Source organism: Theropithecus gelada, chromosome 5, assembly GCF_003255815.1.
Source record: "Theropithecus gelada isolate Dixy chromosome 5, Tgel_1.0, whole genome shotgun sequence".
NCBI classification, from domain to species: domain Eukaryota; kingdom Metazoa; phylum Chordata; class Mammalia; order Primates; family Cercopithecidae; genus Theropithecus; species Theropithecus gelada.
In genome coordinates, this window is record NC_037672.1 from 109,633,336 (window position 1) to 109,705,424 (window position 72,089).

The 72,089-nt window shown below is 38.2% G+C and overlaps 1 protein-coding gene across 1 annotated transcript; it reads left to right on the forward strand.

Moving 5' to 3' along the window:
- Positions 1-8,441: 8,441 nt before the first annotated feature.
- On the forward strand, positions 8,442-48,395 carry FAM241A (family with sequence similarity 241 member A). The gene is made up of 2 exons (XM_025385918.1): positions 8,442-8,807; positions 46,004-48,395. The coding sequence occupies exons 1-2, from the start codon at positions 8,655-8,657 to the stop codon at positions 46,247-46,249; spliced, it is 399 nt and encodes a 132-aa protein (XP_025241703.1). The 5' UTR covers positions 8,442-8,654; the 3' UTR covers positions 46,250-48,395.
- Positions 48,396-72,089: the final 23,694 nt, after the last annotated feature.

Consider the following 72,089-nt stretch of genomic DNA (forward strand, 5'->3'; position numbering starts at 1 on the left):
CTTTTTTCAGTCCCTTTTAAGTCAACCACTGAGTTATTTACTATGTGAGGAAACCCAAGATCCAAGCTCATTTGCAGAGCATAGATAACAGATTTCCCATATGCAATGAAAAAGCTAAGCATACCTCATGCTATCAGCTCCATTCACATAATATTAATGCTAACCAATATATTTTTAGTATAAACTTAGATACCAATAATACCCGTTATTTTGCAAATAAAAAACCTGAGGATTAGAAAGAGCCAGGATTGGAATCTAGGGGCAAAGTCAAGTCTCAAGTCTTAGAATTGTTAACTGCTACACTGTTGCACCTTCATTTCTCCAGATCCTTCTAAATGTTCCCAGAGAAAAGTAGCATTCCTTCCAGAATTTCTTGATTCTCTTCATATATACCATTTTTACAAACTCATTGAAGGCCAGGTCTGGTGATTCACGCCTAAAATCTCAGCAGTTTGGGAGGCTGAGGCAGGCAGATAACTTGAGCTCAGGAGTTGGAGACCAGCCTGGACAACATGGTGAGACTCCATCTCCACTGAAAGCACAAAAAATTAGCTGGGCATGGTGGCACCTGCCTGTAGTCCCAAGTACTCGAGAAACTGAGGCATGAGAATTGCTTCAGCCTGGGAGGCAGAGGTGGCAGTGAGCTGAGATTGCACTGCTGCATTCCAGCCTGAATGACAGAGACCCCATTTCAATTTAAAAACAACTCAATAGGCTTAGCCAGGAAAACACATACAGGAAAGCAAATGTAGAAAAGTATTAACAACTGGACATTCCAGGTGAACACTCTGTGAATGTTCACTGTACTATTGCAACCTTTCTGAAGGTGTGAATTTTTTGAGAATAAAAATGTGGAGGCAAAAATGTAATAGACCTAATTTTCACTGAGTAAAGAGGGTTTTTCTCATTGCGGAGTGTTAAAATAATAGATACCTTGGAATTATAATAGGACAACTTATATGTGCATCAAAACATGTTAAAAATCTTTGGGGAGGTGTTGGCAAAAATAACCTTAGATAATTTAATTATGATGATTAAGACACAGCATAAGAAAAATTCCTTCTATCCTTTCGCTTTTGAGAATTAGTATCTCCAATCAGAACAACTTGACTAATTGGAATAAATGAAAAGAACAGCAGCCAAGGCACTCAGGTTGGATCTAGGAGAAAAGTCATATAGAAATCATAGAATTTTTTTTTTGAGACGGAGTCTTGCTCTGTCACCCAGACAGGAGTACAGTGGCGCGACCTCCGCTCACTGCAAAGCTCTGCCTCCCGGGTTCACGCCATTCTCCTGCCTTAGCCCCCACCCCAAGTAGCTGGGACTACAGGCGGCCGCCATCACGCCCGGCTAATTTTTCTGTGTTTTCAGTAGAGACGGGGTTTCACTGTGTTAGCCAGGATGGTCTGGATCACCTGATCTCTTGATCTGCCCGCCTCGGCCTCCCAATACAGGCATGAGCCACGGCACCCGGCCGAAATCATCGAATTTTAAAGGAGAGAGAGATTTTTCAAATTGTCTGGTTCAGCCTGTTCATTTTACTCACTATGAAATTCAATAGCAGAGATTTTAAATAAACTGCACAAATTTCTGCAGCCTGAGAGTGGCAGAACTAGTCATTTCTCCTGTATCCCAGTTTAGAGCTTATATCATTCTGATTCCTTTAGTAAGTGATGAAGAGCTAACTCAACACTGCTTATGAAAAAAAACTGGGGACAACATTATGGTGATAGATTTATGGGCTAACATAACTGAAAAAAGCATACAGGTGTAGCTCTAATATTTGGAGTAGCTAGCTAAAAATATTCATCTCTCAATCACATATTCTGCTGGGTTGACTTCATTCTTATGCCCTATATGGTGGTCCTCCTGCAGTTCCAAGCTCATACCACCACAGGCCAATCCTGTAGACAATACTTTTCTTATAATACAAACAAAAGTCCCCAAATTGAGTCTTATTGGTCCTGATTGGCCTGACTTGTGCCTATTCTTGAACCAATCACAGTGGCCATGGGAGGTGGGGAGAGTAAAATGCATTTAATTCACTTAGTAAAAGCCATATTCTCCATTCCAATCACAGCTGGGAGTGGGAGGGAGATTGGTCAATAAGAAAAGCTGGGGTATTGTTAACAAAGAAGTAGGTACACCTTACTGCTCATCTGTCAGTAACAAATGTGCTTTGCCTAAAAGAAAAAAGTAGGTACAGATAACAATACCAAACCCCAACACTTATTCATAAATAACAGTAAAAAGAATAAAGTATAAGAGAAGACAAAATCACTTTTTAAAAATGTTTGAGGCCAGGTGCGGTGGCTTACACCTGTAATCCCAGCACTTTGGAAGGCTGAGGTGGATCACGAGGTCAGGAGTTCAAGACCAGCCTGGCCAACACAGTGAAACCCCCGTCTTGACTAAAATTACAAAAATTAGTTCGGCATGGTGGCGGGCAACTGTAGTCCCAGCTACTCAGGAGGCTGAGGCAGGAGAATCGCTTGAACTCAGGAGGCGGAGGTTGCAGTGAGCAGAGATCATGCCACTGCACTCCAGCCTGGGCAACAGAACTAGACTCCGTCTCAAAACAAACAAACAAACAAACAACAACAAAAAAAAAATTGAAAGGACTGTCACCAAAAAAAAAAAAAAAAGAGATTAATTTATTCTTTTGTACTTCAGAAATGAATTAGGACCAAGAGGCAGAGGACATAAGGGTACAGATTCAATTCAGTAGATGCAATAAACTTTCTAACAATTAGTATTAGTTATTTGGTAATTGAATGGGCAGTATCATGAAGTAATGAGTTTCCCATAGTTGGAGGCCTTCAAGCAGAAGAAGGGTGACCATCTACCAGAAATGTTATAGAAGGGATCCCTACGTTGGGTGATAGCTTGCTCTAAACTGCCTCTTAGATTCCTTCCAACTCTAAGATTCTAAATTATTGAGAACAGCATGAATAAAAGATCCAAACCCATTCAAGAACTAAATAATTCAACAAAAGGTAATAGAACTTTCAGCTATGAAGTTGAATCAACCAGACTTTGGGTGCCAGCAATCCCATTTTACAAGAAAAACAGATATAGATCTTTTTAAATGATTTATTTTTAAATTACAACATTAAAATTAATTTTACAAGGAAACACATCCCCCAGAGTCACATTGTTCAAAAAGCCATTTTAAAATTTTCTCTTCCAAATTTGATCTTTTTGTTCACATAATTTCACCTCTGTGAGACTTATTTCCTAAGCTGAGAAGCTAAGTCCTGAATTACTCTTTTTACTTGCCTAGCTCCTGGGGTACAGGATAACTGAGTGGCTCTGTTCCTGTCAATCTGCGCTTTTTCACTTAGCATTACATTTAAATGTTTATCACATTGATACAAAATTTTTACCATTTTAAGGCTTTACATATTTATGTTGGTATACCACAGTTTACTTAGGCATTTTCTTACAGGAAGACATTTAGGCTACTTTCAGCTTTTCACTCTAATTATGCCTTGAACATCTTTATGCAAACAACCCTTTTCTCTTTTTGTTTTTTAATTTTCATTTTTATTTGAAATAATAATTGTATACATTTACAAGGTTCAATGTGATGTTTCGATATATATATACATTGTGGAAAGATTATATCTAGATAATTAAGTTACCCATCAGCTCACGTATCATCTTTTTTTTTCTTTTTTTGTAGTAAGAACATTCAAAGTCTACCCTTTTAGCAGTTTTGAAATATGCATTATTATTAACGATGGTCACTATGCTATGCAATAGATCTCAAAAAGTTACTCTTCCTATATAACTGAAACTTTGTACCCTTGGGACAACATCTCTCTGTCCCCCACCCCACCCCTTTTTTAATCCTTTCCTAGTACTGGAGTTAGTAGGCCAAAGGGTACAGATATCTCTGTGGTTCTGAGTATGTACTGCCAAAAGAATGCTATCAGTTTTCAGAGCTACTAGCAATGCCTGAGTTTAACCATCTCTCTAAAATATTGTTCACATCAGGTTTTATTCAACATTTTAAAAATTACTAACAGATATTAAATAGTGCTCAATAATTGTCTATATTTCCACTTCTCTAGCAATTTTAAATAGCCTTCTCAATACTTTATTTTTTTTTTAATAAAACAACTGTTAATCTACCTTCCTACTGTAAGGAGAGAACTCAGCAGTACATTTGAATGCAGCAAAATCACACTGGAGAACGTTAATAGAGCAGAGAGAATAAAAATTAATTCCAACCCAGGCATAGTGGCTCACACCTGTAATCCCAGCACTTTGGGAGACTGAGGCGGGCAAATCACGTGAGGTCAGGAGTTTGAGAACAGCCTGGCCAGCATGGTGAAACACCGTCTCTACTAAAAATACAAAAATTAGCCAGTGTGATGGTACACGCCTGTAATCCCAGCTACTTGGGAGGCTGAGGCAGGAGAATCAGTTGAACCCAAGAGGTGGAGTTTGCAGTGATCCGAGATTACACTACTGCACTCCAGCCTGGGTTACAGAGCAAGACTCTAAATGTCTCAAAAAATAAAACAAAAATTAATTCCAACAGAAAGAGCAAATTTTTCCTTCTCCCAATCAGAATGGACTGCCTGGGAAGGAAAGAGAGCATTAATAGAGCATTGTTTTAGCTAATAGAGCTTCCTTAAACTGAAAGAACACTAAAGGAAGTGAGGGTTCTCCAAGTTTCCTTTCCTCTAAATTTACATAAATTGTGCAAGAACCATACAGTTTCCTGGAATTTTGGTTCATATTCCAAACATCTCAAAAATAATTCCCTGTGCCATGCTAAATAGAAAGGAAGCAGATGAAAATCATAGGAGAAAAATTAAAGCATATAAGGAAGCTTAGAATAACATTATAGCGTGTCAAAAATCAAACCGACAAATGAAGTTTTGGGTAGTTTCCACAAATAACTGCATTTGTTTTTCTAAGATTATATTAGCAATTGAGTCCAGAACTCTCTGATTTGCTCGTTTCTCCCTCTGGAAAGATGTACAAATGAAATAAGAAGAACATTAAAAATAATAAAGGCATGAAAGTGAAGAATTAAAAGTCCTTGTTCCCATAGCAACTGCACAAACCACATTTGCACTAGACAGGCCATTCCTTAGACATGCATCTGTTTCTTGCCACTTATTAATTTCTGGGAAAGCACAAAACACACTAATAAAATCACAACTCCATATGATTTGACTTTGGGAGGCCAAGGTGGGTGGATCACCTGTGTGCAGGAGTTTGAGACCAGCCTAGCCAACATGACAAAAATCCCATCTCTACAAAGATAGAAAAATTAGCCTGGCATGGTGGCACATACCTGTAGTCCCAGCTACTTAGAGAGCTGAGGCAGGGCACGAGGATCACCTGAGCCTGGGAGGTGGAGGTTGCAGTAAGCTGTGATCGCGCTACTGTACTCCAGCCTGGGCGGAAGAGTGAGACTCTGTCAAAAAACAAACAAACAAACAAACAAACAAACAAAAAAACTACGTATGATTTGAGAGCAACATGTTATAGTTGCCTAGGTAATAACAATCTTATATTTCCCTTGGGAAACTGGCAGTGCTAGCTTTATGTGTATATTTTTCACATCGTGCAGCAGAGTGAAAATAGCTCTTGTCTCCCATAAGATTAGGATGTAATCTGGATAATGTGTTTTGTGTAAAACGCTAGATTTATTTAAAGAGGTGGTTCTCCAGATCTCCAGGAAAAACCAGACTCTATGAACAAAAGAGTAACAGTTTAAACAAGAACTCACTCACTAAACTAAAGATAAATGATATTAGAAAAAAAAAAAAAAAGGTTCTGTCTTCAGTGCTAGGTGGAGATCTAAGGATTCTGGCTACTCTTTGGTGAAAGTTCTTGACTTCTGCCAAGAAAATAACACAAGAATTGGATTAAAATGAAGCTTCACAAGAATAGGGACCTAGACCTGGGCCTAAGGCCTAGTAGTGTTCAATAAGAGAATAGGGACTTAGAGTGGAGCCAAGGCCTATTAGCGTTTAATAAATACCTGCTAAAAAACTGAATGAATACACTTCTCAAAGAATCAAGAAGTCGGAATCTACAAAAGACCAGACAGTATACTCTAAAGGACTTTTTAAGACTTGTCCCCTAAGCTGAACAAAGCTAACTTCTGTATTGTACCTGCCCAGCTATATAAATATTCTGTGCCTTCTGAATCTTTTTATATATACAGAATTTCTGCTCACTTTAGCCTGATTGAAGAGTGCATAGTTGTTTGACTTATCAAGTTACCAATCAAATGCAAAGAGAGAGAACTTCAAAATGTGCCTTAATTCATGGGGTTGGCAATAAAAAGCTGATGTTCTCTGGTTTGCTGTATATAATTCTAAAGTTTTATCCAAAAAAGTTGATTTTTATTTTTTTATTTTTTGTTTTTTAAGACAGTCTCGCTCTGTTGCCAGGCTGGAGTGTAGTGGCGTGATCTCGGTTCACTCAACCGCCGCCTCCCGGGTTCAAGTGATTCTCCTGCCTCAGCCTCCTGAGTAACTGGGGCTACAGGCGTGTGCCACAACACCCAGCTAATTTTTGTATTTGTAGTAGAGATAGGGTTTCACCATCTTGGCCAGGATGGTCTCCATCTCTTGACCTTGTGATCCGCCTGCTTTGGCCTCCCAAAGTGCTGGGATTACAGGTGTGAGCCACCGCGCCCAGCCAAAAAAAAAGTTGGTTTTTATAAGAAACACTACTAATAGCCAAACCAAAATTCCAAGAATGAAAATGTTGTCTTTAGGGGAAAAACAATGAGGTCATCAGAGAGGCTACTGAGTTCCCATGGTGACATTTGTTTCTGATTATACGTATATAATATTAAATACTCTCTTCTGGGGTTTTAAAGACTTTTAAGAAAGGGAATGAGCCAGATTCATTTTCTTTCTAATTTTTGATATCCAACAGCATATTTTCTGGCCCCTAGAGACTGTTTGTGGAAGAGACAATTAGAGAGGGCGTGTGTGAGAAACTATGTGTGAGAGATGGTGTGTGCGAGAGGTTGTATATATATGAGACAAACTATATGTATGTGAAATCATGTGTGTATGAGAGAGATTGTGGGTATGAAAGATTGTGGGTGTGTGAGAAAGACTCTGAGAGTCTCCTGACTACAAAAAACAGGAAACATGTCTTAAAAATAAGCCTATGGGATTCTGCCTATTTTAATTCCTTTTCTGGGCCTGAAAACATTTTAATAGAAGGTCCCAAATAACTCTTACTCTTCTTCATGTGTACACATGTTTACTTTCCATATTTACTTTTCTGATATTTTACCTATACAATAACCCATCGCTTTCTCAATGTACAGATAAGGCATACACAGAAAAAAGTATATTTTATTTAAACACCCCTCCATTTTCCTTGAACAAAATGGATGGGGTAGTACAAAAAAGAATTACAAATTGGATATATTCCCCTTACCACCCACTGAGAAAGATGTATTCTTACCCAGTTATAGAAAGATACACCATTTGATACACCATCAAACGACCCAAGGCTCCAACAAACTACACACACTAGGAAGCACTCAACAGAAAGGGACAAATACACAGACCTTCAGTGAGACACTAGGAAAGGAGGCTAAAGGAACAAGAGGGACAGTGAAATGTGTGTTCCTTGAAAAGGATGGGCAGCTACTCAGGCAAGAACAGGGGGACCCTGCTGGAGAGTGTAACTGGGTGTATGTGTTTCTCTCTCACATGCAAACCCACACACACTCATCTCTTACACAAATGCACTCTTAAATATATCTACTGGCTCTCTCACACTAGTTTCTCTTTCACACTTGATCTCTCTGTGTTCTGTTGTTCCCTCAATCTCTCTCTCACACAGTCTCTTGCATACACATAACACTCTCTCTCTCTCTCTCTCTCTCTCTCTCTCTCTCTCTCTTTCTCTCTCTCTTTGAGACAGGGTCTGGCTCTGTCACCCAGGCTGGAGTGCAGTGGTGTGATCTCTGCTCACTGCAGCCTCGACTTCCCGGGCTGAAGAAATGCTCCCACCTCAGCCTCCTGAGTAGCTGGAATCAAAATGCCACCACCACGCCTGGCTAATTGTATTTTTAGTAGAGACGGGGTTGCCCAGGCTGGTCTCCAACTCCTGGGCTCAAGCAATCCTCCCGCCTCGGCCTCCCAAAGTGCATACAATCTCTTATATGCAGTTTCTTTTCTATAGAATCTCTCTTACACACACAAATGACACTCAACGTCTGTCTCACACTCTCTAATGGTTTCTTACACACGCATAATGTCCCTCATACATACACACAGCCTCTCTCATCGTGTACAATCTCCCTCAGGCAGTCTATGTCCATAGTTTTTCACACAACCCCCTTCTTCTCTCAGTCTGTCGGCCTCTCAATCTCTCACACACATCCCCCCCACTACACACCCCGTTGGCCCCGCCCCCCTGTCTTGGCCCCTCCCCTGTATGGCTCCGCCCCGACGGCCGGGGGTTGGGCGAGCCAGTGACAGGAGGGGCCGGGCTGGTACTTCAGGCGCCCAGGCCGGCGGGGCGCGCTCCGGAGGCTCCTGTCAGCTGCGGGTGCGGCAGATCCCAGGGCAGCCCTCGGGCGGCGGCGCTCCCTAGTGCGTCGCGGCGTGGTCCTCCGGCGGCTGTCCCGGGCGGCAGGAGTTGGTGGCGGGATGTGCTCAGCCGGGGAGCTGCTGCGGGGCGGCGACGGCGGGGAGCGCGACGAGGACGGGGACGCGCTGGCGGAGCAGGCGGCGGCAGGGACCGAGCGGGATCCCGAGGCGAGCCCGCGGCGGCGCGGACAGCGGCCGAAAGAGAACGAGCAGGTGAGCGCGGGGAGGGGCGGTGGCGGAGCGTCAGGGTCTGGGGCCGCGAGCCCCGCCCAGCGGTGGAGGGAAGGGACCCGGCCAGTGGGCCGCGCCGCAGCTCTGCCCCGCGTGGGGCACTGGCTCCGCGGCTCTCTGGGAAGCCGCCGCCGGGAGCGGTTAGACGGCGCTCCCGGGAGGAACCGCGGGGTCGCGCGAGTGCGGACGCCAGCGCCAGCCGCGGGGTCGCGTGTCTGACGGGGTCAGCGTGGCCAGTCCCCTGGCGTCCGGCAGAGGATTCTCAGGCCGGCGCCCAGGGCTCGGAGGAAATGCCCTCCATAGTGGTGATTTATTTAAAAGCCTCACTTGTAAACACTTCTTTTTCAACTTCGAGTCCGTGCCTTGCGCCGGGACTCCCCTCCCGCCCTCCATCTTGCGTTTCCGAGCCCACACCTAGCGTGTCTGGAAGGTGTGGGTGGATTCCGTCCAAGGGCAGCGCTGAAAGCATGAGTAGGAGCGGGTGTTACAATGGATGTCTTGACAGGGACTCTCCCAGAGCAAGTTCTTCACATAAACACAGATGAGATCAAAGCTTCAGTTAAGAAGTGGAGAGGCAAGAATATGGCTTTCGGTTAGCATTATACTAAAGAGAAAGAAGTATAAGAGGCCAGCCATAATAAGGGAAGAGAGAAGTTGGGTTATTTTTTAAACTCGCTGAGTTTGATCTCATTTAAATAAAGTGTGATAATGGGCATTATAACATCAGATATCTTAAAGATTAGGCAAAAGGTTTAATTTTAAAATTGAATTGTATGTTGGATGAATTTTCTACAGCAAATACAGTGTTTAGACTTTCCAAATACCTGAGGTAAGCCAATCTTTAGAATCACGTTAAGGAGCAGGAATTCAAATGATTATTGGCCTTTATTACAGCCTGTACTGTTAGAACAATTAATACCTGTCTCTCCTCATCTTTCTTCATCTATCCTTTCTGTCACATTTCACAAATTCCAGTATCATCACTAAATGCGTTAATAGATGTATACCTTATATTGTTTCAATAGGTTACTTAGGAAACAGAGTAACACTGTGCAGCACACAAAATATGCCTTAGCGTTAGGTTTGTTCACCACGTGGAGTGTAATTTTTCATCTGTGACAATATAAGAGAAAATGACTCAAGCAAATAATTTGGTAGCTAGTTCTTCTGATTGCCTTCCTAGTGGTTTTTCCCGTTAACTGTACTCAGTTGCTCAAGGGCTTGGTTTCCTCTAGCTTAAATTGCTCAACTGGAAAAGTGAAGAAGACAGCGCAAGAATTCCTTTGGGGGTGGGGAGGGGGTGCATTTGAGCAGGGGTTTCCAAAGTAAATTTTCAAATGGTTGTAAGGGAGCATATAAAATACTTCATTTAAGCTTCTGTGCACTTCATTAGTATGATTATGTAGACATCACTAATAGCCGTGTTCTTTCCAAAATTGCTTATGTTACAAAGTAAAAGGATAAAACAAAAAATGAAATGTATATCTTAGAAAACAGATATCACTTTGCATACCTGCTCCTTCATTGAATGTCATGAAAGTTCATTTTCCTGTACTCTTTTGAAGTGTTATTTTTATCATTCTCTTTTTGCCTCAAAATTTATTAATGTATTCGAAGCCCCCATACACAATAATTAAAAATCACTTCTGAGATAGGCATTACCTACTACATTAGCAGCAAAGAAGAATTTGTCAAGAAGCCAAAAATAAGCAAAAACTTGGTGCAACCCAACCCATTGGTGTAAAAAGCAAACTTTTCTGATAAATCGTTTCTTGGTAATATTATCATAAAGCCTTGCTGTTTTTTTTCAAGTCCTGTAAATGTAAAACTGTTATGCCTTACATGTGTAAATATATTTGAGGGAGAAATGTAATTAACAACAATGGCACATATCCCAAGGACTCGTTTTATTTAGCTTTTATTTAAGGAGATGATTTTTGTTTGTCGTCTTGGTTGTTTTAAGGATACAAGGACGCCAGGTTACAAATGGAATATTTTTGAAAGATTGGTTTCTAAGTTCATGATTTAGAACTTAAGGTGAACTTTTCCATGAAAACAATGATATAAACAGAAACAGAACCAAAACTAATTAGCTGGAAATGAGACAGAGGCCATCTTCCTGCCGTCTTTTGTGCTTGGCACGCTCACTTGGTGTTCCAGAGTCATGGATAGCCTCATGGATATTGAGAGGAAATTAGAGGCAGGAGTTAGCAGAGGCACTCCTTCTAACCCGGAAAAGAGCTATGGTTGTATGCTCTTGAACTCAATAACTCCAGAGGCACCTGACTTGTGCTCCTCTAACTCTTTCAGTGATTTTGTCAACACCTAATTTTCTGTACTAAGTCCCTTTCTATTTCTATTCCCCTCACAGAGTTTGCCCTTTCCTGATAATTTGATGGAGGTTTCTTTCTTGGGCTATTTTTCAAGCTAAAGCCTCCTCCACATACATCCCTTCCTTTACTGATTTTTCTTTCCACTTCTATCTGAAAGGTTCATTCCTTTTCCTCAACCTGGAAGGCTCTTTGATCAGCTTGTTGTTATAATACCAGAACAAAATGTATCTTTATTTTGTTATTTATTTCATATAATACTGAAACGCTAGTATTAACATAGGTGTTTTATTACTAGTTAAGATATTGTCTGCATCATTTTTTACAATTTGTCCTTAGATGCTACTCCATTTGAGCAAAAAATGAAGGTTCCTCTGTCCTTTTGGCCTGAGTCTTTCCAGGTAGGGTGACTGACAAAGGAGGCCTGGTTAAAATCAAGTCACTTAAGAAAGAAGGCATTGGGAGAATGAATCAAGTCCCGTAGATGAAGAAACTGTGCCAGGTTTGAAGTAGGATCAGGTGTCTAAAGAGAGAGAAGCAAGGGAAAGAAGGAATTTCAAGGAATGACCAAGGAACTGAAGAGACAGGACATAGCTATTCCATATATATGTTGGTAATAGTGTGCATGAGAGATGATCCAAGTATGTTCATGAGGGTGAATGCCAGGTGGCTTTACCTAAGAATTTCTGTGCCTCGATGCATAGCTGGAAGGCTAAACATTTCCAGTCCATTATTATATAATCTTAAATGTCAATAGCATCTGATTAGATGTGGCACAATGTACACTTACAATCTGAAATAACCTAACATGACCCTCTTACCTAGAGAATAGGGAAGTCCCATTATCCTTAGATTGACTTTAGAATTATTAACTCGAGCTTTAACATCTTTATGATGATAAAAGTAATGTGTGCTTTGGAAAATTAGAACTATAAAAAGATCTAAAGAAGAAAAAAGCCTTTGAAATCCCACTCTGAATAATATTTTGATATCAAATATGAAACATTTGGTATCACTACAGTATATTCATTTGTCTATGTGTATATGCATATATACACACTTTTTTTTTTTTTTTTTTTTTTTTTTTGAGATAGGGTTTTGCTATGTTGCTCAGGCTAATCTCAAACTACTGGCCTCGAGCAATCCTCCCATCTCAGCCTCCCAAAGTACTGGGATTACAGGTCTGAGTCTCTGTGTCCAGCCACACACGTATTTTTAACATGTTTTAATATAAATAGAATTTTGTGTCTTCTTTTACAAAAGGTTGTGTCATTTTCCCATGTTATGGAAATTCTATGTGAAAACTCTCTTTAGGGCTGCCAAATAATTCATTCCCCTAACACCGCACATTGAAGTTGCTTCAAGCTTTCTTTTATAAATCATGCTGTATAATCTTTTATAATATTAAGCATTATATTAAAATCTATATTAAGTTTTTTATTTTTGTTGGTATTATGAAAAGGATTTTTTCCATATCATATTTTATTTCTGGTGTCTAGCTATTGGCTCTTATGTATTTCATTTTTAACTGGCCACCTTTCTAAATTTTTATACTGGTACTAATAAATACTAGTATCTCTTAGACTTGATTTTTTGCATCTTCTAGGTATATAATTATCCAGTTTATAGATAAGAATGATTTCGCTTCCTTTCAAATGATAATGTCTCATTTCTATTTCTTGCCTTTTGCAATGTGTAGAACTTTCAGAACAATGCTGGCTTATAGATAAATTTAAGTAAATAAATGAAGGAACTTCTGTAACAGCATTTGCCAAAGTGTGTTCCATGAGATGAGCTGTAAAAAAGAAACAAAATGGGGGGTCAGTGAGGGGGCCCATGCCTTTTTATCTATCAGTAGAAATATGATTAACAGTACAGATTCTAGATCAGGGATACCTGGGTTTGCCTTTTATTGACTGTAACTTTAGGCAAGTAACCTCTCTGGGCTTCAGTTTCTGCATCTGCATAATGGGAATAATTGTATCAACTTTGTAGGATTATTGGAAGTTTTATATGAATTAATAATATGTGAGATGTACTTAGAGCCGTCTCTGGCACGTAGCTAGCATATGAGTGTTAGCTGTTAGACCTAATTTTGAACCAAAGTCCTAACTGAAACAAAATCTGAGAAAGGCAATTTTAATTTTTCCAGCCTTTGCAATTAGAAAAACACCTTAGGAGAAAAGCAGAATAGAACAGTGTTAATATAGTTTGGATGTTTGTGGCCTCCAAATCTCATACTGAAGTGTGATCTACAGTGTTAGAGGTGGGGTCTCGTGGGAGGTGTGTTGGTCATGGGGGTAGATCCCTCATAAATGGCTTAGTGCTATCCCTTTGGTGATAGGTAAATTGTCACCCACTTAGTTCACACGAGATCTGGTTGTTTAAAAGAATCTGGGATCTCTTACTCTCTCCCTCTCTCTCCCTCCTTCCCTCCCTCCTCCTTGCCATGTGACACTGCCTGCTCTCCCTTCACCTTCCACCATGCTTGTAAGCTTCCTAAGGCCCTTACCAGAAGCAGATGCCAGCACTAGGTTTCATGTACAGCCTGCAGAACCATGAGCCAAATAAACCTCTCTTCTTTATAAATTATCCAGTGCTATATTATCTGTGTCTGATTTTTTTTTATAGCAATGGAAACTGACACAAGTATTCCTCAACTTTAATGTGCATAGGAATCATCTCTTATTAAATGCAGATTTTGATTCAGCTGGTTTGGAGTGAGGTCTGAGATTTTGCATCTCTACAAGCTCCTAAGTGATACTGATGCTGTGCCCGTGGACCACATTTTGGCAAGGGAATGGAGAATAAGCAAGTCAATATACTGTGTTTACCACACTTGCCCTTCAACATAGTATCAGTAATACATACATATGAAGTTGTTTAACCATTTTCTTAGAAGTGTATATTTCAACTCTTGGTAAAATATGAGAAGCCAATAGTTGTTCCCTAGGCCACATTATTTGCTGTAGGTCCTACAGCTAACTCATGCTAGAGCAGACTAGAACCCAGGTTTCTGAACACCAAAGCTAGTGTTTTTTGTTTGTTTCATAAATACAAAAAGCACATTACATGATGGAAGAACAGTCTGACAAATTTTCTGCCCTTCTTTAGATTGTGTAGTTCAAAACTAAATGTTAGTTTATACTCACTTCCTTTCACATATTTTAAAAGCAGTTTGCAAGCAATATTGTAACAAGTGCTATGAGCTTAGATGAATTCTGCCCTAACTTAATCTCATCTTGTTCCTAAGGACATCCAGTCACTAGAGTAACTCAGGGAATAATTTTGCATTTGATAGGCATCTTTTGTTCATTTTTTTAAATCATCCCGACTGGAACTTCTAAATCAGTGGTTCTCAACTGGGGGTGTTTTGTCCACAGGGGGCATTTGACAATGTCTGGACATTTTTTTATTGTTGAGACTAAGGGGATGGTACTGACATCTAATATGAAAAGGCCAGGAATGCTGCTAAACATCCTATAATGCTATAGTCCCCTACAGCGAAGTATTGTCAGGCACAAAATTTCAATAGTGCCAAAGTTGAGAAACAATACTCAAAATATGTAAGGGTTAAAGTCCTTTGAGTTGTCAAAAGTAATTACTCTGATAATAGATATTCCAATAGATAGTTTAAAATTGTTTATTTGCTTGAAACCTGTATTTTAAACAGACTTCCAAATGATCCCTTTTCTCTGTGTCTCTTCTAGCAACTCCTCAAATGCAACGTGCTGTATTTTGCTTTCTCGCACTTTCCTTTTCTGCCTTTCTTTCCTACCAACCACCTACTTTCTGTCCCTGTTGAGTCTCATTCTCCCATGTGTTTTATCCTTCTCCACCCATCTCGACCACTTTCTCTTCTTCTGCATACATCTTCCCCTACCTCTTCCACGTCTTTACAGAAGCTGAGCATTATGAAACAATGAAAAGGGGTTTGAAGTACGACAGATCTAATTTTGAATCCTGGTTTTACTACTTTATTAGCCCCCGTGATCCTGATTACTTAATCCCTCAGAGATTCAATTTCCTCATTGGTAATGGGTATAATGCTACCCACCTCTTAAAGTTTTTATGAAGATTCAGTCTCATTTTGTATGTAAAATGCCTTAACACATGGGAGGTAGGCCCTCAATAAATATTTGCTCCTTATTTTTCCCTCACCTTTTCTATTTTTCATCTTTTTCTCTGATTTTCCTCCTCTTATTTCCCTCAACTAACACATCATAGAACTGTGTTTTTAGTACATGTAATTCTCAAATTTATAGAATATTTATTGAACAAAGTGTTAAGATTGTCTTTTCTAAACATTAAATACATTGTTTCACAATCTCTAAAGAAAAAATTAAACCTGTCAACCTAAATTATGTTGTTTTTTTATGTAGATCTCTAGTTGGTTTTTTTTCCCCTTGTTGCTCACTAATCCTTGAAAGGAAAAATACCCACCTCCTCTGTACAAACTATTCTCAGTTTCCTATTCAAAAGAAGTGATAAGGCAAGATTAAAGGGAAAAACTAAAAGTACCATGACATCAGTCTTGCTGTAACCAAAATACGTAGAAATTCTGTGTCTCCATTCCTGTGTTCTTTAAGACTTAGCAAAACTATCCTCATTTTCTGTCTTTTCTGGAGTCATAATCTTATCTTGCAGTAACAGCCACCTATCTCCAAAAACCTTGTTTCTACTAGTTAGTTATGTTTTATTTCATTGTGTTTGTGTGTTTAAGAGAATTAATAAGATACTTGAAGTGTAGCTTCTTTTGAGCAGATCAGCTGAGTTTCTAACTAACCTGATGCAGAAGATACTTTGTATCTTCTGATCTTTTTCCCCATACCCAGTGTTCCCCCCTCCCCACAACCATTTAACTTCATTGACAGCTGAGTCTTATCTTGGCATAGGAAGAGGAAGTGATTGGCTTTATTTCTTGCTATTTTCTTATGCAACAACTGCAGCTTCTCAGGGTTCTAATCAAAAGGAAAGCATGGTACAAATGTTTTTAACTTTATGGAAAATAAAGGATAAAATTATTATTAATACTTAATATCTAAACATAATGTTAAGAAAGTTAAATTCCCATTGTGGTTTTTACTATATTTATTTTCATGTAACTTTTTAAATATCTGTGTTTGAGAATTTCTTTTATTTGCTCTTCCAATTAATCCAAAATAATTTAATTTTTGTTTTGATTAAACAAAAATTTAATCCTCTTGATTAAAGTTTTACTTAAATGTCTGCAGATGGTCTACAGAGGTAGGGAATTTAAGTTTGATGTTGCGTGACTGCAAATTCCATCAGTCTGACTGAATTGAGGATTTCTTATTCCATGAGTTTTAGAGGTAATAGTAACAGAAGTGAAATTTTCACTGCCAGAAATTGAGAATTGAGAAGGAAAGTCATTTTTCAGGAGAGATACTTGATTTTGACTACTTTTTTTCCCTAAGTTTGATACTTTACTTTTTTAAATTTATTTCTGTTTATTTTTGAGACAGAGTTTTCCTCTGTTGCCCAAGCAGGAGTGCAATGATAGGATCTCAGCTCACTGCAACCTCCATTTCCCAGGTTCAAGCAATTCTTTTGCCTTAGCCTACCAAGTTCCTGGGACTCCAGGTGCATACCACCATGCCTGACTTTTTGTATTTTTAGTGGAGATGGAGTTTTGCCATGTTGCCCAGGCTGGTTATGAACTTCTGGCCTCAAGCAATCTGCCTGCCTTGGCCTTTCACAGGGCTGGGATTACAGGCATGAGCCACCGTGCCCACCCTGGCTACTTTTAATGAATAAGTTCACCCATCTTGTAGTAGCATCTAGCATATTGTCCTGCATGTACAAGGTACTAAGTAATGTCACCAGAGATTTCATATTTTTTTATTAAAAAAAGGAGGTTTTTGAAAAAGTATAAAATGTAGAAATTTCTTAACCTGCAGTTTGAAATCAAAAAGAGGCTTGGGCAGGGCACAGTGGCTCATGCCTGTAATCCCAGCACTTTGGGAGGCTGAGGCGGGTGGGTCACCTGAGGCCAGGAGTTCGAGACCAGCCTGGCCAACATGGCGAACGAAACCCCACCTCTACAAAAAAATACAAAAATTAGCTGGGTGTGGTGGTGAACATCTGTAATCCCAGCTACTCAGGAGGCTGAGGTAGAAGAATCGCTTGAACCCAGGAGGCAGAGGTAGCAGTGAGCTGAGATCATGCCACTGTACTCCAGCCTGGGCGACAGAGCAAAACTCTGCGCCCACCGCCCCATCCCCAGCCCCCGCCCCAAAAAAAGAGGCTTCAGTTAGGCATATTCTTGAATTCGTGGCCCACTATTATATATCATTAGTTTATGAAAAGCCCTTCTCTTATTTAATTATTTTTCCATTGTATAACCATTTCTTTCACTACAATAGGCAGTTTTTCCAATACGTCTGTTAGATATTATGGAAATTGAGTGTATCTTTTTGACTACCTGGTGGTTTCATTTGTGTATTTGCAATTATGACTTATAATTTTAAAAATATTGAATCCCGGTAGTTAAAATGAAAAATGAATGCAAATTTTGATATTTTTCAGTTTATAATCATTTCAAAGACTAAGTTCTAGTTGATAGTCTCATTGGTTTTTATCCATCCCCTCAAAAAAATCTTTTTTCTTTTATTGGTTCTATGTAGTTTAGTGGGAGGTAAGTATAAAACAATGCTATAATTTTTCATTTACTGATAAATGACAAACAAGTTATAATGATAAAGAAGTTATAAATTATATAATATATAATATAATGCTGTTATTAGATGAAGCCTTATATAGGTAGTAAATTTTTACATTTCATTATATCATTTTTTAATGTTTTGTAGGAAATGAAAACTGCAACTTCTTATAGAGTCCGATAAATAGGAAAATATGTCCAGCCTCACTAGAAAGAAAAGAATTGCAAATTAAAACAATTAGGAATGATTTTTCACCTATCAAATTGTCAAAGATTAAAAAGGTGAAAGGTGTGGGGTTAGAGATATAGTGTATAAAATACTATATGGCTATATGAGATATAGTGTATAAAATACACTAAAAATTAGAGGTATAAGTTAGTTCAGTATTTCTAGAAGGAAATATGATATCAAACCTTATGAACAGATACTATTATTGCCCCTAGTTTAACATGTACAAATTGCAGAGCAAGGAAGTTAAGTAACAGTGAAAGTATAGCAGCTAGTAAGTTGCAGAGTTGAGATTCAAACCCATGCTTAACAGCCCTAAACTACCAAGCTAGTGTTTGGCCATGAAATCAATTTAGTGGATTTTAAACAGGATAGGATAATATGGAAATTATTAGAATGCATCACACATGGTATGAGTGTCACTTTGTAGAACTTAATATGTACTAGTTCAGGATATATTTGTTATTGTGGATAACAGTCACGATCACTGCAGTAGCACAGACAGATCAATTCTATCTCAGGTGATGTACCTGGAACTCTTCCCCCAGATCTTCCCTTGGCAGAGCTTCATATCCCAGCATATCTATTACTTCCTCCGAAAGTTCAGCTCTGACTACTTTGTGGAAAGAACCTCCCACCCCATAATCCTCTCTTCCACTAGCCTGTTTTCTTTTCCTCATAGCTCTTCTTGCTAGTTGAAATTATCTTCCTTGTTAGTTAATATGTTTATTCTCTGCCACTCTTCACTGACCTCTCCACAGGCACACTCTAAAATGTAGAGTGTGTGCCCAATCCCCATGAGGACAGAGATTACATTATATGGCAAATGTTTCAGAAAATTATTTGGGCATCTCCGAGCTACTAGAGATGAATCTGTCAAAACTTCTATTCAAAAACGTACTTGCTAGTAAAAACTCAATTGATGTTTTTGCTGAAGAAGTGTGACTTCCCAGGTGAAATTACCATGACTGAAATTAGTTTTCAAGAGGGAGAAACTTGGACTTTGTGTATAACAGGAACATGTCCTTTTATCAGAATTAACAGAAGAGGAACTAGTGATGTTAGTTGTGCATTGAGCTTAAAAGATTTCTGTGAAACATTTGTAAAATTGTAGGCAAGGATGTAGTCCTTGAAATGCAGTATTTAAAAATATCACAATATAAAGAAGGTAAAAGGCTAACACATATAGAAACTGGGCATATTAACTTGTATTGCTCTAAATTTTGAATTCTGTTTTTTGTTTTTTTGAAAATAGGATAGTAAGAAACCCAGATAGTCAATGAAGCCCAGAGCTAGTAGAAAGATAGTGAATAAAATTCTTATCAGCCATTTCAATTGTGACAATTGAAATTGAAATTATAATTTTCAAAAAGGTAAAAAGTATGGCTCTCATTAAACATAAAAGGAACACGTGTTAAATATTTTATGTAACTCATGATTTAGAGGGAACCCGGTAAATGTTACAACCTTTTCAAAGAAGAAATCAAAGAACTAAAAATATTTATGGAGAAGATATGTTGAAATGGATTTCAAAACTGGCTTTTTCCACAGGCAGAGAGAGGGAAGTCAATTGAACCTTAACTGGAACAGAATTTATTCCTATAGATAAGAATATTTTTGCATTGCTCTCAATTATCTGTAATTTACAGACTTTAAAATAACTCAAAGACCATGAAGACTAACAATGTTGTAAACAATGCCGTAGAGACACCCAATAATTTTTTTTGCTTATTCTAAATAGATAAATAGAGAAAGAAACTTTAGTATTAGACAAAGATAATTTCTAAAATTTGCTACACACAGTAGATTAATTTCTGGATAGCAGGGCTATGTATGTCTCTTTAGAGTGTCGTGTGATGTTAGAAAATATTAATTCTATTCCAGTCTTCTTTCCTAGTACTGTTGAATGCATACATTCAGTGTACATGTGAAAGTGCATAATTTACATGAAAAAAAGTAAAAATTGATTTCTTTTTGACATTCTTCTGTTGAGTTATTATACAACTAAAACTAACCTGAATCTGAGATCACTCCCAAAAACCCCAAACATTTACACAAAAAAATTTGGTGAGAACAAGATTGCTGCTCAAAGGATTCCATATCTATGTCTAGCTTTTATTTAGCACAGAAATCCCAATTGCTTGTTCATGTCATCCTAGCATATTTTCTCCGTGTGTTGAGTGGTCACTTGTTCAGAGACAACTTTGTCTACTCAAGAGTTTCACAGCAATGTAGAGGCACATTTCATTTAAGCTTTTAAATTTAAAGAAGGGCAGGAACAAAATGAATTTTTTCCATAGGGAATTAACCAATTAGCATGACTATCTTTGGCATCAATAAAAATATCCAATGTAAAACACTTGAGAAAAATTACATAAAAAAATAGATACCAAACTTTGTCATTTATTATTTATTTTATTAATTATAATTTATTATTATGGTTTATTTAATAGTAATATACTGAAAAAGGTATAATGATTCTGCCATTTCTGGATGATAATATTTTCTTCTTGGAGTTTAAATGATTCGCTATTTGGAAATCAAAGTCTTTGGGTACTCTATATTTGGCTATGATTTTCAACCTTAAGTTGCTCTAACAATCTTGCTACATACTAAAGATACTTTCTCCTTTTACATAATATTGAACATAAATTGTTTTAACAACTGATTGTAATAATTGTATTATATAAATGTTTCTGTATTTATTATTATTTATTTTTCTGGCTAGCAGGTACTTTCTTGATAGCTTTTAACCCATTCATTTCAAAAATTTAATGAGCTCCTACTGTTTTTCCAGGCACCGATCTAAGTCAAGATATAAGGAAACAAATAAAAACAGGCCACATTTCATTTCTAATTAATCTTGTGTTGTAAGTAGGGAAAGAGAGACAATGCATAAATGAACAAGTATATCAGCCAACAAGTAAATCATTGGGTTGTATGCACTATGAAAAAAAAAGCAGGAAGGTAGACAGGGAGTGTGGATATGAACTAGGATTGCTATTTTTATTGTTATTCTTATTTTTTCATTGCTATTGATATATAATATTTGAACATATTTATGGGGTACATGTGATATTTTGAAGCATGCATTGTGTAATGATTAAATCAGTATATTTAGGATATCCATCATCTCAAACATTTATTATTTCTTTGTGTTGGGAACATTCAAATATTCTCTTCTAGCTTTTTTGAACTATACAATATATTGCTGTTAACTGCCGTTACCTAACTGTGCTATTGAACACTAGATTTTTTCTTACTGTATGATTGTGCTTTATCACCCCCTTTCCCCCCATACATACATACTTCCCAGCTCTGTTAACTGTCATTCTACTGTCTCCAAAAAAATCAACCTTTTTAACTCCCACATATGAGTGAGAACATGTAATATTTGTCCTTCTGTGCCTGGCTTATTTCACTTTTAAATAAAGTGGTCATGGAAGAGCTCACTGAGGTAATAGTTGAGCAAAGACCCAAAGGAATTGAGAATTATCTACTTGACTGTGCCCCTCTGTTTGCTTTGACTCTTTAGTAGGGTAGAGCAATTTAAGTCCCAGTTTTAGTAATTATGGTAACATACCTGTCTTCAATCTAGATTCTCAATTCTTTCTCACAATCCCCACTTCCAGTTCTCTATATTTTGTTGCTATTTTATTTGCTCCTACTGTAAGCAAATGCAAATTCTTTGTGGAAAGATGGAAGGAAAAAGTAAACTAACTATGGACTTATTTCAGTTAGCAAATTTCCTCTTTTAAAAGGTGCATTTATTATACCAAAGCCAGACAAAGACACATCAAAGAAAGAAAACTGCAGACCAATATCTCTGATGACTATTGATGTACAAATCCTCAAGAAAATATTAGCAAACCAAACAATATACTAAAAATGTTATTCATCATGACCAAGTGCGATTTATCCCAGGGATGCAAGGATACTTCAACATAAATCAATGTGATGTATCAACAGAATGAAGGATAAAAACCACATGATCATTTCAATTGATGCTGAAAAAGCATTTGATAAAATTCAACATCCTTCATGATTTAAAAAAAAACACTAAAAAACTGGATATAGAAAGAAAATACCTCAATATAATAAAAGCCACATATGACAGACCCACAGCTAGCATCATACTGAATGGAAAAAAACTGAAAGCCCTTCCTCTAAGATGTAGAACATGAGAAAGGAATGTCCACTGGTCACCAGTGTTATTTAACATAGTAATGGAAGTCCTAGCTAGAGCAATCAAACAAGAGAAAGATACAAAGGGCATCCAGATTGGAAAGGAAGAATTCAAATTATACTTGTTTGTATATGATATGATGTTATATTTGGAAAAACCTAATGACTCCATCAAAAAACTATTAGAACTGATAAATTCAATAAAGTTGCATAATACAAAACCAACACACAAGAATCAGTAGCATTTCTGGCTGGGCACAATGGCTCATGCCTGTAATCCCAGCACTTTGGGAGGCCGAGGTGGGCAGATCACTTGAGGTCAGGAGTTTAAGACCAGTCTGGTCAACATGGTGAAACCCCATCTCTACTAAAAAATATAAAAATTAGCTGGGCATGGTGATGCATGCCTGTAACCCCAGCTATTCGGAGGCCGAGACAAGAGAATCACTTGAACCCAGGAGGCAGAGGTTGCAGTGAGCCAAGATCACGCCGCTGTACTCCAGCCTGGGCAACAGAGCAAACCTCCATCTCAAAAAAAAAAAAAAAAAAAAAAAATCAGTAGCATTTCTCTATACCAACAGTGAACAGTCTGAAAAAGAAAAATTTTAAAACTTATTCCATTTACAATAGCTACAAATAAAATTAAATACCTAAGAATACATTAACACATTTAACCAAATAAGTGAAAGATGTCTACAATGGAAAATGTATAACACTGACGAACGAAATTGAAGAGGACACCAAAAAATGGAAAGATATTGCATGTTCATGGATTGGAAGAATCAATATTGTTGAAATGTCCATACTACCCAAAGCAATCTACAGATTCAATGCAGTCTCTATCAAAATACCAATGACATTCATCACAGAAATAGAAAAAACAATCCCAAAATTTATTTAGAATCACAGAAGATCCAGAATAGCCAAAGCTATCCTGAGCAAAAAGAACAAAACTGGAGGAAACACATTACCTGACTTCGTATTATACTACGGAGCTTTAGTAACCAAAACAGTGTGGTCCTGGCATAGAAACAGACACATAAATCAGTGGAATAGAATAAAGAGCCCAGAAACAAATCCACACACCCACAGTAAACACATTTTCAACAAGGTTGCCAAGAATATACACTAGGGAAAAGACAGTATTTTCAATAAATGATGCTGTAGGAAAACTGGATATCCATATGCAGAAGAATGAAACTACATCCCTATTGCTTTCCATATACAAAAATCAAATCAAAATGAATTAATACTTAAACACCTCAGACTATGAAACTACTACAAGAAAACATTGGGGAAAAGCTCCAGGACATTGGTTTGGACAAAAAATTCTTGAGTAATACCCACAAGTACAGGCAACTAAAGCAAAAATGTACAAATGGGATCACATCAAGTTAAAAAGCTTCTGCGAAGAAATAAAGATGTTCTTTGAAACCAATGGGAACAAAGACACAATATACCAGAATCTCTGGGACACATTTAAAGCAGTGTGTAGAGGGACATTTATAGCACTAAATGCCCACAAGAGAAAGCTAAATGCCCACAAGGAAAGATATAAAATTGACACCCTAACATCAATTAAAGAACTAGAGAAGCAAGAGCAAACACATTCCAAAGCTAGCAGAAGGCAAGAAATAACTAAGATCAGAGTAGAACTGAAGGAGATAGACACACAAAAAACCCTTCAAAAAATCAATGAATCCAGGAGCTGGTTTTTTTTAAAAGATCAACAAAATTGATAGACCGCTAGCAAGACTAATAAAGAAGAAAAGAGAAGAATCAAGTAGATGCAGTAAAAAATGATACAGGGGATATCACCACTGACCCCACAGAAATACAGACTACCATTAGAGAATACTATAAACACCTCTATGCAAGTAAACTAGAAAATCTAGAAGAAACAGATTAATTTCTGGACACATACACTCTCCCAAGACTAAACCAGGAAGAAGTTGAATCCCTGAATAGACCAATAACAGGCTCTGAAATTGAGGCAATAATTAATAGCCTACCAACCAACCAAAGTCCAGGACCAGACGGATTCACAGCTGAATTCTACCAGAGGTACAAAGAGGGGCTGGTACCATTCCTTCTGAAACTATTCCAGTCAATAGAAAAAGAGGGAATCCTCCCTAACTCATTTTATGAGGCAAGCATCATCCTGTTACCAAAGCCTGGCAGAAATACAACAAAAAGAGAATTTTAGACCTATATCCCCAATGAACATCGATTCAAAAATCCTCAATAAGATACTGGCAAATCGAATCCAGTGGCACATCAAAAAGCTTTTATCCAGCACGATCAAGTTGGCTTCATCCCTGGGATGCAAGGCTGGTTCAACATATGCAAATCAATAAGCATAATCCATCATATAAACAGAACCAAAGACAAAAACCACATGATTATCTCAATAGATGCAGAAAAGGCCTTCGACAAAATTCAACACCTTCATGCTAAAAACTCTCTAATAAACTAGGTATTGATGGGAAGTATCTCAAAATAATAAGAGCTGTTTATGACAAACCCACAGCCAATATCATACTGAATGGGCAAAAACCAGAAGCATTCCCTTTGAAAACTGGTACAAGACTGGGGTGCCCTCTCTCACCACTCCTATTCAGCAAAGTGTTGGAAGTTCGGGCCAGGGCAATCAGGCAAGAGAAAGAAAGAAATTAGGAAAAGAGGAAGTCAAATTGCCCCTGTTTGCAGATGACGTGATTATATATTTAGAAAACCCCATTGTCTCAGCCCAAAATCTCCTTAAGCTGTTAAGCAACTTCAGCAAAGTCTCAGGATACAAAACCAATGTGCAAAAATCACAAGCATTCCTATACACCAATAACAGACAAACAGCCAAATCATGAGTGAACTCCCATTCACAATTGCTTCAAAGAGAATTAAATACCTAGGAATCCAACTTACAAGTGATGTGAAGGACCTCTTCCAGGAGAACTACAAACCACTGCTCAAGGAAATAAAAGAGGACACAAACAAATGGAAGAACATTCCATGCTCATGGATAGGAAGGATCAATATCATGAAAATGGCCATACTGCCCAAGGTAATTTATAGATTAAGTGACATCCCTATCAAGCTACCAATGCCTTTCTTCACAGAATTGGAAAAAACTGTTTTAAAGTTCATATGAAACCAAAAAAAGAGGCCCGCATTGCCAAGACAATCCTAAGCCAAAAGAACAAAGCTGACTTCAAACTATACTACAAGGCTACAGTAACCAAAACAGCATGGTACTGGTACAAAAACAGAGATGACCAATGGAACAGAACAGAGCCCTCAGAAATAATACCACACCTCTACAACCATCTGATCTTTGACAAACCTGACACAAACAAGCAATAGGGAAAGGATTCTCTATTTAATAAATGGTGCTGGGAAAACTGGCTAGCCATATGTAGAAAGCTGAAACTGGATCCCTTCCTTACATGTTATACAAAAATTAATTCAAGATGGATTAAAGACTTAAATGTTAGACCTAATACCATAAAAACCCTAGAAGAAAACCTAGGTAATACCATTCAGGACATAAGCATGGGCAAGGACTTCATGACTAAAACACCAAAAGCAATGGCAAAAAAGCCAAAATTGACAAATGGGATCTAATTAAACTAAAGGGCTTCTGCACAGCAAAAGAAACTACCGTCAGAGTGAACAGGCAACCTACAGAATGGGAGAAAAATTTTACAATCTACCCATCTGACAAAGGGCTAATATCCAGAATCTACAAAGAACTCAAACAAATTTACAAGAAAAAATCAACCCCATCAAAAAGTGGGCAAAGGATATGAACAGACACTTCTCAAAAGAAGACATTTATGCAGCCAACAGACACATGAAAAAATGCTCATCATCACTGGCCATCAGAGAAATGCAAATCAAAACCACAATGAGATACCATCTCACACCAGTTAGAATGGCGATCATTAAAAAGTCAGGAAACAACTGGTGCTGGAGAGGATGTGGAGAAATAGGAACACTTTTACACTGTTGGGACTGTAAGCTAGTTCAACCATTGTGGAAGACAGTGTGGTGATTCCTCAAGGATCTAGAACTAGAAATACCATTTGACCCAGTGATCCCATTACTGGGTATATACCCAAAGGATTATAAATCATGCTGCTATAACGACACATGCACACATATGTTTATTGCAGCACTATTCACAATAGCAAAGACTTGGAACCAACCCAAATGTTCATCAATGATAGACTGGATAAAAAAAATGTGACACATATACACCATGGAATACTATGCAGCCATAAAAAAGGGTGAGTTCATCATCTTTGTAGGGACATGGATGAAGCTGGAAACCATCATTCTGAGCAAACTGTTGCAAGGACAGAAAACTACCTCATGTTCTCACTCATAGTTGGGAATTGAACAATGAGAGCACTTGGACACAGGGTTGGGAACATCACACACTGGGGCCTGTTGTGAGGCGGGGGGAGGGGGAAGGGATAGCATTCGGGGATATACCTAGTGTAAATGACTAGTTAATGGGTGCAGCACACCAACATGGCACATGTATACATATGTAACCTGCACGTTGCGCACATGTATCCTAGAACTTAAAATATAATTTTTAAAAAAAAGGATGAGTTCATGTGCTTTGTAAGGATATGGATGAAGCTGGAAACCATCATTCTGAGCAAACTATCACAAGGACAGAAAACCAAACACCGCATGTTCTCACTCATAGGTGGGAATTGAACAATGAGAACACTTAGACATAGGGTGGGGAACATCACACACCGGGACCTATTGTGGGATAGGGGGAGGGAGGAGGGATAGCATTAGGAGATATACCTAATGTAAATGACAAGTTAATGGGTGCAGCACACCAACATGGCACATGTATAGATACGTAACAAACCTGCACATTGTGCACATGTACCCTAGAACTTAAAAGTATAATAATAAAAATTAAACTGAAAAAAAAAAAGCTTCTGCACAGCTAAAGAAACAATCAACCAAGTGAAGATACAACCCACAGAATGGGAGAAAATATTTGTAAACTACCTATCTGACAAGGGATTAATAACCAGAATATATAAGGAACTCAAACGATTCTATAGGAAAAAAGTCTAATAATTCAATTTTAACGTGGGCAAAAGATTTAAATAGACATTCCTCAAAAAAAGACATACAGGCCAGGTGCCGTGGTTCATGCCTGTAATCCCAACACTTTGGGAGGCCAAGGCAGGCCGATCACTTGAACTCACGAGTTTGAGACCAGCCTGGGCAATATGGTGAAACCCGATCTCTACAAAAAATACAAGAAAACTAGCCAGGCATGGGCTCAGCTATTTGGGAGGCTGAGGTGGGAGAATCACCTGAGCCTAGGAGTTCCTTCAAGGCTTCAGTAAGCTGTGATCACACCACCGCACTCCAGCCTGGATGACAGAATGAGACCCTGTCTCAAAAGCAAAAACAAAAATAAGACATACAAATGGCAAACAGGCATATGAAAAGATGCTCAACATCACTGAGCATCAGAGAAATGCAAATCAAAACTACAATGACATATCATCTCACACCAGTTGAAATGTTTTTTATCCAAAAGACAGGCAATAAAAAAAAAAAAAACTAGTGAGGATGTGGAGAAAAGGGAAGCCTCATACACTGTTGGTGGGAATGTACATTAGTATGACCACTATGGAGAACAGTTTGGAGATTCCTCAAAAAACTAAAAATCGAACTTCCATACAGTCTATCAATCCCACTGCTGGGTATATCCCCAAAAGAAAGGAAATTAGTATCTCAAAGAGATATCTGCACTCTCATATTTGTTATAGCAGTGTTCACAATAGCTAAGATTTGGAAGCAACCTAATTGTCCATTAACAGATGAATGGATAAAGAAAATGTGGTACTTATACCCAAGGGAGTACTAGTCAGCCATTAAAAAGAGTGACGTCGTCTTTTGCAACAGCATGGATGGAACTGGAGGTCATTATGTTAAGTGAAATAAGCCAGGCACAGGAAGACAAACGTCGCACATTCTCACTTATTTTTGGGATCTAAAAATCAAAATAATTGAACTCATGAAGGTAGAGAGTAGAAGGATGGCTACCAGAGGCTGGGAAGGGTAGTGGGGCATGAGGGGGAAGTGAGGATGGTTAATGGTTCAAAAAGAATGGAATGAATGAATGAGACCTAGTATTTGATAGTACAACAGAGTGATTGTTGTCAAAATAATTGTACATTTTAAAATAACTAAAAGAGTGTAATTGGATTGTTTGTAACACAAAATTAAATGCTTGAGGGGATGGATACCCCATTTTCCATGATGTGCTAATTTCACATTGTATACCTATATCAAAATATCTCGTGTGCCCCACGAATATATACACCTACTATGTGCTCAGAAATTTTTTTTTTTTTTTTTTGGAGACAAGAGTCTTGCTCTGTCGCCCAGGCTGGAGTGCAGAGGTGCGATCTCGGCTCAGTGCAAGCTCCGCCTCCCGGGTTCACGCCGTTCTTCTGCCTCAGCCTCTCTCAAGTAGCTGGGACTATAGCCCTGCCACCACGCCTGGCTAATTTTTTTTTTCTTTTTTTTTTAATTAGAGACGGGGTTTCACTGTGTTAGCCAGGATGGTCTTGATCTCCTGACCTTGTGATCTGCCCGCCTCAGCCTCCCAAAGTCCTGGGAAATTTTTTAAAAATGTTTTTTAAAAGTACATTTCTTAATGAAGATTATATACTCACACCTTACAATGAATTTGTTTATTCTGCTTTCCTTTTAATACCTGGTTCAACTCCTTACAATAAGAGATTTAGAAATTTGATTATTTGATGTGAAGGGGTGAGGTTGAGATGGAGAATGTAAGTTATTTACGGCAAAGCATGTTTTCTGAAAAAGAAATTTTCCAATAAACTGTACTCAGTTTATTGGAATGAACTCAGAATTTGTTGTCAGACTACTCCTGCTTTCAAATCCTGGCTGGCTGATTTGGGGGAAGTCCTCTGGAGTCAGTTAGACCTCTAGACTCTAATAGCACCCACCTGACTGTGATTTTGTGTGGAGCTAATGCTTGGAATGTATGTGTTTAATAGTTCATTGAACAAATGGCTATAAGCAAAGGAAGATGGAAAAAGATCAAAATTACAAGGATTTTTTTCTGAAGATATTAAAAATACTAATAATTTTCTCTTGGCCAAGGTATGATTTAAAAATTGGGTCTTCAGCATATAAACTATATACGTATTAATAAAAATCATTAGAGAAGATGAACTTTCCATCAGAAGAGAACATAGAGTAAAAAGATAAGATGCCTTCTAGATAAGCCCCTGAGGAGTTCTAACTATAAACTCAGAAGGGAATGGGCCAACGGAAGTAGACCAAAGAGAAAAAGGGAGATGAAGACACCTAGAATGACTAGTAGGCTTCTGGCTTGCACTGCAGGTTGTGCCATTTATTGAGGCGGAGGATACTGGAGGAAGACCAATTTTAGAGCAGATGATTATGAATTTGGTACTGGGCATGTTGAATTTGAGGTTCCTATAAGACATTCATATAGAAATGTTGAATATGTAGTTGAGCATTCTAGTCTAGAAATCTGAAGAGTTGCCTGAGCTGAGAAGTGATGTTCTGAAAGATAAGAAGAAAACTGTGAATCTTTTATGAAAATATGGGTCATTTTAATTAGGAAGGGATAGTGCAGCAGTGTTTTATATGGTAATTTGGGTACATATCTTTATATACTAAGTCGCTTAATAGCAGGGAATATGGGTTATTATTTTGTATACCCTACAGCACTTAACCTTACTCTTGGTAAGCATTCAATAATTATTTGTTGAATTGAACTAAATTGACTAAAGAGTTTATTTTGCAAGCTAGCCTATTCTGTGAATCAAGGATTGTGAATTAGCTGAGTTGAAGCTTAGTAATCAAAGATTCTCAAGGAGGACATGACAGACATCAAGAACCAGTGTGTGGCTTCCTGAAAGTAAGCAGCAATCAGTCTGGCAAATCAGTCAGGTCTGTTCAGGCTTGCCACAAGTAGGGCACAGCACATCTTGCATAAAATGCAGGTGCAAAACTTGCTGAGAGGAGAGGATCATAACTTTGGTATGTAAGCACAAACCGTATTACAGTAAGCAGAAAACTTCTAATAATTTTCACTATATCACCATTCACCTAAAATTAAAACAACTAATATACTTTGTTATGAAATAAGGTGACTTTATGTAGATACACTGTTTTTCAAAGAGTTTTTTCACAAGAAATGTCACAGATTCACACACATTTATCTATCTACAAGACTAGATTCCTACAGACTCTTTAGTCCTATAAATAATGAAAAGCAATTAAACTTTTTTCCCTACTTAGTTCAAATGATTGATAGCTTAATAGATACTTCATTTAATAAGAATTGTCCAGCAGTGGTTATTTCAGAACTGCAAAGAAAAAAATCAGCCAAGTCAATGGGTTTGACAAAAACCATTGAAATGTATAAAACAAGCTGTTATTGTACAGGAAACAATAAACTCCCAAACAATTAATATATATGAATGGCATTTTCATAGCTTTTTGAAAAATTGTCAGATTTGTAAGTACTGTTAACTTTGCTATGAGACAAAATTCCATCATAGATCTTACTAAGAAATTATTGATAAGTTAATTTTAAAAGAAACTTAGTTCTAACATGGATGGTTCCTATATTTGAATTTATTTTTTTAATTTGAGACAGTGTTTGGCTCCTGTTGCCCAGGCTGGAGTGCAATGGTGCAATCTCAGCTCATTGCAACTTCCACCTCCCAGATTCAAGTGATTCGTCCACCTCAGCCTTCCAAGTAGCTGGGATTACAGGCGTGCGCCCCCACACCTGGCTTAATTTTGTATTTTTAGTAGAGACGAGTTTCAGCATATTGGTCAGTCTGGTCTTGAACTCCTGACCTCAAGTAATCCGCCTGCCTCGGCCTCCCAGAGTGCTGGGATTACAGGCGTGAGCCCTGGCACCCAGCCTTTGATACTTCTATTAGTCATGCCTACATGATCAACTCTTTAAATATAATATGGAAAAGATACAACAGCATAAGCAAAATAGTCTTCAGTCTTCCATATAGCTTTACCTTGGACTAGGTACAAACTTAAAACTCCTATCCTAAAATTTAATTTAAAAGAAGTATTTACAAAAATCATAAATGTTGATAATTCTTTCAACAGATGCTGGCCAAACTACTAGAAGAGCAGCATCAGTGATACATTCAATGTTTTTAAGAATTAGTCCTCATCTAGTTAGTGCCTCAGATTCTTTCTGGTGCCTCTGATTTTGAATATTATTGCTTTTCTTCGTTTTGTCCTAAAAGGAAGTGACTCATCAAACACACAAACTAATCCAGTTCCAATGAGGATCTATATTTTGCTTAAGGAATGAAAAGGTATATGTTACAGTATAAAATCTATTTTTGTACTTAGATGCATGAATAAGAGGAGTTGGGATTATGAGTAAATGCTAATCTTAAAAAGAAATGGCAACACCTCTAAGAAAGAGACAACAAAAGAGTGAGAAAGATCCAAAACAATCTTCAGGAATTGGATGGACAATTATCAAGAGGTGACTGAAAGGATTTGGAGTATGGAAGGAGTACCAGGAACATTGAGACAACATAATTTTATAGTGAAGCATCTCAACACAATTTTTACCAATAACACTTAGCAGCCTAAAAGAAACAGGGAAATTGGAGACGGTAGGAAGTCAGGGCATAGGGAGAAAACATAGCTATGAATTCATAGTTGAAATGGTAGACACTATGTATTCTCAACTGCAAGGAGAAAATAGAAGCCAAAAGGACTAAATATATAACTAATCCAGAGGCTTTTAAAATTCTGCTTTTTTCTTGGTATGTATTGTCATGTATTTGTTTATCTTCTCTTCCTGTATGATACTGTGTCTTACTTGTGTTTCACAAATGTGAGACTCCTGACCTTTTATAAGAAGGTAACAAGGCATTTTTCAAAAAGCCTTTCTTTGGAGAGGTTGAGTGGGATGGTGGAGTGGATTAAGTGGAACAAAATTCCAGTTGTTTGTTGGGAAAATATTTTTTAGTCTAAAATCCCTCTGAGACTCACTCCAAACTAATTTCTTTCTGTCATTCTTCTTCCTTCTTTCGGTCTCTCTATAACTAAATTTAGTTTAAAATTATGTTTTCTAGAAAGGCAGCCTTTCCATGATCATTGGAGCACATTCTGCTCATGTTAGAAGTTCATCTTCTTAGACATTAAGCACATACAGTAGTCCCCCCTTATCCGCAGGGGATACATTCTAAGACCCCCAGTGGATCCTGAAATTGATAATAGTACTGAACCCTATATATACTGTTTTTCCTATGTGTACATACCTATGATTACATTTCATTTATAAGTAAAGACACAGTAAGAGATTAACAATAAGAATAAATTAGAACAATTATAATAATACACTGTAATAAAAGTTGTATGAATGTGGTCTCTCTTTCTCTCAAAATAATCTTATTGTATCATACTCACCCTTCTTGTGATCTGTCAATCTAATAGAGGTGACTACTAAGCGACTAATGGGTGGATCGTGTCAACAGCATGGATACGCTGGACAAAAGCTTGAGTCATGTCCCAAGCAGGATAGAGCAAGATGGTGTGAGATTTCATCGCTGTACTCAAAATGGCCCACAATTTAAAACTTACAAATTATTTATTTCTGAAATTTTCCATTTAATATTTTCAGACCACAGCTGACTACAGCTAACTGAAACTGGGAAAAGAGAAACTGGGTAAGGGGGACAACTATAGTATTAAGGCAAGAAAATTTCAGGGGAAAGCAAGCAGTTATTTTTTGGCCAAATATGATACATTTTCTCTCTCAACTGGATACAGTTAGAAATAGGGGGAAAAAAAAAAAAAAACCCACCTTTGAAGTGCTCACTATGCTTAGTCTTTGTGCCAACTTCTGTAGTTTTTCTTTTCTTCTGGGGGTAGGAATGGGATTAAAGGTTAGAGATTAGTTTTGTTTTTTATTTTTAAGAAAAGATGAAATTTTTAAAATCCTGGTCAAATAGTAAGTATGACAATTGAGACCAGGTGCTATACTATAGTGAGCCAGATGTGTGTATAAAACAAGAAGCTGTTATTGTACAGGAAAAAAATGCAAAAACCACAAAACCATTTTAAAATTATTATTTTTACTTTCTTTCTGTGCCAATAGCACCCCCACAAACATGGTAAACATTCCTAAAACCCACTGGACTTTCTGTATGAAGTGTGGCAAGCACCGACCCCACAAAATGACACAGTACAAGAAGGGCGATGATTCTCTGTATGCCCAGGGAAAGCGGTGTTATGACAGGAAACAGAGTGGCTATGGGGAGCAAGCTAAGCCAATTTTCCAGAAAAATAAAAACTACAAAGAAGATTGTGCTAAGGCTTGAGTGTGATGAGCCAACTGCAGATCTAAGATAATGCTGGCTATTAAAAGATGCAAGCATTTTGAACTGGGAGGAGATAAGGAGAGAAAGGCCCAAGTGATTCAGTTCTAAGTGTCATCTTTTGTTTTGTTATGAAGATTGTAAAATCTTGAGTTTATGGCTGGGCGCGATGGGTCACGCCTGTGATCCCAGCACTTTGGGAGGCCAAGGCAGGTGAATCACGAGGTCAGAAGATCTAGACCATCCTGGCTAACACGGTGACACCCCTTCTCTACTAAAAATATAAAAAATTAGCTGGGCGTGGTGGCGGGCCACCTGTAGTCCCAGCTACTCAGGAGGCTGAGGCAGGAGAATGGCATGAACCCTGGAGGTGGAGGTTGCAGTGAGCCGAGATCGTGCCACTGCACTCCAGCCTGGGTGACAGAGCAGGACTCCATCTCAAAAAAAAAAAAAAAAAAAAAAAAAAGGATTATTTTTGCTGAATATAAGTGAATCAAGACAAGTATAACTGAACTGCTTTTAAAAACTGATACATTGAAACAATTAGAATGTGAATCATCACAAGACTGTTTTTATATTTATAACGAAGCGTATAGTGTAGGCTTTAGAACATAGGCTTCAGAGCCAGATTGCCTGAATGTGTCTAGATTCCACCAATTACTAATGGATCTTGACTAAATTATGTAATCTTTCTTCCTCAATTTCCTTTATGTTTTGAAGATCATAGTACTGAAAACATTGCCCAGCACATACTATTCAATTAATGTTCATTTTTTAAATTAATAAATGTGTCATGAAATAAGTTAAAAATTTCATTTAAGCATTGTTGTTTTCAAGGCTTACATATTTCAGAGCATATCTACATAGGGACAGCCTTTGAGATAAAGAGGAATAAAAAGCAAGAAATGAGTCTTTGCAGGTGACTAAATTCTGAAGTGAAGATGTTTTGTAAACCACAGAATCAGTTCGTGGTATAGGACAGCTATAACCAGCTATCCTTTTACATAATAATACAAAAGCAGTTAAACACACCATATCATTTTTTAAAGCATCATTTACATATTTGAAAGCAGTGCATTAGTGGGGTTTTTGCCAATTCTTTTGATTTAGTTTTTGACCAAATTGACCTTTCTTGAACTAAATGCCAAGCATTTTGCAGCTCTTAAATGTTGATCACATTTTGCCTTAAAATATATGTATTTGTTTATAAATGTTAACCTCCACACTAGATTATTAGCTTCTCAAAGTTAAGGATGTAGTCTTATTTAATGCTTTATAGGTACCAGAAAAAATGTTTGTTGAATTGGTTCTAGAGAGTAAAGAGTTTTTAAAGCAAAATAATCATAAATGTTATGCTGAATATAAATGACAGCATAGTTTTATTTGTTCATTTGTACATTAATATGTTTATATTTGCTGTTTTTTTTTCTTTCTGGGCTGCCAGATATTTTGTTTGTTTTGAGGCAAGGTCTGGCTTTGTCACCCAGGCTAGAGTGCAGTGGTGCACTGCAGCCTCGGCCTCCTGGGCTCAAGCTATTTTCCTACCTCAGCCTCCTGAGTAGCTGGGACTACAGGCGCCCACCACCATACCCCGCTAATTTCTGTATTTTTTTGTACAGTTAGGGTCTCACTGTGTTGCCCAGGCTGGTCTTGAACTCCTGAACTCAAATGATCTGCCCACCTCAGCCTCCCAAAGTGCTGAGATTATAGGTGTGAGCCACTATGCCCTGCCCTGCCAGAGATTTAATGTGGGCCATAGAAGAGGAGGCCATTTTAATGTTCGCAGAGCATTCTTGATTTACTTTTTATAGTTCTACATTTTTAAAGAACTTCTCCAGAGAGTTATAAATAATGATAGAAAGTATTTTAATTGTGCTAAAAGTTTTTCTAAAAAATAGGTTTGAGAGTGACATTTAATGTATTGAAAGCAACTAAGAAAAAAACAGGACTATTCTGAGATTTGGGTTTCTGGTTAACTTTCTTTAGGCTTAATGAAAAAATGAGTTAATTACCAGCTAAAGTACTTGGTAGACTACTGCATAATGATGGAAAATTGCCTACTTGATGATATTTGTGAAAATATAGTGAAGAAGGAGAAAAAGGGAGCCATTTTTTAATTCATTTAATCTTCAAGTGTACATTTAAAGCCTTTTTTTAATGTTAGTAAGAACTGCCTGATTAAATGGATCCTCATAAGTCAAACTTTTATACTGAGAGTTTGATCACAGGACATGTGAAAAATAATAAACACTCTTGAAGGTGCTTACGGTCCCAGGACTCATTCCAGAGAACTAGCTACCTACCATATAGCATCCTCTGATTCAGCCTCACAGAAGTTGTCCCACAGTTCACCATCAAAAGTAATGTCCAGAAATAACCAAGGTAGGGCTTCCAGAACAATGAGGTAAGGAATTCAGCAGACTATCTCCTCAGCAAAGCAGCAATTTAACTGTTGAAAATTATTAAGCAAAACAAAATAAAGCAATCTTTTAAAGTCTCCAAGAACCATCCTCGAGGTATTCAGCAAATAGAGAATTATTCATTCAAGAAAATATACTAAATCTCAGACTACAGTTTCACCCTGGAGGAGTAGGCCTCTGGTGTTTCTCAGCTCTCTGCCCCTCCTCCTCCTAGCTTTGTGTTGTGGAATCTCAATTCCAGGTAGGCATAGCTGAGACGACCAAGTCTGTCTTCCCCCAACCAGTCTCTAAGTGAGGCACAGCAAGTCGAGAACACAGAGGCCCAGCCTTCCCCTCCCTGCACTCACTGTAGGACAGAGGTTCCCTCCCAGGAGAGGTAACCCAGGAAAACCAGGGGCTGCTCCCCAACCTCAAGTGTGTAATTTTACAGCAGGGTGTCACCCCAGGGAAAACTAGTGCAATGGTGCAGGAGCCCTGCCCAGGAGGAAAGGCAGATCTTATGAGTGAAGAGCTCCATAGATTTCCCTGAGAGGACTTTGTTTAATTGGGAAAGGGAATGGAGAACTTCATGACTAAATTTGTTGTTGAAAGCAATACAGAGCTTGGTGAAGAGCAATTAAAAGGAGGCTGATAGCGCCATAATATATCAAAACATATTACTAGTGGCACCATCAAAACAACACAGCAGCCAGAAGTTTTAAAGAGAGAACCAGGGAAAGAGCCAAGAAGGGCCTTCCTGGGATCAAAGTCAACTGTGAGAATCGAGAAAGCAGGGCTCATGTGCTAGGCTACACCCACTCAGGAGCAATTATAGTAGGATATGGGGTAGACTTGAAAGCATTCTCCGTGCTGTACATAGACCCATCAACACAGGACAATAGCCTCAATGGCACAAGGGGCTTAAATTCAACATCTGACCAAACACCAATTGAACAATAAACTATTCTGACCCCTTACTCCTTGGAAGCCAGGCTTTAAAATGACATCACAGTCATCCCTGGCAGTCTGAAAAACTGTGTATATGCCCAAGGCATTTCTCTGTCAGTTGCCAGAGTGGGAATCTCCAAGCTACTAGTCCCTGGCTGAATGTGTAAAGTGTTTACCACAATATCTAGCATATGGGTAAATTCTGATCAGTGGTAGCTATTATTATTATCATCATCTATAGTCAGAACTCTTGGTTTCAAGTGACAAAAATCCAACTTGTACTAGATTTTGGAAAATAGGAATTTATTGGCTCATGTTATGAAAAAGACCGAAAGTAGATATGCTAGCTATATCCGAGTACTGAAATTGTGTCAATGAAACGGTCTCTATCCATTTCTTGGCTTTACTTTATGTTGGCTTTGTTCTTAGCAAGCTTTTTCCCCTCCTAGTAATATGGCCTACATCTCACCAGCTATCTAACTATAATTTGTTTTTTTCAAAAAAAAAAAAAAAAAAAAACCTGTCTCTTTTTCAATAGTTGCAGTAAAGTCTTGACTACAGCTTTCATTGACCTGTCTTGCATTACATACTTATTCATTAAGTAAGTACATGCCCAAGAAAATGAAATGTTCAGCCAGGCGTGGTAGCTCATGCCTGTACTCCCAGCACTTTGGTAGGCTGAGGTGGGTGGATAACCTGAGGTCAAGAGTTCCGAGACCAGCCTGGCCAACATGGTGAATCCCTGTCTCTACTAAAAATACAAAAATTAGCTGGGTGTGGTGGCGGGCGCCTGTTATCCCAGCTACTCAGGAGGCTGAGGCAGGAGAATCGCTTGAACCCGGGAGGCAGAGGTTGCAGTGAGCCGAGATCACACTGTGGCATTCCAACATGGGCAACAAAGCGAGACTCTGTCTCAAAAAAAAGGAAAGAAAATGAAATGTTCTTATTGGTCAGGCTTGGAGCTGGAGAATGGAGACATCTTCAACCAACACATGGACTAAGAGCAGGTAAAGTATGGCTTCCCCAAAGTTAAATCAAGTAGAATATATGGTATATATACTAGGCAGGCAAAAACAGCAGACTTTCAGTACTGCGTATGTAATGATATACATTAACGCAACAACGTGCAATACTGGACACAGGAAGACAGTTGGTGAATCTTAAATTGTCAACTCACTCAGCAAAAGCCTGTTTATAGAATGTAACTGGTGCCATTTCCAAAGTGAGTAAACAGGTTCCACCGATATTAATGTGCACAGATTGTTCTGTGGGTAGGGATGTTCCATAGAAAACATCCCACTTCAATTTCTATATAATTAAATTGTCATAACACTTGAAAAAAATACAACTGAACTTAATTATCATGAGAAAGATGATCACTAAGGCATTAATTATCTCAGGCAGCATGGTACAATAGAGAATAGCCGTAAAAATCACAAGATACAAATTCTGCCAAAAATATAGTAATAATAATTACCATATATTGAGTGCTTATTCAAAAAGCTTTTATCTGTTTTCTTATCACAACAACTCTATAAAGTAGGTATTATTATACACATTCTATGGGTGAAGAAACTGAGAGTCAGTGGTAAAGGAATTTGCCCAGTGTCACACAGCTGATACATGACAGAGCAGGATTTGAATCTGTCCTGTTTGCTACCAAAGCCTTGGTTTTTTGTTAATGGGCTATGGTACTTACCCTCTTCATTCCTAATTTCTAAAGTAAGAGACTGTGATTTAATTATCTTTGAAGATGCTTCTCAAAAATCCAGTGATTACTTAAGGGTTTACCTTTAATTTCTCATTATTAATTTTGGGTATCTTTTAAGAAGGATTTTGAATCAATTAGAACACCCCTCTATTTTTACGTATGTCTTTAATCATGGACAAAAAAAAGAATATCACTGTTTTGGTGAGAACACTCTTCATGTGCATGTCACAGTCAGTACTCTCTGTGAAACCACAAAGGAAACTACATTTGACAAATGTTTTTCCATTGGGACCTCACATACAAAGGATAAATTTTGGCAAAGACAAAGGTGATTAACGTTAGAACAGGAAAAAAGCTCCATCTGTATTTCTGCACTCATGTACTGGTTTAGTGAAGTCTTATGGGTTTGCTTATTGTTTGTAGGGGAGGTTTTTTGTTTGTTATCTTATTGCAATTCTGCCAACCACGTATCTCTTCATTCTTGCCGAGTCTTTTTTTTTTCACATTTGAATCTGAATTCATTACTACTTTTAAGAGCTGTGAAAATGTACTAACCTGCTGCAAATAGCTTTAAATAGTTTAAATTTTTGTACAAGACGAAAATAAGAATTTGAACAACTTTTCTGCTTGAATACTTTTAGGTATTCTGTAAACTGTGAGAAAAGATGTAAAGGAAAAAAGTAATATTCATTTTGCTGTGTAAAATGTATTCATTCTGTGTAAAGTGAAAGTGTATTTATATAGCTTATTTTTTCAGAGGTGGAGTACATAAAAATTTCTCTGAAAACTAAGTGGCATTAACTAGATGCTAGTTACTAATGTAATAATAACTGGAGGGTGTACAGTGTAGGGATTAATGGTGGGTCCCCTGGAGTAAGAATATCTAGGTTCACGTCATAGATCCTTCAATTACTAAGTATAGGTCAATGTCCAGACATTTAATTCCTCTTAAACTTTACAGTTTCCTTATCTATAAATGGGGGGAAATAATAGTGCCTCCTTTACAGATTGTTGCAAAGATCGAACAAGATAATGCACGTAAAACACAGTGCATGTTACATAGGAGGCACTTGGGTTAGCTTTCCTATTCTACCATTAATAACACTACCACTACTATTACTCTGAAAATTACAAACATCTTGACAGAGAATCAGACCCCTAAGAACTCATCTGTTCATATTAGTGTCTGCCCTTAAAACACAGTGGGTTAGGAATTATACTCAGCATGTAAGTTTTAGCTAGCAGCTGTCATTTTCTGTAATTTAGTCCAGAATTTATAAATATTTGAAAAAATTCACAACTATGCTCATGGGAGAATACAATGAATATTGATATTACATTTAAGTTTTCTTTGTTTTAAATTTTTGTGGGCTTTTTGCATAGTATGTTATTGTAGAATATTTCCATTTTTCCTTCAACGAATACTTATTACTATGATGGACCAGGCACAGTGCAATATACAAAGTACTAATGTAAAATTTGTAAGACATGTTTATTGCCCTTAATACCCTTAGCAGGTTCAAAGCTAGTGATAGAACATAGATATATAAAGAAGTAATTTTATAAGAAAATACTATGCTAGGCATAATAATGGCTGTTATTAAAAAGTCAAAAAACAACAGATGCTGGCGAGGCTGTGGAGAAAAGGGAATGCTTATACATTATTGATGGGAATATGAATTAGTTCAGCCACTGTGGAAAGCAGTTTGGAGATTTTTCAAAGAACTTCAAACAGAGCTACCATTTGACCCAGCAATCCTATTACTACATATATACCCAAAGAAAATAAATTGTTTTACAAAAAGACACATGCTCTCATATGTTCATCATAGTACTACTCTCAATAGCAAAGACAGAATCAACCTAGGTGCCCATCAATGGTGGATTGCATAAAGAAAATGTGATATACGCACACACACACACACACACACACACACACACACACACACACACACACTATGTAATACTGCACAGCCTGAAGAACAAAATCATATCCTTTGCAGCAGTCAACATGGATATAGCTGGAGACCACTGTCCTAACCAAATTAATGTAGAAACAGAAAACCAAATACCACGTATTCTCACTTATAAGTAGGAGCTAAACATTGGGTACTCATGGACATAAGGATGGCAACAGTAGTAGACACTGGGGACTACCAGAGGGAGGAGGAAGAAAGTGGAGTGTGGGTTGAAAAACTACCTGTTGGGTACTATGCTCACTACCTGAGTGATGGAATATATACCCCAAACCTCAGCATCATGCAGTATACCCTTGTAACAAACCTGCACATGTACCCCCTGTATCTAAAATAAAAGTTGAAATGATTTTAAAAAGAGCTAAAGAAATAATTTAAAATTCAAACTTTTGAGGCCCCTAATTTTATGTCCTGTTTATACAGTATTTCTCTATGAAGAATTCTGTAATTCTCTGTTTGTTAACAACAATTAAATATAGGCAGTAAAAAATACAGGTGTTCGTTATACCAGTGTTTTCTCAAAATGTGGCGAAAAGCTAGGTTTTTGTTTTTCAATTCATTGCAGACTGATACATTTGTAAAATAAATTTTTAAAAAAGAACTTTTTCTCACTATGGTCAGAGGAAAATGTTAACTACTGAAGAATGGTCAAAGAGGTGCAGTACTGCTAGTTTTGAAGATGAAAGAAGAGATCCAGGAGCCAAGGAATATGGGCAGCTCTAGCAACTGGAAAAGTACGGAAATAGATTCTTTTGAGCCTCTAGAAAGAAATTCAGTCCTGCAAAAATGACTTCTAATAGAACTATAAAATAATACGTTTATGTTGGTTTAAACCATTACATTTATAATTCTTATGGAAGCAATAGAAAACTAATATTAAACACAAGTTCTCTTTACTTGAGGAGTATATGTGGAGAAATAAAAGAAAATAAAGGATAACTTTCCAAAGTTGACCCAGAAGAGCTAGGAATAATTTTTTCAAAAGACATTGTTCCAAAGTGAATCACATACTTTCCAAAACTAGCTCTAGTAAAGAGAAAATTATTCTTAGAATCATCTCTGGAACTGAGTAGGTAGAATTCACTTCACCTGAAGAATGAAGGCTGGATTTAAGGTTCTAATAGGGAAGAGGAAAGAAGACTGGATGCTGAGTAATATCCACAACAGAAATACTGCTAATCCCATAAAAATATATACATGGTTTTCAGATTACTGTAGCAAATAATATTTTGGAAAATAGTGCCCATCTTTTGTTTGGCAAAAAAAAAAGGAGCAAAGTAGAGAATCTATCAAATACTTCTCTAATGCCTGCCAGAAAGACACATGATAAATTCTTCCTGTTTATTCGACAAATATTTATTGAGATGTTTCTGTATGCTGCTATTCCCAGGACATAGCCTTTGCTACATATTCATATCAGAGGCTATCAGTGGCCAGCAAAAATAAATACTGCTCCTACTTCATGAAGCTTATAGTACAAGTAGACATTAATCAAATAATAACACACATTGGCATTGAGTTAGAATGCATTGAAAGAGCATTATCTGATGCCGTGAGACTGAGTTGAAGCTTAAGCTAAGACCAAAAGAAGAGGATGCCTTAACTAAGCAAAGGAGAGAGGAAATAATTTTTTAAGCAGAGAAAATAGTATGTGCAAATCCCTGTGGTGAGCAAGAGCTGAAAGACCTATGTGGCTGAAAACAAAAACAGAGGAAGGCTGATGACAGAATGAGACCAGAGACTCAGATAGAAGCCAGACTAAGCAGGGCTTCATAGATCATGTTAAAGATTTTGGCCTTGATCTTAAAAGCAGGATGGAGGTGGCATGATTGAATTTGCACTTGGAAAGAACCACTGTGGCTACATTGTGGTATATAGATTATAGGGGAGCTAATGGACTTGTGCAGTAGCAGTGTTAGGAAACTATTGGAATAGTCAAGAGATCTTAGTAGATTCTTAGGATTATAGCAGTAGATGGAATAGTGTATACACTTTAAAGAAATGTTTAGAAGGTAAAACAAAGAGGATATGGTGATGACCTCGATGTGGGTCATGAGGAAGAGAAAGAGGGAGGGGGTCAAGAATGCCTTAGAGTTCTGACCTTTGGATCTGGTATATGGATGGTGGTGCCATTCACTAACCTAGGGAGCATCAAGAGAGCCCTCTTCCTCACAAATCAGCCAGATGGTTTAAATTTTATTGTAAATAAGAACTTCTAAAAATAATTGGATGACCCTTTGATAGCTCATGAGACAATCCAGAAAAAACAATATGCTGTTACTTGTGGTAGTTTTGTGACACCACATGCATTTCATTGTATCTCATAACTCAAGTCATAATATAGTCCTTTCTTAATACAATTTACCCAATTGCAATATATTTGTAATGAGTTAATTCTACTTAATTATCTCAGCTTGTCAATTTTGTAAACTTAAAACATAGAAACGCACCAATTGACAGAAAGAAGGGAGGGATCAAACTCATCAACTGTAACCATGCAGTTCTTTACCTCAACTTATTTCAAGTATCTCTTATTCCTACAGTGAAGTGCTGGTGCTGGCTCCTACCAGTCCTCAAAGAGCAAGTTGTTAAATGTTCAGGAACTTTGTGAACTGGCTGTTAATAGTTTGAAATTGGCCACAGTGGAAGTACTAACACTACAGAAACTGGAAATCACAACAGAATTGGCAAACACTGTAAAATAGAGCTTCCCCCAACCCCCAACAAAGCCCATTGTTAAACATTTACCAACACACCAGTCTTTGTATCCTTTAGAACTGTGTTATTTGAGAGGATAGCCTAGATACATAAAATACTGTAATGAGATTGACTATAATCTCACTGATTGAAGAATAGTGCTTATTTTCCTTCTCCACATTCTTTTTTTTTTTTTTTTTCTTTTGCCTGCCTGGAAACTGATACCCTTTCCACATCATTAAATGTCTTCCTTTAGGGTTGTTTGAACCCCCTATCCAATTCATTGCTGGATATATTTGATGTTTCTACAGAACTTCATTTGTGAAGATATGTTACTTTTAGGCATTAGTCTAGTGATTTTTTTAAACGTTTTTCTTCTTTGTTAGATTGCCCAGATTAAGAAGTATTTCAGTCAGGTGGCAAAGTTTTAGAAATTACTGAATCTGGTTGATAGGTATGTAGGTTTATTATACTATTTTCTCTAGTTTTGTGTGTGCTTAAAATTTTTTGTAATTAAAAAAAAGAAGAAGCAGGTGGCGACAGCCACAGCGTTCCCAGACCTGTCCTTACTGGGTCTTCAACTTCCAGTCTCAATCCCACCAGCTGTTCTCAAGATCTGAGATAATGTGAGCATTGCCGTCTCCTCACCTGGCCTGATTTACTAACTCTCTATTTTGATTTAAGTGTTGCAACACCTCCTTCTTCCCCTGAAAAACCCACAAGCCTTTGTAGATTTCATTTATTTTACAAAGAATTTAAACCTTCAGACAGTACCTACCATATCCAGATTAGGGTACTTTCTTCGTACTAAAACCACAAAAATACTGAAAAAAAAAAGTCTTAAAAAGCTTCAGTAACAACAAAAAAACCCCAAAGTACAGTGAGTGCATAGATTACAAGAAATTGGGAAGAGTGAAAAAAAAAAAAAAAAGATTTTTAAGAACTTTAGTAAAAAATGAAGAATAAAAGGGCCAGAACCAGTATCAACATGCTAAACACTGGAGAAACAGAGAGGGATGAGGGATCAGCAGAATTACATACTAAATCGAGGACTCTTCAAGTTCTACCCTAAAGAAAAGAAAGCTTTAATGTTAGGCAAGAACAAGGTTTTTTTTTTTTTTTTTTAACGTAGTATATTGTTATAGATCATATCAAAGTACAAGAAACATAAAATTGACCCAATCGTAATATATCAGTGAAGAAAAAAATAATTTAGAAATCAATTTTTAAAAAAAAAAAGATCCACAAATTATAACTTAAGAGAAAACTATCAGTATCAAAAAAGGATCACATAAATCATTTTATGGAGTAGAAAGCTGAAGTTCAGGAAAAGTGAAGTAATTTGGCTAAGGTCATGTCACTCAGCTAGTTTAAGTGTTGCAGCCTGGACGTGAACTCCCTAGATAACTCTACAACATTTTGTTTTTCTGTCTTTTTCTGATAGAAATGAAAATCCAAAAGTGATTTTTAAAATTATATAAAATAAGCCGGGTGTGGTGGCTCATGACTGTAATTCCAACACTTTGGGAGGCTAAGGTCACTGCTTGCCTGGTGCTGATTTCTCTGAGTTCAGAGGAGTGAGCCTGTAGACCTGGGAACCGGGTATCTGAGGACGAAGCACCCAGTAATAGGTGCTGGCATCTCAAGAAGGCACATTGAGAGTGGTTCTACAAGTGTTGGAAAACCTCCAAATTGCAATCAGCTGCTACTACTAGCAGGCACTATTGCTGTCAGAGTGAAGAATTGTTGCTAGAGTGAGACTTAACAGAATTAAGAAACCCATCTGAAGGAAACAGCAAATTCCTTCTTCCTTCTCTACTTGTGAAGTATCACGCTGGTCCCTGTATTGGCAGAGCCTAACGGGGAGACACAAATGCTTGCAGAATTCCAAAGAGTCGGTTTGAAGCCAAGAGACAGTAGCTTACTATCATGGCCTTAATTGTAATACGACTGGAAGATAATAGAAATAATACTTTTGGTATGTATAATTGGGTGCATGTAGACATTTTCTGGGATACTAACTACTGGGTAGACATTTGGTGTTATTGTAAAAAAAAAAACAAAAACAAATTTTATTAAAACTATTTGTTTCTCCTGATGAAATTAATAAGAGCCACTTAGGGTGTCTGTATAATGAACAGGAAACTATGCAAGGGCCTGCTCTGAAGTCTGCTTAGCTGAGCTTAAGACAAAGATCACAGCAGTAGTGGCTGAGGGTTGCTCTATAGTAACAGCAAACATGCTTTGGTCAGCTGAGGCTCGGTTTCTTAAAGTCTTAGAGTCAAAGAAACCGTCTAAAAAAGAATCTTACCAGGACAGAGCAATCAGGCCTTGCCTCATAAAACAGGACAGTGGCAGAAAAGGGTGTTCTGAAATCATGGTCACTCACAAGAGAAATACAAACATGGTTCTTCACTTAAGCAGCCATTTTTGTGCAATTCCAGGATCAAAAAGAACATTCCCATTGTATTAAGTTAACAGGTACTTATAGAATAATTATCACAAGTATGCCCAGCACTTTGGGAGATGAAGAACTAAGGTTCTTAAAGACCTTTACATATTTCTCATGTTATGTTCATGTTTTGTCTTTTTTTTTTTAAGGATGTTGAAGATTCACAGAACCACACTGGTGAGCCTGTTGGAGATGACTACAAGAAAATGGGAACACTTTTTGGTGAACTGAACAAAAACCTTATCAACATGGGCTTCACAAGGATGTATTTTGGAGAACGAATTGTGGAACCAGTAATAGTCATTTTCTTTTGGGTTATGCTGTGGTTCCTTGGCCTGCAAGCCCTTGGACTAGTTTCTGTTCTTTGCCTTGTTATTATTTATGTGCAACAGTAAAACATGGCTGAATGGAATTGTTTGACATTTGGTAGCCATATATGTAATTGAAGAAGTTATATGTTTCATTTTTTGACAACCGAAAAAGTTTGCCTTGTTTCAAATTGTGTGCTGGATGTTTTGTAAGTAAATTTATACATGGATGTTACTTAAAACTAAACTCTTGATCATAACAGGGTCGAATATATATTTTGAATATACATTAGCTTATTCAAAACTCTTGTTTCACTACTATGATCTCTGTCCCCTTTATACACCTCTATCCCCATGCCAAATCTTAGCTAACACCACCAGAAAGTGAACAGGGAAAATAACAGGACATGGAATTCAAATCAAGCAATCTAGTTCTTATAAAGAGTTCCAATAAAACATTTTAGAAGAAAAAGGATGAAATAAGCTACAAGTAAGTTTCACTTAGAAAACTGCTCCCCACTAACCCTCCCCACCAAATAATCCCATATTATTTGGGAAATATTTGGATTTCAGTTGTCCCTACCCAGCCTAAACTAAGGTAAATGATAATTAGCAAACACTACCTTAAGATTGTGATGAGAATCAGTAAAGATAGAATGTTTTCTAAGGGTTGAAAATAATATATTTATTGTTGCTGGGGAAAGTTCCCAGGTTAAATATAACTTTTTAAAAATGTAACATTGGGACCTAGACCTACTTTAGTATATCATTTGAAGTTTCAGACAATTTTGGTGCTACTTTTTGTGAGTTTTTAAAGTCTCATAGCCTAGTTGACTTCACCCTATGCTAATGCCATATTTTCTTGTGTCTAACAAGTTGCATATTTTTTCCTAGAGAGACATTTTCAGTATATATTTTTTAGAAATTTATAATTTTATAGTTCTTTCATAACAATTATTCTAAGTTTTAAAACAATGTATTTCCTATCTTGACATGGATTTTTTCACAAAAACAAATTATATTTTACTGTTGTTTTCAAGAAAAAATCAGATCATTTTTCTTTGATATCTATATCAGAATGTATAATATTAACAGTATAAAAGTAAATGCTTAAATTTGGAACTTAGCCAATTTCGATAACATTTTTCTAAGGCTAAAGTCATGTCAGCAGTTGGCTAGCCATGTTATTAAGGTGTCTTAATTCAGCATTTTTAGGTTTTATATTGAAATTTGCATTTCTTTAAATATTTGAAAATGGGGAATGGCTTTAGTGGTATTTTGGATTTTGTTAGAGAACCTAAAATCTTTACACTTTCATCTCAAAGACTATAAAGGAAAGAGGTAGTTAAGATCATTTAGAATTCAAGTTAAATTTCAGAAAATTGGGGCAGTCAGGCATTTTTATCTTTGGTAGGGCAACAAGTAAAACATGTAGAGTGCTTGCTATTCCACTTTTTAAAGCTTTTACCGAATCTTATTTCTAAAACTCTGTGCATTCTCAGTGTCTTCTCATTCTGAAGCAGAAAATAAGGAAGAACATTCAACTTAGATTTCTAAAATCAGATAATCCTAAACAAAAATGTTAGTCGGGGTCACTAAAAAGTATTGTGCATTTATATAAATACAGGCCTTTTGAAATTTTACTTTTAAAAAGCAAAAGACTTTGTACGATATCATTGTGTTTTTATTGCGTTTGCAATATTTTTATAGTAACCTTTATGAACTCAGTATAAGTGCAAGTTGTTTGAAAAGGTGTTTTTATTAGTGCACAGTAGAATTGTGAGGTTTTCAGTAGACGTCATGAGATTTTGTATATCTACATAAAATATAAGTACATTTTTTTCTAATGCTACTGGAAATTTTACTTTTCCTTTGGAACACATAAACAATACTATGTACAAAATAATAGCTCTGGTTCCACCAGTACCTAATGTTGAAAACATTTTTAAAGTAATTTTTAATAGTAACTATTTAGTATACTATCAATACTATGCATCAGCACACTGGTGTTAATAGGGTATATATTAAATTATATAAAGAAATAAGATATTTTGCTGTTATTCTTTCTACATATATTATTATTGGTTGTTAGTACAGTATACCATCAAATATTTGGCTTTGATATGAGAAAAAACAAACTTTGCCTATGTAATTGAAATAAAATATTTTCTTTTATGAAATAGAATGCAGATTATACTAATATCCTGAAATAAAACTGGTAATTTATTTGGTTCATGGTATAAAGAATTAGATTGGGCCAGGCGTGGTGGCTCACACCTGTAATCCCAGCACTTTGGGAAGCCAAGGTGGGTGGATCACGAGGTCGGGAGATCAAGACCATCCTGGCTAACATGGTGAAACCCCGTCTCTACTAAAAATACAAAAAATTAGCCAGGCATGGTGGCGGGCGCCTGTAGTCCCAGCTACTCAGGAGGCTGAGGCAGGAGAATGGCATGAACCCGGGAGGCAGAGCTTGCAGTGAGCCGAGATCGAGCCGCTGCACTCCAGCCTGGGCAACAGAGTAAGACTCCATCTCAAAAAAAAAAAAAGGAATTAGATTGAAAATTATTCTCATCACAAATACAAGCCAGTTTTAGAAGCTGTTATTGCTTATGAATAAAGAAATAGAAGTTACAATGCTAAGGTTATTATATAATGCATACTCATATGGCCAGCCTGTAATTCAAAAAAAAAGATCAAAGTCTACAGATAAACAGACTGTAGATGAGTAAATCCATTTTTCTTAAAGTAAAGACTGTATTTTGTAGAATTCTGTTCTCTCATACCTTAAGTTGTCATGGGCAAGGTATTTTCCCATTCCTGGCTACAGGCAGATCATTCTTAGTCCAGTAGTGTGCTGGAGTGAGCTTGCACCGGCTTACAAGAGCCAACTGTGAACATTTTTTCTGGCTTCAGTGCTGTCAAGTTGGTAGTTTGAAACTGGGCATGGTGGGAGTATTTACACCAAAAAAATTAGTAAACACTACAAATCAGATCTTTTATTTTCCCTTCAAAGCCAGCTGTTAAACATACATCAGCACACCCTAGAGGCCACATTCACATGTCTATTCCTACAGATATGAAAGTAAGGAACAGAACACATTTTGTGAAATAAAGCGTATGAGGTAAATCCCCCACCCAAAACTGCATCTGGATCTTTGCCTTGTGGGTATTATGGTCCATGGTTGTCTTCTGACCAACAAATCTCTGTTTAATCATGTTTTGACCACAGAAAATCTTTCTAGGCTGTTACCAAGCTGCAGATCCACTAAAGACTCTCCAGGCAATCAGGAAAGGTGAAAGTTGCAGATTGATAGAGGAAAAATTACAGTGTAAGTAAAGATCTGTTGTAATATAGAAAGCTCAAAATAGTCAAAGCCAGGTATGGAGCAATCAAAGGCTATTTGTGTGGTTCATAGATGATGTTTTAATAGTACTTCACAAATGTTTATTAGTTTCAGGCTTTTTCAATGCTCTCATTGCCAATTTATGACTTTACAATTAAAGGGAGAAGAAGCAAAAAATCAAGACGACCAGGGGTGGTGGCTCACACCTGTAAATCCAGCACTTTGGGAGGTCAAAGTGGGCAGATCACCTGAGGCCGGGAGTTTGAAACCAGCCTGACCTATATGGAGAAACCCCGTCTCTGCTAAAAAAAATACAAAATTTGCTGGGCGTGGTGGCACTTGCCTGTAATCCCACCTACTCAGGAGGCTGAGGCAGGTGAATCGCTTGAACCCGGCAGCCAGAGTTTGCGATGAGCCGAGATTGCGCCATTGCACTCCAACCTGGGCAACAAGAGCGAAACTCCATCTCAAAAAAAAACAAGAAAAAATTAAATAAGATTTTCATGCCTGGTAATAGAGTTGGCCAAAAAGAATATAAACTTATTTACAAACTATGGCTTCAGGAGTATTGGTGGATTTGAGGTCATTTGCAACTCCTGTTTCTCTACCCAACATTTAATTTTTGGTATGCGTTGGGAGTTCAGTCCAACAGCCTGCTCTCACATCACTCCACACAGCAACTCGGCAATGTCACCACTCCCATGGCTGCAGAGTTACCATTTGCACCCTAACAGCTCCTCAGTTTGTATCTCTAGATCAGAGCACTGTACAGAATTTAAGACTCATATGTTCAATTGCTTGCCCAATATTTATTTGCACTTGGTTATCCCATAGTACCCGAGATGCAGCATGTCCAAACAAGAGCTCAGATCCTTCTCCCAAATCTTTAATTCCTGTTTCTCATTTCAGCAAATGACACAATCCTTTCCCTAACAGATCAAGCAGGAGTTGTAAGTGACATCCTTGACTCTGTATTTCCTACGCTACCTACATGTAACCAATTACCAAGTCTATTTTACTTCTAAAAATTTAATCTTTCTCTTCATTCCTAGCATCACTAACTTAGTCCATTCTACCATCATCTCACCTGGCATGCTGAGAATCCTGATTAGCCTCCCTACCTTCATTTTCCACTTTTTAGTTACAGATCTTTCTAAAGCATTATTCTAATATGATTCTGATACCCTTGGCCTAAATCTTCAGTGGCTTTCTGTTTTCATTATGATAAAGTCCTTATGCCTTAATATGTTTTACAAGGCTCTTCACGTACTGGTTGTCGCATACCTCATCTGTCTATACTGCCACTCTCCATTTCCAAGACTCAACTATATTGAACTTTTCCCCAGTTTCTTTAACGAGACATACTTTCTTACTTCTAGAACTTTGTACATGCTTTACCTTCTTTAACTGCTCCCCACCAGATTGGCCAACATCTACACAGCCTTAAGACTTCAAGTGAGACATCATGTCCTCCAGGGAAACTTCTCTGAATCCTTTAAGTCCAGTTTTGGTTCTTCATTATAGCTTGGTTTCTCATTATGTGCAACCCTGTACTTTCCAGGTCAGCACTTCTCATGCTATATTGCAATAGCTTATTTGTCAGCTTCTTCCATTAATCAACAGGCTTCACAAGGAAAGAGAACATGTCTGTCATTGCATTGCTAGTGCCTAACACAATGCCTGGGACATAATAGACCTTCAAAATATTTATCAAATAAGTAAACCCACTTCATCTACTCATGGTCTCCATATAGACCACTAACAAAAAAGATCTAGAGTTGTACTTTCACAAAGAGCACGGATTGATGTATACATAATAATTGGTAAAGTTATTCACTTTTGATAAAAGAATATTGCTGTTATTTGGAAATATATATACAGTATTTCCACTATACACTCGTGTATTTTAGGAGAAAATGTATTTTCAGTGTTGTGTTTTGTTAATTCACTATTTTTCCAAAAAGGATATTTTGCAATACGTATGGTCACTGATACTACCAAAACTTCACGTGTTCAGTATTTTTTAAAAGAACTTTATTTACTACATTTTAATTTTTTGTTTTGTTTTTTGAGGTGAAGTCTCGCTCTGTTGCCAGGCTGGAGGACTGTGGCACGATCTTGGCTCACTGCAACCTCCGCCTCCTGGGTTCAAGCAATTCTCCTGCCTCAGCAGGAGTAGTTGGGATTACAGGCACATGCCCAGCTAATTTTTGTATTTGTAGTAGAGATGAGGTTTCACCATGTTGGCCAGGATGATCTCTTGACCTCGTGATCTGCCCGCCTCGGCCTCCCAAAGTGCTGGGATGACAGGCGTGAGCCACCACGCCTGGCCTACATTTTAATTTAAAAAAAAAAAAAAAAAAAAAACTCTTAAGCTTTTTTGTGAGCAAAAATTCTCAAGTATTTAAGCGTGGTATTTTAGGCTGCAGAAGAAATTCACTATTACAGTGTCCTAGTAGCCCAGACATATGTGTTAAATGACATGTCTATACTTTGTTATTCTTTCTAATAAATAATACTCTTTTACAACTCTACCTTCTGAGTGTCTCTTCCCACTCCCTATCACATGTTCTACTTATCAGATAATGGCTGCCACATCCAGTTTGGAATGACCAAAGCAACAACACACCTGAGGGTGAACAGAGGTTATCTTTTTTCCTCATCCCTATTGCCGGAACAGAATGCCAAGACCTAACGTGTATGGCTTCCCGGGAAAGGAAAAGTGGGAAAACCAAGATCAAGACCAATCTCTGCCTCCAAGCTATATTTTTCTTCTTTCTGTTGCCTTGACTATTGTGTAAGTTAGATTTATCTAATAAACTCTGCAGAAGCCTGCTAGGGATCCAAAACACATTTATGTTTATTAAATTTGAGTTTTCTTTTCAGCAATTAAAGTTTATCATTTAATCTTTCATCGACTGAGTTGGAAATTTCCTTGCCAGTTTTCCAAAACACCACCGAAAACAGTAACTTGTATCATAAAACCATGGACCTTTTTTGCTATTGGTTTCCCCCAGTATTATAAGAGGCTAGTTTATAGTATATTTTTAATGTGAGGTTGTTTAAGAAAATTTTATATACAATGTACTTACTAATACCACAGTTAAGACAAAAACTTTAAGAGATTTTTCTGGGAGTAGCAGGATATGTAATGACATTATCCATATTTGAAAATATGTACCATCTACTGAATGCCCTTCCCTGGTCTGTCATGATTGTTTTTGTTAATGTTTTCTTCATTGTTTAGGTATAAAATTCTAAAAATAGTCATGATTAGTTTTTCCATGAGACCACAGCACCAGGTAGCCACAGCAGGCTACCTCTGAAGGACCTTATGTCATAATTTTTTAATATATTTTCTGTCTTAAAGGGCACAAGAGTATGTATGTAAACAGAAGATACAAACAAAGGTTAAGAAGAAACAGTTACAAAAGGAGAACACCCTCCCTGGGTATTACTTTGGAGAGATGAACCTAAATAAAATCGTCTTTCGCAAAACTCTAATGATGATTTTTCGTATGAGGTGAAGCATTTGTTTAATAGATCAGTGGCTTTCAAAGATTTTTAAATTTAGTTTACATAAAATCTTACACAAATATCACATATAGGATACCTAAATATCATTTATATGATAAAAGAGCTGCTATGATTGATTTTGCGGTAGGTCAAAATTCCCTGGGAAGCAGACTTGGAAGAAATTAGCATGCAGAAAATCTACTAGGGAGTGCTCTGGGATTGGCACCTGTAAGGAAAGTAAAAGACGCAAGACTGGACGGAGGGGGTTAGGCAATACCGTCACAACAGGGCCACAACTCTATGGAGTGGTCTGAAGCTAGGATGGTCCCTCAGAGTTGCTTCATGCTGGGAGAAGACAGCTTTCTTCTGCAAAAGCAATTCCCAGGGAGAACTGACAGCTGGGGATTATCAAGCGGCACTCCCAGCAGCTATCAAAATAAACCCTTCGGTTCTGAAGGGAGGATTTGAGCAGCACAATGTAGCATCTACTATAGAATTCATTCTTTTCTCACCTTGCCCTCCATGGTACCTGAGTCACTTCCAAAAACCTTAGTCTTCAGAGTACTGTATGAAAATCACTGATTTAATTCATAAACTCATTGACTAAGATGGCTTAAAACTTGGGGGAATACTGACCGGGAGCAGTGGCTCACGCCTGTAATCCCAACACTTTGAGAGGCCTAGGTGCTAGCGCGGGTCACGAGGTGAGGAGATAGAGGCCATCCTGGCTAACACGGTGAAACCCCGTCTCTATTACAAATAGAAAAAAATTAACCGGGCGTGGTGGCGGGCGCCTGTAGTCCCAGCTACTCAGGAGGCTGAGGCAGGAGAATGGCGTGAACCCGGGAGGAGGAGCTTGCAGTGAGCCGAGATCACACCACTGCACTCCAGGCTGGGCGACAGAGCAAGACTCCGTCTCAAAACAAAAACAAAAACAAACTGGAGGAATACCTACACCTTTAGTCTGTTGTGTTGCCTAGCTTCTACCATGAGATCCAGTCTTCAGTTATGATGAAGCTTTGGTTGACTTAATAGTATGTCCAGAAGCCAAAAATGGCTTGCCTCTATTAGGAATAGGTTAAAAAAAAAAAGTTGACAAGAAAGCCCATTACTTAAAGCTAGGAGTAGGAAGTGAATGACATTTTGTACATATAAACTGCAGAGACCAGTATTTAAGCTAATAAGTCTGCCAGATGGGGCCTCACGAGATACTAAGACAAACCATCGTTAGGGCATGTCATGGGAACTGGATAGGTTCAAGCACAGACGTAGGTAAGTCTTTCCAGAACTCTGATTTGTGCTTTCTGGTCCCCTCCCCAAGTTCACAAAGCAGTTTTAATCCTCAAACTTTTGGAGCATGTTCGAAATAAGATCTTGAACGGCAGAGAAAAACTCACTTCAAAGAAATCATATGCTGTGCCCCCATCCCAACACACTATTGGAACTGATTTATGACTTGGAGATTTGGCTCTAATCTTGACTTTTTATTTTTAGAACACAGGGTCTCATAAGCCAGATTTGGTAATTCAGTAAGTACTCAAGAGCTTTCTACAGTCTTAGTCCAGAATATTTTGGGGGCTCCCTAATAGAGTCTTAGGAGTGGGCATGATCAAGCAAGACAATGACCCCAATCCAATTATGCACAAAAACTATAGTAGTGTTGAGGCATGCTTTTCCTCTTCAGTTATAGGAAAATTTTAGAATAACATCCAAACAAACTTCCAGATGAAAAGGTCCTCTTTATGTCATACCTGAATTTAAGACTTGGTTCTGCCATTTACTCGATGTAGAACTTGTACAAGTAATACATCTTTTTAAACTTCAAGCCCCTCGTCTGTAAAACGGGGTAATTGTTATGACAGCATAATTTACTGGGTATCTTATCATAGTGCCTTGCATATAGCAAGCTTGCAATAAATGCTAGTCATTATCATTAAACATTCACACATGAGAGATGAGATGACCTTCTTCACTACCCATGGAAAGCTCATATAGTGAGAGCCACAAAAGGTTTAGTTATTTCATTGTTGACAAAAGATAAATACAAGGGAATTCTATTACACTGCTCTTCTGTTCCCAATCACTCATGATTGAAATATTTGTGAAATCTCTTATTTCAACTATGAGTGCTTCATGAGTTAAAATGATCATAAAAATAAGGAATAAGTCAACAATTTAATGAACAGAAATAAAATGTGCTTTGTGCAACCATACTTTCTTTAACAAGATGCATTGTTCTCTTTAAGCCTCTATTTACCACAATACCATGCACTTTCTGTTGCCTCTTTGCCTTGGAAAACTTAGGTGCAGAACCACACTCAACAATTCACACACGATTCTGCTGTGGGTTTGAACATTTACAAAATGATGTCAATTCTGAAAATACTTAGCTCTAAATTTTCCTCCATTTCATAAGTCAATGGTATTAGGGTATGTTTATAGAATAACATGTATCTTGCTTTGATTTTAAAATTAAATTTCATATTAATTTGTTTGTCTGTGCTATGTTGTCAATATACACTTAAAAATGTTTGGCCAAGATAAATATAATTGTACCCAGAATAACCTGTATTCAAAATGTATAGCCTATACTAGTACTCTCACACAAAATATCCAGCCCACATCAAAACATGTGGATACATTCTATATACACGTAGGTAATATAAGCCAGGAATGGTGATTAATATGTATTAATATGTATTTTTAATATGTCCATAAAGTCTTACCTTTTTAGTCTGAAAACATGCTAAACGCATATTATGATTTTGATTAGTCTTTTTCTATTTTAGCAAACCTTCAGTTACTTTGTTCCCTCCTGGACTTCCCTTTCATATTTCCTTTTCTTTCAAGTATTTCTCCCTACCTGAAAAGTGGAAGTTTCACAAATCAGATGTTTATGAAAAGTTATGGCATATCTTTAGTGCCATCTCTCAGTGCACTTCAAAACTGGTTCTCCCACATTTTCCTTAACTGTCAGTTTATGCTTTCAGATATTTTTATAAGATGCTCAGATAGAGCTGATGTTGGCCCATACAGCTCTCCAGGCGTTTCTCCATTTTTCAAATTGTGAGAAACATTTCTTGAGAACTCCATTCCTAAATACCTGATCTTCACAGTCACCTCTCTGTAATGGAAATATACTGTGTTTTTCTTCCCTTACCATATCACTGACTGTCAATGAGACAGGCTTTCGTCCACTAACCTGGCTTGCAAAAGCCCTAGGCTAACAAAGAAGACATTATTTTTGCAATGGTAGAAAGACTTAGAAACAAAAAGACCTGGGCTATAAAATTCGTTTTAAATTACAGGTGCTTTACTGGCACCATTTACTGATGCTCCTTCATTTCTGCCAAATCAAGCAAGAAACTGCTATTGGGATTATTTTCTTTACCAGATGAGTCATTTCTCTTCATCAATGACTTTCAGAAATGTTCATACCAGGAAAAGTGGCACTGGTGAATTCTCAAACTGAAATGCAATTCTATGACACACCATCTGCTGCTAACTTTTTTTTTTAAATATAGAGCATGGGGCATCAGAATGAATTCATCTTTAGCTTAATATAGATACAGATGGATAAATACAGAAATAATTATAGATATGTATGTATACAAGGGGTTAGTATACTGCTCGTATCTTTCCAAGTTGACAGGGCCTAGAAACACCACCATCCCACTAGCACATCAGCACCCATCTCTTTGTTTCTAATACCATTCTGTAATAAGGGTAATCAAGGTTCCCTGGAGAAATATCTGATTCCAGGACTAGACAGGGAACGTGAAAGATGAGCCTGGAAAGTAAAGAATGCTAAAACATTCTCTCTCTTTCTCTCTCTCTCTCTCCACAGACACACACAGACACACACAAACACACACACACACACACGAGAGAGAGAGAGAGAGAGAGACAGAGAGAGCACACCAATTGAAGGAGGTTCCAAAAGACCAAAGCTGGAACAATTTAAGCAACAAAATATGTAAAGTAGTATTGAATTGTAACCCGAAGTATAAATATTCACGAGTTTATCCGGATAGAAATACATGATTACATAAACAAATTAATAAGGGAGAATAGACAAATCTCTTACACAGAAGAATTTCCAAAGAATTTATATAGCTACTGCCCCTTCAGGTAGATGGAGCACAGCTCCCTAATCCATGAGAATTACTTCCCACAGAATACAGAACTGAAGGCAGTAGGGAGGGTAGCTTGGTAGGGGAGAAGCCTGACAAATACTACTTCAGCCAGGTCATCAAGCTTGGTATCATCAGTGATAAGTCACGTTGATAGCATATACCTTTGAGAGGATGTTACGGGAATGCCACTTTGTATCTGTGGTCTTCCGCTCCAGAAACCATACCCCCAGGCTAATCATGAGGAAAACATCGACAAACCCAAATTGAGGATCATTTTATCAAATATCTGAACAGTACACCTCAAAACCGTCAAGGTCATCAAAAACAAGTCTGAAAAACTGTCACAAACCAGCGAAGACTAAGGAAACATTATGATTAAATGTAATGTGGTATCCTAGATAGGATTCTGAAACAGAAAAAGAACTTTAGGAAAAGGTAAGACATTCTAAAAGAAATATGGGCTTTGATTAATAATAACGTATCAATACTGGTTTAGTTGTAGCAAATGTACTATAAGTATGTACGTAGACATAAGATATTAACAACAGGAAAAACTGTATGCTGGATAGACAGGAACCCTCTCTATAATCTTTGCAATTTTTCTGTTGCAAAAATTTAATTATCTGCATTACTAAACACTTACTTAAAAAATAATTTTAGGCCGGGTGTGGTGGCTCACGCCTGTAATCCCAGCACTTTATGAAGCTGAGGCAGGCGGAACACTTGAGGTCAGGAGTTCGAGACCAGGTTGGCCAACATGGTGAAACCCCATATCTACTAAAAAAAAAAAATACGAACATTAGCTGGGCGTGGCAGCGCATGCCTGTAATCTCAGCTACTCAGGAGGCTGAGGTAGGAGAATTGCTTGAACCCAGGAGGTGGAGGTTGCAGTGAGCTGGGATCACACCACTACACTCCAGCCTGGGTAACAGAGCAAGACTCCATCTCAAAAAAAATAATAATAATTTTAACAAATTCCACTTTAACCCTTAGTCATGTCAGTAACCACATATTATCTCCTTTTCTATATAAATATTCATTTGCGCTATGAGACAACATGAGTTCCTAATGACTTTTTCACCCTCTTCTTTTTATACATTTCAAAGCAGCAGTATAAAATTCACATTAATACTCCTTTGAAAAATTATCGCTCTATGACATATTAAACATATTAAAATAAATATCTACAAGTTTATACTGATAGATATAAATAATTGCATGAACAAATTAATAAGGGAGAATTTCATGTGAGCTTTGTATTTATGTTTAATAATTTCTCAGGTGAGGGAGAAAGAATAGGAATCTAAATGTCCTAATACAAACCAATTAGCTCACACCCAAAAGAGTCTTTGAGTTTGACATATACTCCTAGAAGTTCCTCCTGGGTGTGGGATCCTTGGTCCATCTGTGAATCCCAGGAAGACTCCCAGGATATTTCCAAAATACCCTAGAAGTTGACAAGCTGTTGCTGTGCCTGAACCCCTGTGGATACCACTGGGGATGGCACCAGGTTCTAGAGGCCGAAGAAGAGACCCGGAGCCAGCAAACAAAACATGCATTTTATTGGGGGCTTACATACAGGAGAAGGAATCCAGTAGCAGCGGGCAAGGCAGGAGAACCGCAACTGCTTGCAAAAGGCATGTGGTTTAGCATTTTCACTTAGCACTCTTCCTAACGACCTCCATCTGGCAACCTTCATTCAGCCCAAAACTTGGGACCTGGAACCCCTGTATGGCCTGTGTTCCACAAGATGGGCTGGGGGCTCAGGTGTTCCTCATAGAAAAGGAACAAATCTTCACATTGGCCACACCCAGATTGCCTAGCTCAGAACATGCATTCAGGTGCGTCTGCCATACAGAGTCATTCTCAGGGTATGCTTCAGTTGTTACTATCATATGCGTTCACCATACAGTTGTGAATGCGTTAGAGTCCTCTGGCTCAGAGGTCCTGAAGAGGACCTCTTACCACAAGAGACTCACTTACCACCAGTGAGTCTTCTGATCTGCTCGGGACAGACCAGCCTGGAACACTGCCTCATTTTCCCACCAACCCCAAAACAGGCTTGGTCTCAGAAGCAGTCAATCCATAAGGGAGTTCTTAGGCTGGAAACATCTTAGAAAGTCTTTCCAGAAAGACATCTTAGGTTGGTATTAATATTGCTCTGTGGCCTTAGAGGACCCTGGAAAGGAAGCATGTAGAGATGAGTCCTGCAGCCTGGCAACCTCCATTTGTGTTCATGCCCAACCACGGAACATCTTTAATATATCTGCATATCACCAGAGGTTCTCCTCAGGGGAAAATAACACGTGCTGGGTACTCTGTGGAGTGTGGGGCTTTACAAGCTTGATAACTTCTTCTCACAGCAACGCCTGTTTGCCCTCTCACGAAGAGTTCTTCTGGTTTACATGAATTTGAAAACATTTCTGCCTAAATATGTCCCATATATTCTCTATCATTTTTTGAAGGTCAGCAACTCTAACCATTCAACAGTGATTATGCAGAAGATCTGTACATTGAACAGGTGACATAACCAAGGAAAAAAGTGTGTCACTTGCAGTCTATACTTGACTCTTGTCCTCTAGAAATTGCATCATGCCTTGGTTTCTCTATTTGTAAATGCCAATTTAGTCTAACTCTCAAAGGGTTAAAACATTATTGGAGAGGGTTAAAAACATCTTGATTTTTATTAAATATATATATATTTATATTTATTATGCATTCTTATGTTTATATATTTTTAATGTTTACATATATTTTCTAGGAAACATAGTAAGGTGTTGACAGTGTTGATCTCTGGTAGGCATATGTTTTCATTTCATCATTTTTGCTTAATTTATCTTCTAGAATGTAGTCCCTGTACAAGGTAATAATGAAAGATTATCGTTTTGGACCCATGCTATTTTATACATTCAGTGCATTAAATTTATCTCCGTTTTACCTGTTCCCTTCCTAGCAGAAAAATGGTTTTTTAAAAGATAATCTATTTAATGAAATATAAAAGAACTGCAAAACTACATACTAAGAATGCTAATAAACTAAGTTTCTAGTAATGAATAAAACACTTCTTAAGGTTTTCCATGAAGTGCTGGCCTTCGAGATGGAAATTTCCAAACTATTTTCATTTGCTACCATAAAAACTGCATGAGTGATCAGGCCTGATCACAGATGGGGAAACCTGGTGATGCCTGGATGATGGAAAAGGTAATAAGGCCCAGATGTTGAGCTGTTTTCTTTAGATCGCACCTGGTTTATGGGGGCCTGAAGTACTCCAAATGCTGTCATAATTTGTTGTTAGGAAAATGAGCTTAATGTCATGGAAGGGTCAGTCAAAGGTTGAAAACTATTTGAAATGAGAGCTTCCTATCACTACCTATTACTTTGAATCTAATTGTATACTGTTATTTGTTCAACTGTTTGCATACCAGGGATTAGTCTAAAAAGTTTAAATTTTGAAATATCTGGAAATAGTTTTCAGAGAGTTCCCTACCCCTGCCACTCTTTCACTACCCACATAACAGAAAGCTGGGTAGGAGAGGAGCAATTCCAAACCAAGGCCAAGACAAGTTCTTCTGAAGCCCTCTTGGGGCATCTGCTGGAGCAATGCTGTTTTTTTTGTTTTGTTTTGTTTTTTCTTTCAAGCTGGCAATAATGCCTATTTTAATCTAACTAACCAAACAAACAGCAGGGCCAAATGTACCATTTCTTAAATCTTAATTCTTCCCTCTTTGATAACCCAAAGTGCCTTGCAGTCCTGCTCAACTGGGGTTTGCCACATTCTAGACAGCCTGGGAGTTGGATATAGTAGCTGAAACTAAATAATTTGGCACAGATCCCAGTCTAAGGGCAATTGTGTATTCACCAAGCCCCATCACTGCTTTCTTCATTTCCTTTCACGTAAACTTGCATAGAATTTTTTTAAGCACTACAATTAAAAAAAAAAAAGAGTATGGATTTTTTTAAGTTTGTATTTCTTTTTCCAATAATTTCTCCAAGTAAACATTTTCTTGAGGGGAGAGGAGAATGGAGAGATGTTCACTGACAGGTACAAAGTTGCAGATAGGCAGGAAGAATGAGTTCTGGTGTTCTATTATACAGTAGTATGACTATAGCTAATAATGATGCATTGTATGTTTCAAGATTGCTAGAGGCCGGGCGCGGTGGCTCAAGCCTGTAATCCCAGCACTTTGGGAGGCCGAGGCGGGCGGATCACGAGGTCAGGAGATCGAGACCATCCTGGCTAACATGGTGAAACCCCGTCTCTACTAAAAATACAAAAAACTAGCCGGGCGTGGTGGCGGGCGCCTGTAGTCCCAGCTACTCGGAGGCTGAGGCAGGAGAATGGCCTGAACCTGGGAGGCGGAGCTTGCAGTGAGCCGAGATCGCGCCACTGCACTCCAGCCTGGGTGACACAGCGCGAGACTCCGTCTCAAAAAAAAAAAAAAAAAAGATTGCTAGAAAGAATTTTGAATGTTATCACCATGAAGAAATGATAAATGTTTAAAGTGATGGATGTGCTAATTACCCTGATTTAATCATGGTATGATGTATATATGTATTAAAGCATCACACTGTACTCCATAAATATGTACAATTACTTGTCAATTATAAATAAAACTTTAAAAATTTCTCACCTATTTGTTATCCAGACACTTGCAAAGGGAACAAACAGTTTGTGATTTCATTTGGTATTTGTTTTCTGTACTGAAATTTTTGTTTTGTTTTTGCTTCATTTTTTGCTTTCTTGGCAAGGTTTGAAGATCTGCTTTTTCTGTTTAATCACTCAATCCACACACTATTAAATATCTGCTATCTTCAGAGCAGTGCTGGCATTGCATGCTCTAAGTAATACAAGGTATAAGGCCTGGTCATTACTATCACAGAGTTTATAATTTAGCTGAAATCAGAAATAAACATGAAAATCCATTATTAGCTAAAGCTCAATCAAAAAATTACTCTTTCTGCCAAAAGAAACAGAATTTAAAATAGCTCTCCATTCCATATGGAGGTACAAAACTAGAGTACTCCAAGCGAGTTTAAGGGAGCCGTGAACTTTTTTTTGTATAACTACTAGAGATGTTATAGAACATATTGTAGAAGTAAAGTTTCCTAGGAACACCATTTGTAAAAATTCAATACTTACAGAGAATTTGGGAAACATAAAAAGGGACTGAAAAATCTGCAAAATATTAGGCGGACTAGGCTCAGTAGAAGGGGAACAACCCAAAAAGACAAGGAAACCATATTGGACCAGAAGAGGGACCATTGTCTTTAACCATCCACAATGTATAATTCTCATCAATGCCTTAAAAGAGAGGAATTTAAAACGCACACGTGTGTATATGTGCCTATATCTCAAAGATTATATAAAATACGGGTAGCAGAGGTTGCTTTGGGTAGGAAAACTAGGACATGATGTAAAAAGAGACTTACATTTCACTGTATGCCCTTTTGAACCTTTTAATTTTGTTTTATGTGTATGTATAAACTAGTTTGAACAATAAAGTAAATAATTTTAAAATACATGTATGTAACAACGAAGAGGACTCATACCAATATATTAATAGTAGTTATCTCTGAAAAATAACAGACTGTTTGTTTTTCTTTTCTCTTTTGTATTTTTATAGTTTTCAAATTTTCTACAATAAATGTGTATTAATTTTATAATTACAAAACTTCAAATTTTAAAATTCCTCCAATAACATGGAAAAATAGTGACTGCATGAACAAAAAATAACTAAAATTAATAATATCAATATTCTCACTGTACAGTATTAGTTGTTACATGTAATTTTACTTCTCAACAATACAGAAAATTAAATATAGTGTTTAATTCCACCTAATATTCTTTGTTTTCTTAATAATCTCACATCTTAGGAAGCCCATGTAGGAATTGTTACAAATATTTGAACTAAGCAGTCGCTACCCTTGGATATTTGGGTGTCCAGGAAGTGCAAAACTGGACAAGCAGCACTCCTAACGTGGGTTAGCATAAGTAATTTCTATATATTAACTACTCGAGACTGGCCATAGAGAAGCGGATGCTGTCAACATGAGAATAATAAACTATAATTACATACACAAAATGTCTTTAAAACTTTTATACCTACCCCTACTAATGTTTGGATTAATAAGTGACAGGAGAGAGTTTTAAAATGGTTTTATTGTTTCTCCAGAGAAAATATGCAAATAGCCAATAAGTACCTGTAACAATACTCACAATCATTAGTCATTAAGAAATGAAAATGAAAATCACGAGATACTAGTTCACAAAAACTAGACTGACTACAATTAGTAACAGATAACAGGAGTTGTGTGGCGAAATTGGAATCCTCAATACGTTGTTGATAGGAATGTAAAATCATGCAACTGCTCTGAAAAACAGTTTGGTAGTTCCTCAAAAAGTTAAAACATAGAATTTCTATATGACCTAGCAGTTCCATATCTACATATATACTGAATAGAAATGAAAACATCCACACAAAGACTTGTGCATAAATGCTCATAGCAGTATTATTCTTAATAGCCAAAATGTGGAAAGAACCCAAATGTCCATCAGCCGATGAATGGCTAAACAAAGTGTGGTATATCTTTATAATGGAATATTATTCCACCATAACAAGGAATGAAGGCCGGGAGCGGTGGCTCATGCCTGTAATCCCAGCACTTTAGGAGACAAGAGGTGTTTCTGCTGCTGCGTCGGTGAGCTCAACTATTCTGTTCAGCAGCGTCCAGGGACCATTGCGGGTTCTTGGGCAGGGGGAGAAACAAACAAACCAAAACCATGGGCGGTTTTGTCTTTCAGATGGGAAACACTCAGGCATCAACAGGCTCACCCTCAAGATGCATCCTAAGCCATTGCGACCAATTTGACCCACAAACCCTGAAAAAGACGTGGCTCATTGTTTTTCTGCACTAAGGCCTGGCCCCAATATTCTCTCTCTGATGGGGAAAAATGGCCACCTGAGGGAAGCATAAATTACAATACTATCCTGCAGCTTGACCTTTTCTGTAAGAGGGAAGGCAAATGGGGTGAAATACCTTATGTCCAAGCTTTCTTTTCATTGAAGGAGAATACACGACTATGCAAAGCTTGCAATTTACATCCCACAGGAAGACCTCTCAGTTTACCCCCATATCCTAGCCTCCCTATAGCTCCCCTTCCTATTAATGAGAAGCCTCCTCTAATCTCCCCCACCCAGAAGGAAACAAGCAAAGAAATCTCCAAAGGACCACAAAAACCCCTGGGTATCGATTATGTCCCCTTCAAGCCATAGGGGGAGGGGAATTTGGCCCAACCCGGGTACATGTCCTCTTCTCCCGCTCTGATTTAAAGCAGATCAAGGCAGACCTAGAGAAGTTTTCAGATGATTCTGATAGGTACATAGATGTCCTACAGGGTCTAGGGCAAACCTTCAATCTCACTTGGAGAGATGTCATGCTGTTGTTAAATCAAACCCTGGCCTTTAATGAAAAGAACACGGCTTTAGCTGCAGCCCAAGAATTTGGAGATACCTGGTATCTTAGTCAAGTAAATGATAGAACAACAGCCAAAAAAAAGGACAAATTCCCTACCGATTAGCAAGCCATCCCCAGTATGGATCCCCACTGGGAGCTAGACTCAGATCATGGGGACTGGAGTCGTAAACATCTGTTGACTTGTGTTCCAGAAGGACTAAGGAGAATTAGGAAAAAGCCCATGAATTCTTCAATGATGTCCACCATAACTCAGGGAAAGGAAGAAAATCCTTCTGCCTTCCTCAAGCGTCTATGGGAGGCCCTAAGAAAATATACTTCCCTGTCATCCGACTCACTAGAGCGTCAACTGATTCTAAAAGATAAGTTTATTTCCCAATCAGTCGCAGGTATCAGGAGAAAGCTCCAAAAGCGAGCCCTGGACCCTGAACAAACTCTGGAGGCATTATTAAACCTGGCAACCTCAGTGTTCTATAATAGGGACCAACAGGAATAGGCCCAAAAGAAAAAGCGAGATCAGAGAAAGGCCTCAGCCTTAGTCATGGTTCTCATACAAACAAACCTTGATGGTTCAGAGACGACAGAAAATGGAGCAGGCCAGTCACCCAGTAAGGTTTGTTATCAGTGTGCTTTACTAGGACACTTTAAAAAAAAGATTGTCCACTGAGAAACAAGTCGCCCCCTTGTCCATGTCCGCTATGCTGAGGAAATCACTGGAAGGTGCACTGCCCCAGAGGACAAAGGTTCTCTGGATCAGAAGCCCCCAACCAGATGATCCAACAACAGGACTGAGGGTATCCGGGGCTAGCACCAGTTCATGTCATCACCCTCACTGAGCCCTAGGTATGTTTAACCATTGAGGGCTAGGAAATTGACTTCTTCCTGGACACTGGCGCGGCTTTCTCAGTGTTAATCTCCTGTCCCGGACAGCTGTCCTCAAGGTCCGTTACCATCCGAGGAATCCTAGGATGGCCTGTAACCAGGTATTTCTCCCACCTCCTCAGTTGTAATTGGGAGACTTTGATCTTTTCACATGACTTTCTTGTTATGCCTGAAAGTCCTATACCCTTATTAGGGAGGGACATATTACCCAAAGTTGGAGCTATTATCTACATGAATATGGGGAACAAGTTACCCATTTGTTGTCCCCTGCTTGAGGAGGGAATCAACCCTGAAGTCTGGGCATTGGAAGGAACAAACTCAAGCTCCAGCCTTAAGCCTTCACACAGGGCAAAACTTCTCTTTATACATCACAGAGAGAGCAGGAATAGCTCTTGGGGTTCTTACTCAGACTTGTGGGGCAATCCCACGACCAGTGGCATACCTAAGTAAGGAAATTGATGTAGTAGCAAAAGGCTGGCCTCATTGTTCATGGGTAGTTGCGGCAGTGGCCGTTTTAGAGTCAGAGGCTATCAAAATAATATAATGAAAGGATCTCACTGTCTGGACTACTCATGATGTAAATGGCATGCTAGATGCCAAAAGAAGTTTATGGCTATCAGACAACTGCCTACTTAGATACCAGGCACTACTCCTTGAGGGACCAGTGCTTCAAATACGCATGTGTGTGGCCCTCAACCCTGCCACTTTTCTCCCAGAGGATGGGGAACCAATCGAGCTTGACTGCCAACAAATTATAGTCCAGACTCATGCTGCATGAGAGGATCTCTTAAAAGTCCCCTTAGCTAATCCTGACCTTAACCTATATACCAATGGGAGTTCATTTGTGGAGAATGGGATATGAAGGGCGGGTTATGCCATAGTTAGTGATGTAATAGTACTTGAAAGTAAGCCTCTTCCCCCAGGGACCAGCACCGAGTTAGCAGAACTAGTGGCACTTACCCGAGCCTTAGAACCGGGAAAGGGAAGAAGAATAAATGTGTATACAGATAGCAAGTATGCTTATCTAATCCTACAATCCCATGCTGCTATATGGAAAGAAAGGGAGTTCCTAACCTCTGGAGGAACTCCCATTAAATATCACAAGGATATTTTATTATTTATTATTGCACACAGTGCAAAACCCAAGGACGTGGCAGTCTTACATTGCCGAAGCCATCAAAAGGGGAAGGAGAGGGGAGAACAGCAGCATAAGCAGCTGGCAGAGGCAGCAGAAAGAAAGAAAGAGTCAGAAAGTCAGAGAAAGAGAGAGAGAGGAAGAAACAGAGAGACAAAGAGGAGACAGAGAGAGGAAGAGACAGAGACGAAGAAGGAGTCAAAGAGAGAGACAGAGAGAGGAAGAGACAGAGAGAGAAAGTCGAAGAAGGAAAGAAAGGAAGAGTCAAAGGGAGAAGGAAAGAGAGAAAGAGACAAAGAAGAAGTCAAGGAGAAAGAAAGACAGATGGAAGTAGTAAAGAAAAAACAGTGTACCCCATTCCTTTAAAAGCCAGGGTAAATTTAAAACCTATAATTGATAATTGAAGGTGTTCTCTGTAACCCTATAACACTCCAATACCACCTTGTTGTTCGTGTAAACAAGGGAGTAGCCTGAAAGCACTGAGGCCACTGACAACCGGTAGCCTTCCTACCAAAAATCTTTAACCCAGCAGGTTTCCTAATAGGGGATCTAAATCTTAATTACCCTACAAAGGTCTGACCAGATCTAGGAGGAACTCCCTTCAGAACAGGATGATAGATGGTTCCTCCTGGGCGATTAAGGGAAAAAGACACAATGGGTATTCAGTAAGTGATAAGCAAACTCTTGTAGAAGCAGTGTTAGGAAAATTGTCTAATAATTGGTCTGTGTGTTGTTTGCACTCAGCCAAACCTTAAAGTACTTACCGTATCAGGAAGGAGCCATCTATACCAATTCTAATATGGACTGAACGAGGTCTTATTGATAGCAAATAATAATTGAAATCCCAAACTTACAAGATTTTCAACAAAAGTAAAATTTGCTAAAAGTTAAGAGTGTAACATGTATTATCCTACTACAACACACTCTCAAAGGATTTCTCAGACAGTTTAGAAGAAATAACAAAATCTATCCTTTCTCTACAATCCCAAATAGACTCTTTGGCAGCAGTGATTCTCCAAAACCGCTGAGGCCTAGACCTCCTCACTGCTGAGAAAGGAGGCCTCTGCCCCTTCTTAGGGGAAGAGTGTAGTTTTTACACTAACCAGTCAGGGATAGTACGAGATGCTGCCCAGCATTTACAGGAAAAGGCTTTTGAAATCAGACAACCCCTTTCAAACTCTTATACCAACCTCTGGAGTTGGGCGACACGGCTTCTCCCCTTTCTAGGTCCCATGGCAGCCATCTTGTTATTACTTGCCTTCGGGCCCTGTATTTTTAAACTCCTTGTCAAATTTGTTTCCTCTGGGATCCAGGCCATCAATCTACAGATAGTCTTACAAATGAAATCCCAAATGAGCTCAACTAACAACTTCTACCAAGGACCCCTGGACTGACCCACTGGCCCTTTCACTGGCCTAAAGAGTTCCCCTCTGGAGGACATTACAACTGCAGGGCCCCTTCATCGCCCCTATCCAGCAGGAAGTAGCTAGAGCGGTCATTGCCCAATTCCCAACAGCAGTTGGGGTGTCCTGTTTAGAGGGGGCATTGAGAGGTGAAGCCAGCTGGACTTCCTGGGTCGAGTGGGGACTTGGAGAACCTTTCTGTCTAGTTAAAGGATTGTAAATGCACCAATCAGCACTCTGTGTCTAGCTAAAGGTGTGTAAACACACCAACCAGCACTCTGTAAAAACGCACCAATCAGAACTCTGTGTCTAGCTAAAGGTTTGTAAACACACCAATCAGCACTCTGTAAAATGGACCAATCAACTCTCTGTAAAATGGAACAACCAGCTCTCTGTAAAATGGACCAATCAGCAGGATGTGGGCGGTACCAAATAAGAGAATAAAAGCTGGCCACCCAAGCCAGCAGCGGTAACCCTCTGGGGTCCCCTTCCACACTGTGGAAGCTTTGTGCTTTTGCTCTTCACAATAAATCTTGATGCTGCTCACTCTTTGGGTCCGCATTACCTTTGAGAGCTGTAACACTCACCACGAAGGTCTGCAGCTTCACTCCTGAAGTCAGCGAGACCATGAACCCACCAGGAGGAACAAACAATCCTGGACATGCCACCTTTAAGAGTTATAACACTCACTGTGAAGGTCTGTGACTTCACTCCTGAAGTCAGCAGCGCCACAAACCCACTGGAAGGAAGAAACTTCAGACACATCTGAACATCTGAAGGAACAAACTGTGGACACACCATCTTTAAGAACTGTAACACTCACCACGAGGGTCCGCAGCTTCATTCTTGAAGTCAGTAAGACCAAGAACCCACCGGAAAGAACCAATTCTGGACACAGGATCATGAGGTCAGGAGATTGAGACCATCCTGGCTAACACGGTGAAACCCCATGTCTACTAAAAATACAAAAAATTAGCCAGGCGTAGTGGCGGGCACCTGTAGTCCCAGTTACTTGGGAGGCTGAGGCAGGAGAATGGCGTGAGCCCAAGAGGCGGAGCTTGCAGTGAGCCGAGATCACGCTACTGCACTCCAGCCTGGGCAACAGAGCAGGACTCCATCTCAAAAAAAAAAAAGAAATACTGATACATGCTACAATGTGGATGAACCTTGCAAACATTATGCTAAGAGTCCATATACACAAGGTCTCATATTGCATAATTTCATTTATATAAAATGTCCAGAGACAGAAAATACATTATGGGTAACCAGGGACTGAGGGGAGGGAAGAATGAGGAGTAATTGCTAGGGTACCAGATTTCTTTGGGGGATGATGATAATGTTCTAGAATTAGATTGTGGTGATGGTTGTGCAATCTTGTGAATATACTAAAAGCCACTGAACTCTACACTTTAAAGGGGTGAATTATATGGGTAATATATCAATGATCTTTTTTTTATTTCATTAGGAGCTCATGCCTAAGGTCAGGGTATCAATATGATCAAGTTTATTGGACTCATGGGTACAAGCATCCTGTGAGCTGATTCTTTGGGAGATCATGGTGTTATTATTAATATTACTTACTTGATAGCATAATAAAACTAATCGATGCAGACCATATTTAAAATCTCTTTGTGATATACTAATTCTTAAGTTTTACTTTGAAATCTATCACCAAAAGAAAGGTAATAAGACACATAAATAAAAGCAAATTTGATTATTTTACAGAGTTTCATTATAATAGGACAGTGGTTCTAGTCATTTTTAGACATCTTACCACCAAGCCTAAACTACCACACAGTAAAAACTGACAACAATATGACCCTAAATATCAAATTAGACTCATTACAGCAAGTAACTAGCAGCTGATGTATGATCAAAATCTGATTTCTCATAGCCATGAACACATTTCCTTCTTTTACACACTGAACAAGTAATCTGTATTTTAATTACTATAAATTATACCTTATATTGACTAATTTAAAATGGGAATCCTTTTTTAATGTTGGGCATATACAGTAGTTATGAAATTTCTATGTTTTATTGGTAGATTTCAATGAAAATATCTAAATTCTCTGGGGTTTTCTTTGGAATTATTTAGTTGTTAATATAGTATAATAAGAGGACAATAAAATCACTGAGGTGCTCAACCCCTCATTTCTCTTTTCCTTCCCTACACACATGGCATATTCATGTAATTTTATTTTAAAGTGTTAATTAAGGTTGGCATGGTGGCTCATGCCTATAATCCCAGCACTTTGGGAGGTTGAGGCAGGAGGATCACTTGAGTGCAGGAGTTCAAGATCAGCCTGGGCAAAATAGTGAGATTCCTACAAAAAATAAAAAATGTAAATTAGCCAGGCATGGTGATACAAGCTTGTGGTCCCAGCTACTTGGGAGGCGGAAGTGGGAGGATCACTTGAGCCTGGGAAGTTGAGGCTGCAGTGAGCCATGATTGTGCCACTGCACTCCAGCCTGGACAACACAGCAAGACCCTGTATTGAAACAAAGAAAAAAATTGTTAATTAGAATATTTTTGGTTAGCATTCAATAGGAAATTGTTACTGAAACACCAGGTATTCTGTCTAGGTCCCGCTGCTCACAGCTCAGAAAGCTAATCACTGAGACAACAATTATTGCCAAGGAATAAGGCTTTAATCAGGTGCTACAGCTGAGGAGATGGGAGATCAGTCTCAAATCCGTCTCTGACTAACTAAAATTAGGGGTTTATATAGCAGGAAAGAAATGTAACAATGTATAAGAAAACAGCAACTAGGGAGAGGTAAGGAAGTGATCATAATGAATGAAGGGACTGGCATCTCATTGTCTGGATGCAGTGATTTTGTGAGTTTCAGTTCTTTGATACATTTTTTAAGAGGCCTTCTGGAGGAAGAAGCTCAGATAAAATAAATGTAAGTTTCAAGTTTTAAGACCAGAACAGTTAATTTCTATGTTTATCCAAAAAACAGTCTATGGCAGCAGTCCCCAACCTTTTTGGCACCAGGCACTGGTTTCGTGGAAGACAATTTTTCCACAGACATTGGGGGCCATGGTTGTGGGATGAAACTGTTCCACCTCAGATCATCAGGCAGTAGATTCTCATAAGGAGCATGCAACCTGGATCCCTGGCATCCGCAGTCCACCATAGGTTTCACACTCCTAAAAGGATCTAATGCTGCTACTGATCTGATAGGGGATGGAGCTCAGGTGGTAATGCTCACTCATAGCTCACCTGCTTTGCAGCCCAGTTTCCAACAGGCCATGGATGGGGGTTGGGGACCCCTGGTCTATGGGACTATTGGGTCAGTTTCAAAATGTTTATGCCAATAAAATAGACTTTTCTTATAACCTTGAATTAGTTATCTGGTGCTGCATAGCAAATTACCCCAAATCATAGTGACTAAAAATTAAAATGTTTATTATCTCAGTTTCTTTGAATCTGGAATTTAAGAGCCACTTAGCTGGGTGGCTCTGGCTCAGGAGCTCTCATGAGGTTGCGAGAGCAGCAAGCATTCATAGCCTTGATTGAAACTGGAGGATCCATTTCTACAAAGGCTCACGTGCATGGCTGTTGGCAGTAGACCTCAGTTCCTCATTGCACATAGAGCTGTTTGATATATCCTCCCAACCTGTCACCTGGCTCCTGCCCCACCCCCAGGCCAGTGATCTGAAAGAGAGAGCAACGAGCAGGCGACAAAGCATTCTATGATCTCATCTGGAAGCTGCACATCATCACTTCCACCATACTCAGTTCATTAGAAGTGAGTCCCAAAGTGCAGCCCATACTCATAGAGAGAGGAATCAGTCTCCACCTTTAGAAGGGAGGAATGGCACCTCAAGGATCTAGAACTAGAAATACCATATGACCCAGCCATCACATTACTGGGTATATACCCAAAGGATTATAAATCATGCTGCTATAAAGACACATGCACACGTATGTTTATTGCGGCACTATTCACAATAGCGAAGACTTGGAATCAACCCAAATGTCCATCAGTGACGGACTGGATTAAGAAAATGTGGCACATATACACC

Bases quoted from the DNA above. Each gene is read 5' to 3' on its own strand.
- FAM241A (XM_025385918.1), top strand. From the start codon at position 8,655: ATGTGCTCAGCCGGGGAGCTGCTGCGGGGCGGCGACGGCGGGGAGCGC. The intron at 8,808-46,003 runs GTGAGCGCGGGG...TTTTTTTTTAAG, and splicing joins GGCCGAAAGAGAACGAGCAG to GATGTTGAAGATTCACAGAA.